Raw genomic sequence first — 72,089 nt, 5'->3', positions numbered from 1 at the left:
TGCCGGATGGTAAACTTCACATTGATGGCTTCATATGCTGTTTTGACGTGAGCCAATCACAGCAACGAACTCTTGAACAAGTTGATTTTGTGATTCATCTCTTGAATTGCGCTTTGAAAAAAAATAAACCTGTAGTTTTAGTGACAACAAAAACTGACGAAGCAAATACAAGATACTTAAAGGAAGCAGAGAAAATCGTGGCGCGTAAGGAGTATCAAAATAACATTCCCTTGATTAACACTTCTGCTCACGAAAATGTGAACATTGAATTAGCATTTATTACTCTAGCATATTTAATAGACAAAACTAAAACACGGCCAAACATAATTCCATTCAGCGAAGCTGTGAAACAGCGCAAACACATTCTGGATGTGACCATGGAAGCATACAAGAGTTTGTTTAAGTTGAAAGTAATAGATTCTAAAGCAGTTTGGTCTACAACAAAACGGAAACTAGAAAAAGACGTTACCTTTGGGCAGTATGTTAATCTTTTTGGGACTGATTCAGCTAAGCGTTTGTTCAGAAAACACATTGCCTATTTACGTGATGAGCAAATTAAGAAGCGAGAACAGTTCTTTCTACAGAAATTGCCAGAGACTATAAACCACTTCCTTCCAGATCTCATTTCCATAAATGACAAGTAAGTTAAAAAAAACATGATGTCATTAATATTGTTAAAGATGTCACTTTGAATATAAATGATAAAGGAGACTTTCTTGAGTTCTAATGGTTTATTACTAGAAAATTAAAACTTTGAAATAACAAAATTATAAATATTAATGATAACTCATGTAAATCAATTCCGTAATTTTTTTTTCTGATATGCTCTTCAACTTTGTATTTGTTTGGCTTTATAAATATTTTGATATGAGCGTCACTGATGATTCTTATGTAGACGAAACGCGCGTCTTGCGTACATAATTATAATCCTGGTACCTTTGATAACTATCTGATATAATAGTGTTACTATAAACAGTATAAACACATTTACATTGGAATGTTCATTCATTCGATTGTGAAGTGGAATGTACATACCATGTTACATGCCCTTTAATAAACCAGATTTCCGTGCTCGACATTTAAATATAACGTTAATCAGTTTCATTGCGTTTACAACCAAATAGAATTAAATGTATATTTAAAATTTCTTCTCGCAAGTAAATGAACATTTGCAATTTAACTTTACTAATATTACTTTGATCATTATAATATAGCTAATATATGATAATTCGAATTTATCCTTTGTTTCACAACATTCAATAGAATTCACTATGGATTTAATATCGCCGTTTAAATCCAATTCAACTGATTTGCTAAACGTGCAAATCAACATAAGAAATGTTTCTCTTGCCTTCTATTATTTGAATAATATTGAATAGTACAAAAATTACAAATTATGCGCTTACCACTAGTCAAGCGAGTTCTCTAGTTCTCTTGGCACACTGAATAACAAGTAATCTACACTAGATTCGTCGTCAGAAGAGTTGTCGTGTCTAACAAACCATAAAGATGAATCTAAAATATATATAATCTGTAATATTGGTTTCTAATAAAATTGAGAATGGAAATGGGGAATGTGTCAAAGAGACAACAACCCGACCATAGAAAAAACAACAGCAGAAGGTCACTAACAGGTCGTCAATGTAGAGAGAAATTCCCGCACCCGGAGGCGTCCTTCAGCTGGCCCCTAAACAAATATATACTAGTTCAGTGATAATGATCAACGCCATACTAATTTCCAAATTGTACACTAGAAACTAAAATTAAAATAAGACAAGACTAACAAAGGCCAGAGGCTCCTGACTTGGGACAGGCGCAAAAATGCGGCGGGGTTAAACATGTTTATGAGATCTCAACCCTCCCCTATACCTCTAGTATGTCAAACTGGATACATTGATGTACGTCTATTTCTGCCCAGGGTCCATGTAATTTCTAACGAAAGAGCACATATGAAAAACTGAACTTAACCTCCAATAACTGATAACTAATCAGAACAAAGAGTTTAATTTCAACTTCCATTAATTTGTATGAGTATCATTACTCAATACGTAAATTATATACTAAGTCAAATCATAGATGATAAATATACTTTTGTAAACGTACTTTGCAAGCGTGAAATAATTGAGCTAAGACTCAATAAGAAGTAGAGTTTTAATATAAATCAATGATTCCCAAAGTACAAGATACTTAATTTGAAAGGAATACAAAATCACTCTGCTACATTATCATGGTTGAAAAGTTGACCCTAAAGAACGGTTAAACATACCAAATTCCTACTGCTGTGCCAATATTAAAAATGAATTTTCAGCTTTCTCTGTTTTACTATTTAAAACTGATAGTACTAGTTGTTAAGGTGGTTTCTTGTTTTTTAACGGACGTATTATGGTTTAATGTTGTCCGTCTGTCGGTACGTCAGTCATCAACATGTTTGACAATAACGCAATAATGCTTTAATCTTGGTGAATTGTTTATGTCTATTTTGTCTAATGACGTAAGCTGTTTTCGATTTTATAAATTTCATATTGAGAGTTTTTATATAAAAAAAAGGGGAAGTTTACATTACATTGTAGGAGGACACTGTCTTAATGATGCTGTGAGATTTTTTCGTGAAACTTTGATGACTGGTTTGAATATATTAAAATAAGTTCCTTTAAAAAAAATCTAATTTCTGATTTGCCATTGAGAAATTAGAAAAAGATGACAAGGCGACAGGCGTATCATGTGCTCATGGCATATCTCTTTATTTAAGTTTTACTTTGTGACATTGCTTTGATCCCAAATTCCTACATAAATAACCACATCAACATCAAGAGGACAATGGCTGATCTCAAAATTCCCCATGGTTATATCACAAGATATTTCTTTGCAGGACCTAGTTATCAAGCCTACTAGTTGATTGTTCAAGTTAATCTAACAGTACTGTGTAGATTGAGCACCTTAATATGGAAAAAGATACTTCTTTTTTCCGTGTAATTCTCTCCAAGTTACCAAGTCTAGGAAAGCTGTGAATTGTTTAAAACTAGAACTATGAAATAGAAAATTCGTAAAACAACTAAACAAAAGCAGCTTTTAAATATAACACAGACATCATGGCATGTATATTGATTGAATATATATATGTATCTTTTATACAGATAAAATTAAAAGCTAGTAAAAAAGTGAAACTACGTAACTATATGTATGCTTATATTTTAGAAACATTTTTTTTTAGAAAAAAAACCCAACATTTATTTACTTGTATTATTGAAAATTAAAGCCCTGACTTGTATAATTTCCGATGATTATAACATGTATTTTTGTTACTTTTTTAGACCCTGGTCTGGCTGTCAACGGTACATCGCTGACCATCCCGACTATGACACATACTTTGTAGAGTTGGCTCCTGGTGATGAAAGCTGGAAGTCAAAACAAGATTTTGTCGAAAATTACTCAGAGATTAGAATTCCTTTTGATCTGCTCAACTCCTCTGATGCCGAAAAATGTTTCCGAAATCATCTTGAAAATCTTCAAGCTGAGTACAAAAAATCACAGTGAGTGGCATCATACATGAGTTTGCACTATATTGATAAAGAGACTTTAAAAAAGTTAGGTCAAAGGTCTTTAATTAAACTTTCATCAATTTATGATTTGAAGTTTGACAGTCCTCAACCATACACAATGTATTTCAATCTTTTAGAGTTAAAATACCTGAAAATGAAAAAAGCCACTGCTGTTGGACTTTCTCGTCCCTGAGGGTATCATCAACCCAGTAGTCAGTTATTCGGTATTGACATGAGTATTAATTATTTTGTCATTTCTATTTTTAATTTATTGTTTGTAAAGGTATGAATTATTAAAAAAAACTGAAGATTTTCTTATCCCAGGCTTAGATAAACTTATCCATATTTGGCACAACTTTTTTGAACTTGAGGTCCTCAATGCTATTCAACTTTTTACTTTTTTGGCTTTCTAACTATTTTGATCTGAACGTCAATGTTGTGTCTTAGGTAGACAAATTATAAGCTTGGTACCTTTTATAACTATTACAGCACTGGGTCGATGCCAGTTATGGTGGACGTTTTGTTCTCTCGGGTATCACTTATATGGTATTTTTTTTAAAATTTAGTGCTGGCAAAAATATGAATTATTCGAAATACTTAGGATTTTATTACCTCAGGCTGATATTACATTCCGTATTTTGCACACCGTTTTGTAATTGTGAGTCCTTAATACTCTTCAATACTGATTTGGCTTTCTAACTTTAGCGATCTGAGCGTCACTGATGAGGCTTACGTAAAAGGAAACGTGCCTATGATGTATCAATATATGAGCTTGGTACCTTTGATACACCACTGAGTCGATTCCACTGTGGATGGACGTTTTGTTTTCGAGGGATTCACCATCCGAGTGTATAGTCGGCTGTTGACATAAATATCAATTACATGGTCATTGTCTTTTAACTAACTATTTGCAAAAGTATGTTAGTAAATGTTTACTTTTTAATTACAGCACAAACGATGTTGATGTTGTGCCTGAAAGACATTTCCCCACGTCACGATCTCCTTTCAGAACAGATGAGTCTAGTAAGTATGTTCAAAATGGCAAACAACTTATCGAACCAAGTTTTATCGAAAGAAGGAGAAGTTGATAGTTTTTTTTAACTGTTTTTGATTTTAGCAATCCATTTCATGTTTAGTTTTCAGCTTGTCTCATGCTTGTTATGATGAAAATTTATGAGATTCGAAAAGTTGTAGAATTGGAAATCTATAACCTGTTAGATAAATATGTAACTGTGAGTTGTCAGAACTGCCCATACACTCATAACCTACCTTAGTGACCATTTGTATCAGATTATTGTTTACCAATATTACCATTAATAAATACTGTCATTTATAATATCAAACTATCAAACCTGACTTTGTCGAAAACGTACTGACTTGCCATTGTTAACATAGTGGAATTATTACTTCAACTTGTTTCGACATTTGTATGAGGGTTAAAAGATTTATTGAGTACAAAACTTTACTTTCTCAGAATTTGACGTCGTTAAAATCAGGGACTTTTGCTAAGATATAACAACACATCAGAACTATCTAACTTGAATAGTGTTTGATAGAAGTAAATCAAAATCTCCTCAAACTAATCAGCAATACTTTTGTGTTTTTCAAAAACATATTGCGCATATTAAATGCTATACTAAGGAAAAGTTTTAACAACACATGTGAACTGAATTGACAGTTTCATCGGACACACGTTGTAATTTGTAAACTACTCGCTATACCTTTGGAGATCGTATTAGTCGAAACAACAGGTGTCGCATACATCTGTTTCTAGAATGCCTAATATAAATTGCCGCAATATTGAATACATTTCTTATAACTAAATAATCCTAACATTCTACAAAAACAATAATAATGTTTACGTCATCAGAAAATTAGTCGAAAATGAGTGTACTTATTACACAACATTTTATTTGTTTCAAATACAAATATTCGAATAGCTCCCAAAGTAGAAATTTCCGGAAGACATACTTAAAATAAAGAACAGAAATTTAGAAATTTAGACTAACTTGTTTTTGTATAAGTCAACTTGGCAAGTGCATACAAAGATAATATGTATCAAGTTGGATAAAAAAACATGTATTTCATGTATATTTAAAATCGACTTTCAGTTTGTAATATCTCCATTATTTAATTTGTATAAGTTTATTTTCGTGGCTTGTTTGTCGACTTATTAATGCATTCTGGCATTTTCATTTGATTTATAAAAAGAGTGCACTTCTAAATGTTTCTTTCTTACAGAAACGATGCAAACAGATAAGCGCGCACATGTTTTGATCATTTGTTTCTAACATACGTTTGCAAAGTTTGCATAATATTTGAAACACTGTGCACTCGATAAAACTGTCTACAGTTTGTCGTTACCTACATTTGTTTCTAACTTCAACCTGATAAAACCATGTATTTGTAACTACGTTTGTAAAAAGTCTGTTTACCAACAACATGTGCATGCATTATTGAAAGTGTAAATAAGTTTTCTTATTACCACCGGAAACATATACTGTTTTTTTTCCAGATACTTAAGGTATTAACTAATACTACAGGGAGATAATTCTGTAAAATCAGCTAAACGTTTTAATTACGTTGTGTTGTTAAGGGAAAACTAAGTTTCTTAAAGATCAAAGTTATTGTTTGTCAAACTGCTTTATAACCAATGTAATTTTTCTGATAAAAACGGTTGGTTCAATTTTTTTAGATTTTTTTAGTTTTTGTGAAAGAGTCAAAGTTCATGCTTTGTCAAAATTTTATGAAAATTTAACGAGCCAAATTAATTTTAATGAAGGTGTTGGGTACCACCTTAAGAATTTCCTGTCGTCCTTCTTTTATTTTTGAAATCTGAAATATTGTCTGAAATAACAATCAATTCTCTGCCAGAATATTAACATATGAATTAAGAAAAAACAACATGCAGATGATGTTTCAGGATACACTTTTTTGTAGTAAATCCCGATCTTCTTCCATTTGCTGGCACCTCTGAAGATTTTCACAAACTACTCGCTACTGGAACATATGAATCGTTTGAAAATCGAGTTTTCCTTTGTGGAAGTTGTGCATGTGGGAAGTCTACCCTAGCTAGTATTCTTATTGGTAGTCCTATACCACTTACATGGAAATCAACAGATGGACTGGTCATACACTTTGGACGTAACGGAATCAATTTAGGAACTTATGAAATGGTTCCCTTAAAAGAAGGTAATGCAGTTTAGTATTATAAGGAATGAATATGGTTAATAATACGCACGCAAACCTAATCCATCTTTTCGAATGATCTGCAAAAAGATGTGTTTTTTTCCATGTGACGTCATCAGGCATGTTCCTCTTTTTTATGCCGTCACAATAAAATTCAGAGAAAAACAAGAAAATTCGACGTCATAATCGCATTTTAACCAATGAAGAACTGAGATTAAACGAACCACGCATTGATTTAATTTTTTTGTATACAATGGCGCAAAAAGGGATAAATTGACTTAGAATTAGATAATTGTAAATAAACAACACCATGGCGAAACAATAGGAAAATATTACACCGACAATTGTATTTAAAAAACAAAAAGTGTGTTTTCAACGAAAATGCATATTATCTTTCGTAGATGCAACGCGCGTCTGGCGTACTAAATCATAACCCTAGTACCTTGTATTACTATTATCATCAATTTAGTTACAGTCATATGTAACTTTAATTGGAAAAAGATAATTTATATACTTTTAATAACTAAATGGCTCATTCTTTAAATTCCCCAAATTTAGAAGAAGTTTACTTTTTGTAATTGATAACCTTCGGCCAACAATTCGCCGACATGTTTTTCGTATGAATGACCTCAGCGTGACCTTTCTCGTACAAATCTGGTGATCGCAATACGCAAGTGTGAAGTGAAACGTTATAATTGCTCCGTCAACGACATAAACTGTATCTTATTGTACATGTTATACATGTGCTCAACTGAATATCCATGCTTCTTCGGGACCTCATGTACCCGACTATGCGGTATGGGCTTTACTCATTGTTGATAGGCCGTACGATGACCTATAGTTGTTAATTTCTGAGTCCTGAGTTTGGACAGGTAGATACATACAGAATATGGCGGGACTAAACATGCTAGGCGGATTCCAATCCTCTACTTGTGCAATTAATAGGTAAAAAAATTGACAACTTTTTTTTTATGTCAGTATTTTGTTTCTTCGCCCACTGTTGTTTTATCTATTTCATATATTTAGGTTAAATACATTGTATAAACTGACATATAGTGTACTCAAAAGCTAGAGTTTGGTTTCTGAACTTAAAAAAAATTGTCTACATGATTGGTCTTTTACACTCCTACACTTATTTAAAGGAAACAATGCAATTATCAAATATCTTGGTCGTTATTGACTTTCATCATAAATACCACATCAGATTAATGTTCTTAGGCAGCTCAGCTGCCACTATATGTAATGCTAAAATTGAAAGAAGAAAAAAATCCATAGCCCCCCCCCCCCCCCCCCAGAAAATCAAATGGTTGCTGCCTTAATCTGTGTTGTTAATTTTTTAAATGATACGATGATTTTTTTTGTAGGAGGTAGAGGTCATAATGTGTTGACCAAGGTTGTCATCGGTAAACCCCATCGTGAGCAGACATCCTTATGTCAAAGTGTTGATACTGACCAGGTCCAGCCGATTGAGCCACCATCGACGGGAACTAATAAGCTGGAATTAAATCTACAGGCAATAGAGACAGATATCGATGATGTTTTCGAAGTTAATGAAACAACCGAAGCTTGTTTAATGAGTTTGACTGTCCCTCTGGTATCTTTCGTCCCTCTTTTGGGGAATTCTCAAGAAATACCGGATTCAAAAACCACCAAATCGGAAATGAAAAAAGTTGCATCGATTAGTCTTCCTAAGACGAATAAAATTGAAGCGTATGCTGTTCATGACGACATTTTGAGAGAAGTTAAGAGTGGTCAGTACAAAATCAAGATCGCCCCCTCAGATCTTGTCGACTTTGGTGGTCAACGATCGTATGATATGACCCATCAGTTATTTGTTCAGCACGGTGGGACATTTGTCGTGATGTTTGATGGTAGTAAAGATTTTCGTGAACCATTGGCAGAATATCCTACGGGTGATATTTCTAATGAATGTAAGTATAACTTTACGACAATGAATTTTGTTTCATTTTAGCAACAATTTGAATGATAAAATATAATACAGTCCGTTTCAGTGCGTTGTGTTACTGTGTCATACATGGTTACACGCATCTTTTGTAATGCATAAAACCTTCATGGCATAAATTTTTTGCTTATTTACCAAATATACCTTCATGTGCTACTTTTTGAGTAAATTGAGGCCGAAATTTGGTATATTTGTGGCCGTATTTTCCCTTTCGAAAGAAAGACATAACTTTTTTGTTTTAAAAGATAAACACAAATTGTTTTGTGTTAAATAATTTGTAATTTCTGTTCTAAAAATTCTAAAATTTTATACATTTTTTTTTCAGAAATAACTCATATTTGTCAAATGTTCATGAATGTAGTATATTTGCTGTATATTTATCAAATTTTAAAAAATTGCACTATTTACGTTTTCATGAAAATTGGCACACATAATCTTTTCGCGTAATCAAACCAAACGACATTTAAAAAAAGAGGGGTCCATGAACTCGTTTTCAAGTTAAATAAGTTTGAAGATAAAAATCAGTCGAAAACTGAATCTTTTTGCGATAAGTCATAATTTGACGTCGCGAAAATAACGATTTACGTTGGCAACGTCATTACCTCCCCTGAAACTGTATCGTATGCCCTTAAGAGGTTCACTATGCTTTCCAACATGAAATGGTAGCATACGCTATCAATTAATCACTGTAAGATACTATACGTCATACTTTGTTTATAGTGAACAAAAAGGTAAAACATTTTTAACAGTCATAATCTTGACAAATGAGTTGATTTTGCACTTTAGAAGCAATATACCAACTTCACCTACATGTACATATGATATATTCATCTCCCAACTAATTCGGTATTTAAGAGCTTGCAGCTTCTACTCAGACTTTGTAAAACGTCACCAGTGTCTATGCAGAAAGTTAAAAAAAAGTTCGACGGAAAGTACCAAGTCTTTGTTGATAAATATTCCGTATCAACTTCTTAAAAAATACACGATGGTCTTAATTGTATAGATTCTTTGCACTGATTTTGTTTGTAATCTTAATTAAGTGCTATAGTATTCTTTTATTTGTCTTTAAAGCCCCAGTCCCACTAGACCACAATCAGATCACGCTCACCGCGATCTAAAATAAATTCAGATCGTGGTAAGATCCCGGTACATTTTCGTTGCTTTCACGATGCTACTTCGTCCTCATTATGCTTCTACAGCGATCCCGCTACGATTATACCACGTTCTCACTGCGCTTATTCTGAGACCTCACAACGCTTATCAAGATCTTTCTACGCTCTTCACGTTCTCACTACGACCATAACACGAGTTTTCCGATTGCAACACGATCTTACCATCCTTCTACCGCCATTATACTACGTTCATACCGCTATCTTACTACGTTCTCAGCAATAACGTCAACATCGTGTTCCATATCAATACAGTTTCATTCCTTCTATTTCTGATTATTACGTAGATTTCTCTGAAACAATACAGTCATACCATCAAAATCTACTAGAACACGTGGGCGTGGTGGTAGGGGTTGATGTAGAGGCAGAGGCAGCAAAGTAACGAATCCTGATCAAGCAGAGATGTCGGACCGACTAATCCAACCCAAATTACTGGTCCATAAAGCTCAAATGACGATATTTTAGTAAACGATAGAAGAGATGACACAGATGTGTCAATAGATAGAAGAAGATGTGGTATGAACGCCAATGAGACAACTCTCCATCCAAGTAACAATTTGGAGAAGACGTTACTAAGTTGTAAAAGTTGTGTCTAATCCATTTTTCATTTTGAACAATAAAATTTGTTTAAACTAAACTAACAATTTATAAAAGTAAACCATTATAGGCCTATGAACAGCCTTCAACACGGAGCATTGGGTTACACCGAAGAGCAATCTATAAGGGGCCCAAAAAAAAATGTAAAACCATTTAAACGGGAAAACCAACGGTCTAATCAAAATAAAAACCAGAAGCATGGTTGAGCCGTTAGAGCAAATGGATTATTACATACAGACAAACAAAATCTATGGAGCTTTTTTACATATTTTATGTGAAAATGATAATAAGAATGATGGCCGTAGTATGAACGTAGTCAGGTCGTAAGAAGAGCGTGATGAGAAAGGCTAGGGCGTGCTAGAATCGTACTGTGGTCGTGAACAGCGTGGTATAGTCGTATTTGAAGCGTAGTTTGGTCGCGGCTAGTACGTGATGGTCGTAGTGATGTTGTAATAACGTCGCTGTGAGATCGTAGCACAGTCTCTCCGAATAGAATCACACTTTCGCTACGCTCTCGCTACGATGGTACAGCGACCATTGCGATCTTACTACGATCTTAGTGCCCTATCACTACGCGTCTACTATGACCTGATTTCCCCGAAACCGCACCACGATTGTTTTGAACATGTTAAAAGTTGTCCACGCTCATCACGATCTTGAAGACCTCACCACGACCGTGATATGACCTTACTGCGATCATCAAAATTTGCATTTTTTTCACATATCGTAGTGCGATCGTGGCCTTTTGGTTGTGGTATTACTTGATATTACTGTTACTATTTTGGTTTGATCTTGGTGATATTCATTTAACGAGGCTCTGTACATCCAGTCATTATTTTTAGTGCTATGGCAAATCTTACTATTCCTGTCTTTCATTTTTTGTTATTGATGCGCTCTGTCTTTATGCCTTTTTGTGCATCCTTTGTCACATATTTGTTTGTTTTTTTGTAATGATTGGGATAATATTATAATGTTGACTGCTGTATCCTTATGATTGACAATACTCGTCGCCAGGGGGGGGGGGGTCGTTGAAAACAACGAAGCACTGTTAAAGTCTATGTTCTGCTTAATTTGTGACTGTTAAAGTTGAGTTTTCGAGTCCAAATACCCCCACCACCCTCCTTGGAAATTCCTGGTTACGGGCATGGTGACCTTTTGACCGGTTGGGAAAAAATAATTTCAGATAGTCCATGAGTGACAACATGAATGTTTTAAGATGTATGACCACAATTGTTAGGTATATTTGTTACTGGACTGCCTTCCGCAATAAGTTAATCCCACGTGTATAGTTAACTTTACATTGCACCAACATAATAAATTGCGTCTTAATGTTTTGTTTTGTAGATATTGAAAACAAACGTAGGCATAATATTTGTTTTGCATCATTATTTCTGTTCTAGCCATTGTGAAGCATTGGGTCAATTCAATACTCACATACTGTGTTGATGATGGTGATGTTATGCCTATGATCCTGTTCGCAGCAACGCATAGCGACCTTCTAACGGAGGTAAGCGTTGATTTAATAAATTGTAGCATAATATTATTGATATTGAAGACATAGTTTTTTTTTAAAGATACAGCAAATGTTTCCGTTGTTTTCTTCTTCATAAAACAACGTATTAAAGCAGTACACAATTGATTGCGAAATAAAACGAAATGGAGTAGTTTCGATACGCAACGTTCTTTAAAACTGTATACGTACTACTACCATAAAGAATATAGTACGTTCTTAATAATGATCTATAGACTATATGTTGCCTTTGTCGTAAATAAATCTGTTCATCGAGTTAAAACAAATAACCGCCTGAAACTTGTCTCAGCATAATTAAAAAAAATACCTTCTTAAATTTTTAGGATATGCAAAAGAATAGGAAAACGGAATTTGTGAAGAAAGTAACTGAACTGTTTGGTACCCATGAAATGAAAAAACACTTTGTCTTCGATCCAGTTTTCTTCATAAATGGTACAGACAAAGAGGATGAGGATATTCAGAATTTGAAAGCCCAACTTGTCAGTATCGCTCGGAACCAGCCATCATGGGGACAACGGCGGCCTTTAATTTGGGTTCCACTCGAGCTTCTGATCAACAATATGAAAAAGGATAATATCAATATTATACCTAAATCCTATTTAGCTGAAGCGAACACAATGAATGGTGATCTAGCACTTTCTGACAAACAAATGGATGATTTTCTCTTAACACAACATGCTTTGGGCAAAATCATGTACTTCAATTTACCAGAACTTAACAACTTCATCATACTTTATCCTCCTGCATTGGTCAACATTCTTAGGTCATTCGTCACAGATGAGATATTTTGGCCCAATGATAAAATCCTTATCGGAATTCTAAGAAATATGACAGATACAGGAAAGATATACAAAATAGATCTACTGAAGCTATGGCAACAGAAACAATTCTGCAATCACATGCCAGATAATGACACCAAAGATTTCATTATTCAGGTTCTCATACATCTCGATGTTTTGGTTGTGCCGAAACGATATTCAGACAGGAGTGATGCACATACAGATTACTATTTAGTTCCATGCACAGTAAAAACCAAGATGCCGAAGTTATTTCTTGATGAACAATCATTTGCAAACAGGACAATTTCTTTGGTCTATAAATTACAGAAGTCATCCATACCATCCGCACTTTCTTTCAAACTTATCGGAGCAGTAAGTAGTATATGGCCTATTAAGGAGTTAAACGGTTATCCATTGTTATACCAATCATCAGCAGTGTTGTGTGTTGACGGCAACAATGAGTTTCGAATAATTGTAGAAGAAACAAAGGTCATCGTGTACCTTACACACGTTTCATCTAAATCTTTAATCTCTCCAGATATCGCAGCCAGCATTCAAGAATGTTTAACCTCCACTTTAGAAGTTGTTTTGAAATTCTATCTGACCAGCATTGGAAAGAGCCACCAAAACGCAAATGTGTCAAATCTCTTTCATATTGAAATCGGAGAAGTGTGTGACAGATCGCCGTGTCTTGTTTCCATTTCAAAAGCAAACACGAATTCTGACTGGATGTGTGACAGTGGAAATGAACATTCCTCCAGATATCCTTTACTATGGTTTTTTAACAAGGTACGCAACATAACTAGAATGTCGAATACCAATAATAATAGAAAATTCTTTACTGGTATCGTATAAGTTAGTAAAACAACATAACCATCTATAGTAAACTCGATTGACATTGCATGAGATTACCTTTTATTGGTTTGTAGAGGGTTTTTTCGTTGTTAAAACAACTCAGTCAATGATTTATTTCATCATGTTTACAAGGACACTATCAGTTATAGTACATCAAATCAAATTATATATATATATATATATATTCTCATAATACAACAGTTATGTTGAAATTACTGAGAGTGTTGGCAGATGTTTATATTACTTTTGTATTTATAACTGTTTGCAATTAGAATAGTTCAACCATAATTTCAGCTTTTTTTTCCATGAGATTTTCGAATCAAACAAGTAATTCCTATAATTTTTTAATTAATTTTATATCAAATGAAAAAAGATAAAAGTATCATCAAATGCAAAACAAGCAAACTTTACATGAATACAAGTTTTGATATTAGAAAAAAAATGCCATGTTGATTTCAGTTTCGATCACACTGATTGTTTTCATAATTCTAATTTCAGACACAGAACGAATGTCCATCTCATTGTCCAGGTAAATCAATCATGTCAATTTAGATAATACTTTAAATACACAAATAGATATTCGAGTATCTTCTTATGAGAAGATTTTAAAATGAAAAGAATTAAATTGATATTTTAAGTTGAAAGATTGTCAGTTAAGTAACAATATAAGCTTAAAATATTGACAGATTATGGAACTCTTTTTTTGAGATATTTGAGTTATAAAAAACGTCGTGAAAAGGCAGACTCGGTCTTTTACCTTATATTTGCAATTTTGTTTTTTTGTTCCCAAATCATGCAAATGGAAAGAAAAGATATCAAGTATATGCTTAAGTTTTGAGAAATGACCTTTAATGAGCTATTGTAGTCTTTTGTAAAAAGGTGAAGGGGTGCAAAGTTTTTTATCATGTAGCTTCGGAAAAAACAAGAAGTACGCACATCTTACTCACCTCATAGATATATTAAGATGGAAATTGACATGAAGATCGGAGTAGATAACATTTGATAATTTCAAAGAGATTATTTACGTAAACAGACAACTGTTCATATTAAGACAACGATACACATAACAAAAACAATAACAAGAGATTTGAATCGTTTATAATAATGCTATCTTTTTATGCTATTTAGGTCTTGCAAAAACAATATTGACAAAGTCACCAAGCGAGCAAGAACTTGCCAGATTTGCCGTTCAGCTTACTAACAGTACTTGTAGGGATTTGGTGCTTCATCTTGGGTTAGAACTGCTAGATTGGCAAGATATAGAAGACTGCTACACAGGGATGTCTCTTATTGTCAGAATCATGGCGTTGCATTGCTGGAAAACAAAAAGGATAAAGGGAAAACCTACCAAATCATTTACAAATTTGTTGGACGCAATGAAAGCTGTGGACGAAACAAGACATCTATTGTGCAAGGTTTGTAAGATTCTTGGATTCAATAAGAGCATCATATTCAATGCATGTGTTCTTGGTTGTTCTTCCTTTTAAGTTTCCAGTTTTTTTGATTTATGCCTATAGACAGTTGAATATTTTCATGTGTAAAATTTTATTTATAAATTTTAGAATTGAAGTTTTCGTAAGACAGCTTGTTTAATCAAATTAAGTGTATTTGCTTAACATAATTAATATGATGCAATGATCAACAAATTATTGCTGCCAAAAACAAAATGGTCAACAACTGACGAAGTAGTCGGGATTACACTTATTGTTATTCTGATATTTTTCGCATGAATCATATAATTCAAATTTAGAAAATCTTAAAATGTAAAGTTACGAGAGTCGGTTATAACGTTTGAAAGACCGAATGAATTTAAACGATATTGTTCTGATTCTAAAATAGTTGTCATGACCTCTTGTAATTCAATGCTATTGAAATATCACAAATAGCATATTAACACCACTGTTTTTGCAGGTATTCAGAGAAGACACAGACTTGTTAGGTAACATATACATATTAATTCAATTACCCAGCTAAAACGACTCTGTTCTATAAATAAGGGGTCGTCATATTCTAATTGAAACACCCTAATTGTTTATTTGGTAAGGTAGAGACTTTTGTCTTTGTTTTTTCTTCCCATAAGCGTAGCTCAATTTTACCTTACGCATTCACGAGTTGGTCGACCGTTATGGAATTACCGTTTCACAGATGATATTGGATATGCTCCTTACTTCGTCACAACATTCCCCTTCCCCGTAATAGATGTTATCTGTTTTAAAGTTATGTATAGTTGATACAAATGTATCTCTTGTTATCTTTTTCTGTAATATGTTCAAAGGGATGTATAACGCAGCTGTGTGTAAAATGGATGCGTCAAATACTGTATTTGCTTATTGTAACATGACTGAAATTTGATAAAAAAAACATATACCGACAAACAAATGCTTTGTTATAAAAAATATTTTATAAATTGTGCTCACCAATTTCAATAGACCAATATATATATATGTTTCGTTTCAAGGTAGGATTAAATGCTAGAACCTATAGATACATCAAAGATACCATATTAATCCCATCTATCACACTGAACCTAAAATGAAAGATAACATATTTCGTTGTTTTTTTAACCATTAGACGGCTCAGAAATCAGAATTCATCAATGAGAGTTGTGCATTACTAAAATATGCATTTGATGTTGCCATTTTATAACAGACTTTCAGTTTAGAACTTTCCATTGGGTCCGGTATTTCTTGTTTTTTTTTAATACCGATGCACGATTTTCTTTTTGACCTTTGAATTATAATTAAGATTAATTCACCGGCGCGTGCATCATTATTGTGTTTCCCACTTGAAACAACTAAGGTTCAACTATTAAGCTATTACCAGAAAAGTAATTTTAATGCACATAATAAGAACAACAAGCGTGTTGGGGAGATTTGTGAACTAAGGATCACCAAAATCAGGTCACTTTGTGGAACTGGAACTGTTCACCAAACGAATTTAACTCTGCTTTTTATATTACCGTTGCTGTTGCTTAAACTGTAGGTTTCTGTGCAACATTTTGTTTATTGGTAATTGTATGCATTAGATTTTGCCATTTTATTACAAACTTTCCTTTTGCATTTTCCATGAAGTTTGGTATTTTTGGTTTTATTTTATACCGATTCTTCTGTCGACCTTTGAATTATAATTAAGATAATTTCACCGGCGCGTGCATTACTATTGTTGTCCCCAGTTGAAACGACTAAGGTTTGTTTAAAAATAAACCTTTGTTAACATGTTTTTATGGTAAAGACAAAATCATTGTTTTGTTTGTATGTGATGTATTAGCCACCTGCTGGTCCTCGCTATATTTAGGCATAACCAGAAAATTATTTAATGCACATTAGAACAACAAGTGTGTTGATGGAGATTTGTGAACTAAAGATTACCAAAACTGGACACTTAGTGGATATGGAACTGTTTTAAAAACGATAACATCACTGCTTTTTTAAAGTACCGTAGGTGTGGCTTAAACGGTAGGATTCTGTGCACTATTTTGTATATTGGTAATTGTATTTGTATTGTTGTCTTTCATAATCATGCCAAAATGTACTCATTTCCCTTTTGGCTAATTGATTGACTCTAAAAATGTCCTCGAAATATCTCCAAAGATATAAATAAACATGAGAAAACTCAAATGACTGCTGATTTTTTTTCAACAGCCCCAAGTTTCCAAATAAGGTGCGACATATATATGCGAATAAAATAAAACTACATAATATACATTTATATTGATAGATATTGCTGATGTCCGACTTCAAGAAATTCCACATGATGATGTTTTGGAAGGTCTGCCCGAGAATCTTGGCAATTGCGCTGTACAGCTCGGAATCGAGCTCGGAATTACTGTTAGTTCGATAAAGGAGACAATGGTACGGTATCATAAGGATATGTACAAGCAAATTTCAGATATCTTGAGAAAATGGAAATCTTCAATACAAGTAAAACCTACAATATACAGGTTGATGCTTGCTCTCGAACGTATCGACACTGGAGGATTAGATTATCTGAAGGAAATCTATCTTGGATAGTAGTGTTGTTAAGTGAATAGAGTTGTTCGTCATTACAATGTTTTCATATGCTATTTGGAGCAACTTAACATATTTAACATAACCTTGTTGCCCTGTAAAACGTAAGGAGGAAAAAAAGTGTAATAGTAGTTATATGTCTTTTACATATTTTAATTTTGTACATGCACCAATTTGGTGTGCAAATAACCTAAATGAAACGCCTTTAAAACAACCGTTTGGTATCAGAATAAAGGTGGAATGTATACAAAATAGAGATATGTTTGGTTTAATCTTAATTATGCTGGTGTCTCTAATTAGTATTTATTACGTTTCAAATTAAACGTAAGAAACAGTTCATCAACAGACGCGATGTTACAAATTGTATTGTTATAATTGTTATATTCATATAGTTCATATTAACGTCAAAAGAGAAATAACCAAATGGTGAAAATAAAAAGTATTGTTTTAAAAAGTTCCAAAGGATACCCAAAATAGAGTTGTAATAACCATTACGGTAAGCCGTTGATTTAAGACTTTAAACTTTACACAATTTGAATATATGTTGCAGTATGTTATAAATCAATTATCAAAATTTGAACACAGTTTGTAAACATGAGTTTGACAGCAAATCCTTCTTGACATTTTCTATCATAAAGCCTATTGATAAAAAAAACCGGACAAACAGAACTGCAACTATAAAGTGAAGTGTATGTGATCGACCTTAGGGTATACGTAATATCATTCATTTCAAGTCTAATTCAAGGTGAGGGCTACACGCATTTTTTTAAACATTTTCTAAACGTTAGTGATAAACTTCGATATATATATTTCTTATCCAATTCAAACTGATGCTTTAATACGACCGCAAAAATTGAAAAAGTTTTGGTCGTTTATTGGTATCACGTTGGCGTCGTCGTCTGCGTTGTCCGAATACTTTTAGTTTTCGCACTCTAACTTTAGTAAAAGTGAATAGAAATCTATGAAATTTTAACACAAGGTACATGTATATGACCACAAAAGGAAGGCTGTGATTTGTTTTGGGAGTTTTGATTCCAACAGTATAGGAATTTGAGGTAAAAAAGGGCCCAAATAAGAATTTTCTTGGTTTTGGCACCATAACTTTAGTATAAGTAAATAGAGATCTATGAAATTTAAACACAAGGTTTATGACCATAAAAGGAAGGTTGGGATTGATTTTGGGAGTGTTGGTCCCAACAGTTTAAGAAAAGGGGGCCCAAAGGGTCCAAAATTAAACTACGTTTGATTTTATCAAAGATTGAATCCTATGGGTTCTTTGATATGCTGAATTTTTATTATCGGTCAAGTTTTCAAGTGGGTCCAAATCGGGATCCAAAATTTAACTTTGTTTGATTTCATTAAAAATTGAATAATCGGGGTTCTTTGATATGCCAGTCTAACTGTGAATGTAGATTCTTAATTTTGTTCCCGTTTTTAAATTTGTACATTAAAGTCCAAAGGGTCAAAAATTATACTAAGTTTGATTTTAACAAAAACTGAATTCTTGGGGTTCTTTGATATGCTGAATCTAAACATATATCGAGAGTTTTGATTGTGGGCCCAGTTTTAAAGTTGGTCAAAATCAGAATCCCAAATAATCATATTAAGTATTGTGCGATAGCAAGACATTTTCAATTGCACAGTATTCAGCAATAGCAAGAAACTTCAATTGCATAGTATTTCGCAATAGCAAGAAATATCCAATTGCAAAGTATTGCGCAATTTTAAGAAATCTTCAATTGCACAGTATTGTGCAATGGCAAGTATTTTCAATTCCACAGTATTGTGCAATGGCAAGTATTTTCAATTCCACAGTATTGCGCAATAGGAAGAAATATCAAATTGCACAATATTGTGCAATAGCAAGAAATTTTCAATAAGAGTTATCCTTCTTTGTCCAGAATAGTTGTTGAATCAACTTAAGGTGGTATGGGAGTCTAAAATAAGAATGATAGAATTTGTTCATACTTTTCCAAAACGTAGTATCTATTGATATATGTTGAAAAATATAATAAAAATGATAGGTCACCGTACATTTTCTCAAGCTACAGGACGTAACACCATTTTGTGATTAGAAACTAAACAAAATGATAGAATTGTTAAATACTTAAGGAAAAGGTAGCTTTTAGACAATGCTTTTAGAATATCAAAAGAAAAGATAGGGTTACCGTACGTTTTTCCCGGCTAAAATTACATACTAGGAAAATTTCATGTAGAATCCTTCAGAAAATGCACTGTTTTAGAGTTACCTCCCCTTGAAATGCCAATTTAAAAAAAAACCAAAACAACCAAAACTAATCAACATTTGCAAAAATATTAATATTTGTAAGTTATATTCTTATAAATTGGTTCTTTTAAATGCAAATTCACATTAATATATCATCTGCATTCCTGCATCACATTTTGCTAACTTGATAGAAAATATGAACCTTTGGTTCTCTGTTTTTTTACAATCCAAGATGGAGGAAGACACCCATACCACCTTAAATCATTGTTTTATACAATATACATAGAAGTTAAATTAACTTAAATCATTGTTTTATACAATATACATAGAAGTTGAATCAACTTAAATCATTGTTTTATACAATATACATAGTAGTTGAAACAACTTAAATCATAGTTTTATACAATATACAATGTATATTCACTTTTACTACCCACTGATAAATTAAAACAATCTACCATTTAGTGATAACAAGCACTTTTTTTTTCATTTTAATATTTTATGATGTATTTAAATGAGTAGTTATTGTTAGTGGCCATTCGAAATTTGAATTGAGATCAGTTTTGGGATAAGGGAAAGGGGAATTCGGGGGGGGGGGGCAATTTTTCTCATTTCAGATTTCATAAATTAGCTGAATCCAGCTTAAATGTTGTGTCCATACTTGCCCCAACCTTACAGGGTTCAACCTCTGCGGTCGTATAAAGCTGCGCCCTGCGGAGCATCTGGTTATACGTTATTTTGAAACTTGCCTGATTTAAAGTCTGGTATAATGAGATCGTGTACTGAATTAGAGAGCTGTCAAAGTTTCTGGTTCTTGATCGTCAGTCGATACCCCTTCGTTTTATTTGTGATGAATTCGCTTTAAAGATGTAAGATGGTGTGTTATTTTCATAAGTTCTATTGGTTATTTAATACGCTTTATTTAATTATTTTTATTTAGGTCACCATTATCGAATAGTGTGTCAAACTGGAAATCATGTTTTACACATCTTATTCTAAACAGTTCCCCAAACAATTGTTAAACGCTCTTATTTTCTTGATATTTTGTCATTAACACGATACACATGTTCGTTTTGTTTTGTTTTGTTTTTGTTTGTTTTTTGCGTGACAAGCATTTCTTTAAAACAATCTTGTTACGTTCAATATTATTTGAATATGAATTTAAATCCACTGAAAACTAATTTTATTTTTTCTAATTCTAAATATACATGCATGTAGTTCTGATTACTTGTCTCGAGTATGTCATATCCTCAGAGATGTTATTTTGGATTGACAAATATTTCAACCTTAATAATTATCGAAAGCTTTTTAATAAGAAATATGAAAATAAGCCAATTAAATCATGGAATACAAATGTTCGCACTACATGTACGTGATGTTTGTCTTTGCTTGGATTTGAGCATAACATTATAAAGTATGTCTCGAAAATCCCTACGGACACATGTTGTTGATATTTCACCAAAAGTTTTTTTTCACTTGTATGTTCAGAGACAAAGACACAACTATATGATTTTAAATCGGCCCGATGAAAGCCTTGCGAAATAAATGCTTGTTGCTTGTTGTTCGGTGTGAGCCAAGGCTCCGTGTTGAAGGCCGTACTTTAACCTATAATAGTTTACTTTTTAAATTGTTACTTGGATGGAGAGTTGTCTCATTGGCACTCACACCACATCTTCCTATATCTATTGTACATATACTACCATTTTTTAAAGATGTTTTTATGTATAACTTTTTAAAATATATTCAATAACATGTATTAGTTTGCTGTTGTGCACATGATGAATTCATCCAATTCCCGCTAATACTTGTTAGACAGAACCTTATTTTCCCCAATGCTTGAAGTTGACCTATATCCTGTCAAGGTATTGAACTATCTTAAACCAAATATTTATTGCTAAAGATAAGATATTGTTCTGCGATATGTTTTACTTATTCATAAATGAATATTCATTTTATCGATACTACGTGAACGTGTATGCCAAACAGCCCTGTATCAATAAAATTTATTTTTTAGGTAGCACAATACAAAGATTTTTTTACCTCCAATCACTTACCTTTGAAATGCTGTAACTTTCTTATAAATGCAAAGAAAATAATTAAAGAGGTAGATATACATGTAGATAGATAAAAGATTATTATTTTAAATGATGCAATATTTGTATTATGCAATTATTATGTAATCAATTATTATGTAATTATTAAATATAACGTTGTGTCGTTTGTTTTTTCTTATTTTTGAGTGTAAATTCACATTGCAATAAGACGTGTCACGGTACTTGTCTATCCCAAATTCATGTATTTGGTTTTGATGTTATATATATTTTATATTTGTTATTCTCATGGGATTTTGTCTATGTGTGTTACATTTAAGTGTTATGTCGTTGTTCTCCTCTTATATTTTTTTTTATATAAAATTTGTTCTGTACATTCTATTTAAAATCTGAAACATTGTTTTGTAGATAATGACCATAGAAACAAAGTATAATCAAATCAACCCTCTAGGTATACCTATATAGAAACTAATTTCATTTGAAAGTGGAAATTTGGTGAAAAAGATTTTAGACACAGTTTATATTATGATTGGTTACATAATTGTTGCATAATAAGAACATTTCATTAATTTGAAAGAGTAATCTGGAAGCTATCCAAAACTACCACTTTTACAAATTTTCAAGCATTATTGCGAAAGTTACATACATTCGTTAATGAAAAAAAGATATAAGATACCAAATGTTCATGGAGGTCATAAATTGAAGACAACGTATTGGAACCGAGCAACCGAACATCCATCCGCAATCGTCCAAAAACAACAACAAAAATCAAAATGCAAAAACCCACATCTTTAAATCAATGATGTTGCAAAGAAAACATGATATAAGATAACAGCTCTATTTATGCCGTTTTTACAAGGATATACATACTGAGAATGCAGGCGCTGATTGCTGGATTTTTCAAGGAATTAAATAAGTTAATTTGTATTGGCATGGACCATTTTAAATATCAAAGTTTTTTGGTTGTGTTCCTTGTACATGGTGATTGTATTGTTTATAATTCACACATAAGCAGTCAGACAATGAAAAGGAAAAGTAACGATAATGAAATGACGAAAAGAAGTAAACTAGAGGCTCTAAAGAGCCTGTGTCGCTCACCTTGGTATATGTGAATATTAAACAAAGGAAGCAGATTGAAAATTGACTACAAAGGTCAATAACTCCTACAGGGGTCAATTGACCATTTCGTTCATGTTGACTTATTTGTAGATCTTACTTTGCTGAACAATATTGCTTTTTACAGTTTACCTATATCTATAATAATATTCAATATAATAACCAAAAACAGCAAAATTTCCTTAAAATTACCAATTCAGGGGCCGCAACCCAAAAACAGGTTGTCCAATTCATCTGAAAATTTCAGGGCAGATAGATCTTGACCTGATTAACAATTTTACTTCATGTCAGATTTTCTCTAAATTATTTGGTTTTTGAGTTATAAGCCAAAAACTGCATTTTACCCCTATGTTCTATTTTTAGCCGTGGCGGCCATCTTGGTTTGATGGCCAGGTCACCGGACACAATTTTTAAACTAGATACCCCAATGATGATTGTGGCCAAGTTTCAAATAATTTGGCCCAGCAGTTTCAGGGGAGAAGATTTTTCTAAAAGATTACTAAGATTTACGAAAAATGGTTAAAAATTGACTATAAAGGGCAATAACTCCTAAAGTGGTCAACTGATCATTTTGGTCATGTTGACTTTTTTGTAGATCTTACTTTGCTGAACATTATTGCTTTTTACAGTTTATCTCTATCTAAAATAATATTCAAGATAATAACCAAAAACAACAAAATTTCCTTAAAATTACCAATTCAGGGGCAGCAACCTAACAACGGAATGTCAGATTCATCTGAAAATTTCAGGGCAGATAGATCTTAACCTGATTAACAATATTACCCCATGTCAGATTTGCCCTAAATGCTTTGGTTTTTGAGTTATAAGCCAAAAACTGCATTTTACCCCTATGTTCTATTTATAGCCATGGCGGCCATCTTGGTTAGTTGGCGGGGTCACCGGACACAATTTTTAAACTAGATACCCCAATGATGATTGTGGCCAAGTTTGGTTAAATTTGGCATAGTAGTTTCAGAGGAGAAGATTTTTGTAAAAGTTAACGCAGGACGACGACGGACGACGACGGACGCCGGACGCCAAGTGATGAGAAAAGCTCACTTGGCCCTTCGGGCCAGGTGAGCTAAAAATGAGACTAAAAAGATAAAAGTATGTTGTTGAATGTTTACTGTTTTGAACGAAATGTACGATTTTTCGTGAACTACACTGAACAAAATAAGCCATTGTAATAGTCTTAGGGAAAAAAATAACACTGGTTCACAAACATTTAAAAAATGCAAATACAATGTATCATACGAAACAAACTAACAATCCAATGGCAAATATTTATTTTATTGACAAATTGCTCTTTTTTCCAAATTTGAAAACACAGAAATACAATCAGTCTTTGTTTACTTGATTTGTATAATAGAAAATGCTAATTTGGGTTTGCCGTTAACAAATCCTCCCCCAAAGGTTACTTTTAAAGTGTCATTAACATTTAACTGCAAAATAGAAGCGAGGCTTATAGTTTGATAATATTGTGTGATTGATCCATATGCTGCGCCCATAAATATATTGTTCTTATATATATCGAGGCTGGCGTTGGGATCATCCGTTGTAATATAAACAGCAAGTTGGTATAACCCACTTTTCTCACAAATAAACTGACCACTCGTCGTTAAGGTATTAGAGTTTCCAAAACCATACGAAATAGCAACATCACTGAAAATTACCACTTGTCCGCGAGTATATTGTCTAGGTTCCGCATATACGATGACATTAACTGAAATAAAAAATGTAAATAAGAGAGAAAAAAAACTTAAAGTTCAACCAATAAGTTATAGATAGGTAAAATTGAGAATGGAAGAATTTTATTTCGTTTTTGTTGAACACAAATTATGGTTTGACAAATAAATATTATGTTTAGTCCAAGTAATTTTATCTTACCTATTCCATTATTTAGTTAGTCCAACTGAAGATATTTTTCAAATGAACATTCATTGAGCCTGTAATTCAGTGGTTGCATATCGTTTGTTTATGCACATGTGTTATATATTTTTTTCGTTGATGTTTTGTACATAAACTAGGCCGTTTGTTTTCTCGTTTGAATTTTTCTACCTCGTCATTTCTGGGCCTTTTATAGCTCACTATGCGGTATGAACTTAGTTCATTGTTGAAGGCCGTACGATGACCTATCGTTGTTAATTATTGTGTCTTTTAGTCTCTTGTGGAGAGTTGTATCATTGTGAATCATACCACATCTTCTTTTTTTTTTTATATTAGCAGTCAAAACGACGAAATTGTAACTTCCAATCACTCACAGTTTAACAAAAACGTGACGTCAGAATTGTGCACTTTCTCCGTTCGTCATATGAACGATTTTTCAAAGAATTGTACGAAGAAATGGGTAATTTAAATGTCGAGAAAGTTAGTTCTTTTATTTGATCTACAAACATTGGGAATAAATAATTGTGAAAATTAATGTACAAAAAGTCATAAAGACAAATTTTAACTTAATGAGGGTATTGAGGGTATTGGCAGCATTTATATGTGTTCTTAAGCCATTGATGTTTTTTGGTCAATTAAACTTTAAGACCATCTTTAATACTTTGTGAAAGTGATATGAGTTTCTTTCAAAATAGATGTTTATATAAGAACAATTAAGTTGTACAGTTCTATAATAGTGCATACAACATTTTTTTTCGGAAACGTTGGGAACTTATTCTGACGAGACTGGATCTTATCATAAAAGTCCTGCATTCATACTATAATCAAAGGTTTTATACAAGCTCATTTTCTATTTTAACATTGGCACAATGTTCCGTTAAAAACATCTCCTGGCAAACATCCATTTTGTTTGATCCTTAATCATGATAAGAACTCCATAATCTTGCAGAGGTAGATATATTCGCTTAAATTTTTACCTTACGTCTTACACTAGTATATGCATGTGTACAGTCATTAAAACTATGAGGATTAGGCAAATACATATATTATATCAAATCAATTTTTGAACTAATATGTTGTATAACATCTTAACCATTATTGCCCTCTCACCTGAACTGGACATTTATAACAAATGATGTCATAACCCTTGAATATCAGTATACATTTCAATAACACGAATATACCTTTTTTTTACATTCAGAATTATAATAATATTGTCACCATAAGAGCGTTTTTATATTTAGTTTGATATATTCTATTCGCCGTTCAGCGTGTCTTGCTTTCATTTGATAATAGTGCTTTTTGCAGTATTTTTATTTATTATTAGAACACTGAAATATAAATAAGTACAAAGAGTTAAAACATAAACGAAACCTAAAATCCGTATCCGGCTTTCATGAATTTGAAATGGCACTTACCTCTATTATTCAAATCGTTCCATTTCTGTTCCAGATCCTGAGACATATTTTCCATTTTGTTCTCTGTCAAATCAGCTTTGTTAAACAGTGCTATGAAATCATTTTTTCTAGCGTCTGCATCATTTTCAATCGCAGCAAGTTTATAATTCGTTTCCTGTATCCATGGTTCCAGATGTTTCGTCGTATTTAAAACATTTGACAAACTTTGCAGATTTATCGAACTTTGCATATGGTTAGATGCTGCAATTTCATGTTCCAAAATTTTTATTTTGTTCGAATATTCCTCCATGGTGTTGATTTGTCGAATCTGTGACACATTCAGTGTGTCGATTTTTGTTTCTACGGACTTCGTAAAATTCCAAACGTCGTCATACCTTGTTGCATTGCATGCTGTTTTATTCAAATCGTGAATTGCTTTTGTAACTTCAAGTTTCGTGGTGAAAATTTCCTGCTGAAGCTGTTTAATCATTTGGTGCTGTTCCTTTTGAATCTGTCTTTGCTCAACCAGTAACTTTAACAACATGTCAAAATGATCGTCAGATAACGGAGAATAAATTGTACTAATAGGACTCTGTTGTTTTCCTTCAAACAAAAATCCGCTGACACATAAAAACAATAGTATGAAAAGATACAAGAAGACCATCTTTCTTAATATTCAAATTCACTTTCTTCTAATACCTGTTGAACTTAAAAGTAATACTTCAAGGTAGACCTGCAACGAAATCTTGTCACTCATTTTTTCTGTTTTTACCGATAGAAACACTGATTTTATTTATTTAAAACAGATATTGTAATAAATTGTTTTTTTAATTATTGCAACGAAAAAGAATATTGAATAGAAATTATTGAACAGTATACGAAAGGGTCATCACATTACAGGTTTTTCTAATTTAAAGTTTTAATATATTAGAATAATGCGTCATGTCTAAATACTAAAAAAAACATTTATTTACAGGAACGAATTTGAATATATGAGGAAGGTTCAACATAAGATAAAACATAAAAACAATTACAAATTTAAGAATACATTTGAATCAGCAGGATCTACCATTATATCGGTTCATATTCATGTTGAAACAGGTTGATGGTGTCGCAGATAAGGTGCAAACATTTTGCAGTACATGGTTCGGGCACATATGTATATTACTACAACGACGACAAGCAGCATTGTCAATTGATGTAGAAATTTCTTACAATCGGTTGCAGAAAGCAGATATTTCAAGTTTAAAGAAAGTGTCTACTGGAAATTAGTTGATTATGACTTCAAAATAAGCATATTATATTCTGGGGGTTCATTGTCTCACATGTGACGATTGGATTGTTTTTTTTTCTCGGTACAACTACATGTATACACCAAAAGGGTGTATTAATATTAATTTTGACTGAGAATAAGCACGATCCTGAATGTTGGGTCAAGACAAATCATACTGACTAGAAAGCAATGGCTAGATAAAGAAGCTTCTTGTGAATGTCTATAAATGGCTTTATGTAAGAAAATGTTCGTTATATGTAGCATCATAACTGTCACTGTGGAAAGTTTTGTGCCTTTATTATAAAGTGATCACTTGAAAAATTGTAAATAACAATTTCCTGAAAAATGTGTTATCCAAATGTCCTAAGTATCGGTAGCCTTTATCCATCAATTGGACACACAACTTCAAATTTCTGATTGATTCAGTCGGGGATTACGCAAGGTAAGGGGTAAATGGCAAGAAGGAAAAAAGAGATACTCTTTCCGAAGGACAACGACTGTACGGTCGTTAATACAGAATTTCGAGACTTAATAAGTCTATAAATACCCATTCGACGTCAATCTGTAAAGGCCCACTTACTATCCTTCTTCCATGTTAAATATGTTGTTGTGTCCGCAGATAAAGCCCAAAGAACAAGGTTTTTGTTTGTACATTTCATAAACAGGAAAACATAAATATGGAAAACTGTATCTTCCTTCACTGTATTAGACACCTAAACTACATAAGTGTCCCTACAATCAACGGCATAATACTTGGTCTCCTAAGTAATCCACGAAACAACATTTTAAACTATTAACATCAATTTATCTTTTTTATAGTCAAAGCCGGACTTCAAAGTTATTGCGAAACTGCCTATTTTAGAGGTGGCGTGAATAAGATGTAGATACTTAAAACCTCAAAGAACTTTTAGAGAACAAACAATCTAAGACTCTTTCATCTTACAATAGTATATAAACATTTGACTTTTCTACACTCATAAAATAAATAAATTAATAAAATTGAGAATTGAAATGGGGAATGTATCAAAGAGACAACAACCCGACCATAAAAAAGACAGCAGAAGGAGGTCACCAACTCAATGCAGCTAGAAATTCCCGCACCCTGAGGCGTCCTTCTGCTGGCCCCTAAACAAATATATAAACTAGTTCAGTGATAATTAACACCATACTAAACTCCAAATTGTACACCAGAAACTAAAATTAAAAATAATACAAGAATAACAAGGACAAAGGCTCCTGACTTTGGACAGGTGCAAACATGCGGGGAAATTTAACAGGTTTATGATATCTCAACCCTCCCCTATACTTCTAGCCAATGAAGAAAAGTAAACGCATGACAATACGAACATTAAAATTCAGTTAAAGAGAAGTCCGAGGGTGAAGTAAGAAGATGGAACCACAGAGACAATTATATATAAATAACAACAGACTACTAGCAGTTAACTGACATGCCAGCTCCAAACTTCAATTAAACTGATTGAAATATTATGTCTTCATCATATGAATATCAGGCACAGTCCTTCCCGTTAGGTTTTAGTATCATACAAGCATAACAGATATGAGAAGAACATAACCCATGTCAGGCCAACAACTGGTTTTTAAATAAATGTGTTTTGTTCCGATGCAAAGACCCTATAAATGAATCAATATTAACACCAAAAATTGCAATCTTTAATGACCTGACAACAGTATCGTAACTATATCCCTTCTTAATAAGTCTTTTTAAATGTTTTGTTAGCTTTTGAGGTGAATACTGACATGTTTGTGCTTTATTAAGAATATTTCCATAAAAAATATATATTTGAAATACTTGAAGGTATAAGAAGTCGCATGTTGAGCTATATTTACGAATGATGTCCGTATACCGATGATAAAATTCATTAAATGTTTTGACTAGTTTGTGATATCGAAAACACTGGTGTAATATGTGTTCAGTAGTACATATATTTCTCTCGATTAAATCTTAAACGTTGTTACATACACGAGTGAATCGTACAAGTTGAGATATATAAACACCATAAAATGGTGACAAGGGAACGTCACCATCTAAAAATGGATAATTAACGGTAGGAAATGAAAAATCATCTCTTTTGTCATAAATTGTAGTATTATGCTTTCCGTTATTTATATAGATATCAAGATCTGGGAAAGGGTAGTGCTCATTGTTAGCATTAGCTTTATTTAAAGTAAGTTCAACCGGATACATTTCTTTAGTATACATCCTGAAGTCGTCCTTATTGAAATCCAAAATATCATCCAAAGTATTATTAAATTTATGTATCAGATGTTGTTTTGATGGGTCTTTGCTGATTTTTGTCATCAATTGTAACTCATAGCAATACAAAAACAGTTCCGCAATAAGTGGTACACAGTTAGTCCCCATTGTAATTCTGATAACTTGACGATATAGGGAATCTCGAAAATGAACACAAATGTAATCTAGTAAAAATGCAAGGACAGACAAAGTATCAAAGCTTGTCCAATTTGCAGACGCAATCACGAGCCGGTTGATCGTTATGAAATATATGTTGCAGAAAGAACGCCGATGTGTGTTTAAATTGTTGTAGTTCTTTTTGTCGTAATTTTTTGTTTTCAAACGACCCTTGTCAATTTCTAGATGTAAGTCAAGATATGAGGCCGACTTAACTGTATCTGTTGTATCCTTTATCTCTAGATCTGCGTTCAACATAGTCGCCAAATTTTGAAAAAAATAGTGAAAGAACATCATCAATATAGCGGAAAGTAGAGTTAAATGATACTGCTAACTTCTTCCTAAGAGGTTCCTGTATGAAGTCAGCCTCATAATAGCATGGACAAGTGAGCAAGAAGAGAGGCACAATTGGTTGCATTGGAAAGCCGACAGTCTGTTGAAAAACACGTCTTCCGAACATAACAAATATGTTGTCAATCAAAAAACCAAGCATCTTAATATTGTCAGGTTCAGAGAATTTTTTGTAGGAATCAGAGCGATCCTTTACAAAGTAGGATTGATCCCTCCCTAAGACAAGATACTTGTATCTATGTTTGCCATTATTTTTTATTGTCTTTTAGTTTGGAATGTTGAATACTTGTTTAAAGTGTAGAAAAGTCAAATGTTTTAATAATGTTGCAAGATGAAAGGGAGTTAGATTTTATGTACTCTAAAAGGTCTTTGTATTTTTTTAGTTACCACATCTGATTCATGCCACCTCTAGAATATGCAGTTTCACAATAGTTTTCAAACCCGTCTTTAATTGCTTGCACAATAGATGTTAATAATTTAGAAAGAGGTTTCATAGAGTACTTTGAAGACCCAGCAATATATCGTTGTTTTTAGGGACACTTATGTAGTTTATGTGTCCAATACAGTGATGGAAGATAAAGTTTACCATATTAATTTTTTCCTGTTTACGTAATGTGATTCACATACAACAATAATGTTCTTTGGGCTTTATCCGCGGAAACAACAACATTTTTTTCATTGAAGTATGATAGTATGTGGGCTTTTAAAGATTGACGTAGAATGTGTATTGATAGACCCATTAAGTCTCCCAATTCTGTATCAACGACCTTACAGTCTTTATCCATTCGGAAAGAGTATCAATGTCTTCTTTCTCGCTTTTAACCTTTGCCTGCGTAATCCTCGGAGAATCCATCAACATTGTAAAGTTGTATGTTTAATTGATGGATTTAGGCTACCGATAATTTGGACCTTTGGATGACACATTTCGCAGGAAATTGTTATTTACAATTTTACAGGCACAACATTTTCCGCAGTGGAAGTAATGACGCTAACGATTATTTTTGACAGAAAGCCATCTATAGACATTCACAAGTAGCTTCTGTATCCAGCCATTGTTTTTAAGTCAGTATGATTCTGTCTTGATCCAACATTCAGGATCGGGCATATTCTCAGTCACCATTAATAATAGCACAGCTTTTGATGTACATTATACACAAACAAACAATCCTAACCGTCACATGATAGACAATGAACCCCAAGTGTATGCTTATTTCGAATTCATAATGAACTGTTAGACACTTTCTTCAAACTTGGGCTATTTGTTTTCTGCAACTGATAGTAACCAATTGCCAATGGTGCGTTTGAAGTCATATATATATGCCCTTACCATGTACTGCATACTGTTTTCACGTTATCTGCTGTAGACAACACCAACCTGTTTTAACATGAATATGAACCGATATAATGATAGATTCTGCTGATTCAAATGCATTCTTAAATTTGAAATTATTTAAATGTTTTATCTTATTTTATACCTTCCTCATATATTCAAATTTGTTCCATTACATGTAATTTTTTTTTTTAAGAATTAGACATGACGCATGATCATAAGATACTATTTTACTTTAAAGTAGAAAAACTTTCATGAGAAAACACGTTCGTATATTAAAGAAATAATGCATGGGGGCTTGAACATCTAACAAATGTCTAATGAATATATTCAAGCCCCCGTGAATAAGTTCGATTATAAAAGGACAAGTACAGCAATTGTTTTGGGTCGAAACGCTCTAGGTCGAGGTAAAAAATTGCCGTTCTCATAAATAAACGCACGGTTAAGTTGGCGTAAAAGAACGAATCAAACTGAATGAGTTCCATGCTTTAACCATTTACAATAAGGTATTTAGATAGTTTTGGATGAATTTAAATAATAATTTACTTCTTGTGATGATCTCCGGTTTCACAAGCGTGTATTTCCCTGCAAAATGCTTATATTTTTACTCGTGCTATGACGTCGGGTACCTCATTCATTAAAAGGAAATGACACGGGAGTACGATCGGAACAGCACATGCAATATATTCATATTCATCCTGCAATTGGTGTCTTACGTTAATATACAGAAACAGTCCTACATATATGGATATGATGTATCGGTATACTATACAGATATCGCTTTGGAGCTCCACCCACAACCGGGACTGCGTTTGTGTATTTTTGTTGACGAGTGTTGTATGAACCTGCGTGACCTCAGAATGTGCGTTACAATCGCATTCCAATGACGTATTGTTTGACCTTATGCGAATTCACGATTATTGTTGTACGTTCATTTAGTTTTCAAACATTTCTTTAGAGCAATAAGAATAAAACCAATTTTCTGATAACAGACAAACATGAACCGTAGTATTTTCTACGACGAAAATCATCGATGTCAAAACTTGAATGTTTACAAGTGTGACAAAATCAACCATTTCAATTTCAGCGTGCATATTAAGTAATGTCAAGTTCAGTTAAAACTTCTGAAGCGGAAGACAACTTGTACACTTCTGTTTCAAATTGGACACTGTTTTGTTTTTACTGTTGAAATTAATCATAATGTTAAAAATCACCTTGAGCGATGTATTCTTGTTGACTTTTCGAGATTCTTTTTTGCGACCCCGTCTGTGTTGTTTCAATATTATTACGCGGGCTTCAAGGGCTTTCAAATATAAATTAAATGCAATAAATGTGAGTTTTTGTGTCTTTCAAAGCATAAACAATATACAAAATTATTTACAGGATAAAGACTGTTTAGTGACTTTAAATATCAAATGTATTTGTACTCGGCTCGAAATAGGAGCAATAGCTCGCTTAAGCTCACACAACACCTGTTTCGTATCCTCGTACTCTTACAGCTGTTATTTAAAGACACTAAACAATTATTGTCTATTTTACCACGGGTGTGTACTCAAAGCGTTTGAAGGACGTCATGTTAAAACGTTCAATAATTTCAATTGATTATTATTTTTCGTTGCTATAATTGACAATTGAAAAACAATTTATTACAATATCTGTTTAAATGAATAAAATCAGTGATAATGTTGGTAGAAACAGAAATATGAGAGATAGGATCTCGTCGCAAGTCTACCTTTTAAGTATTACGTTTCAATGCTACAGGTTTTATAAGGTATAATTGAATATTAAGAAAGATGGTCTTCTTGCATCTTTTCATACTATTGTTTTTATGTGTTAGCGGATTTTTGTTGGAAGGTAAAACACAGACTCTTATTAGTACCACTAATTCCCCATTATCTGACGATCATTTTGAAATGCTGTAGGAGTTATTGGTTGAACAGAGACAGATTCAAAGGGAACAGGAACAAATAATAAAACATCTTCAACAAGATCTTTTAACCACAAAACTTGAAGTAACGCAAGCAATTCACGATTTGAATAAAATATCATGCATAGAAAAGGGGTCTGATGAAGTTTGGAATTTAACGAGGACCCTTCATACACGAATCGACATACTGAATGTGTCACAGTATCGTCAAATCAATACTGTGAAGAATATTTCAAAGACATTCCAAGTTTTAGAACATGAAATTGCAACATCAACGTTAACCCATCTGAAAAAATTCCATTAATCTGCAAAGTTTGGCCAATGTGGTAAATACGGCAAAACATTTGGAAGCCGGGATTCAGGAAACACATTATAGACTTGCTGCGCTTGGAAATGACGCTGACGCTAGAAAAAAAATGATTTCATAGAGAAAAATGGTAAATATCTCACATGATTTGGAACAAAAAATGGAACGATTCAAATAAGAGATGTGAGTGCCATTTCACATTCTTGAACAATGTTGAAAGCATGGAAGGATTACAATTTTCGATGCAATCACATGTTTTCGAACTCGGTTATATGTCAAACAACTTATTCTGAAACGGTATACATACCATCAGTCCGGTTAGTAATTTTTTTACATTTCGAATCATAGATGGACCATCCAGTATGATGCCCTTAATGAAGGATTTACATAAAATGAAGATCATCGCAATCTTTTAGTGCAAATATATATTGGTAAATCTGTGTCGATGGGTTGTTTCATATGTGTGTGTTATCACATGTACGAAGATCTCACATTTCTTTTATTTATGTATTAGCCCTTTTCAATCGTAGATGTGTGTGGTTCAATGAAAAAGCAGAGTGTTTTTGTTCTGCAGCATACACAGATACCAATGAGTTTACCAAACAACGCACCGGCATCGTCAGAACTTAACGAGGTATTATATCGGCAACGTCACCGAGAGTTTTTTGTAATAACCATTGACGAGGCATAATGTGTTTCGAAGCGTCAAGTTGCAGAAGCGCAGTTTGAAAATTAAACCCGTAGGCAGACTTTAAAAACGGTACGAAATTTAAACCCCAAACAGATATTACATATTGTTTATTATTTTGGTTGAGGTTATTAACATTTATGTCAATTATTTATTCATATTTCAGTTATCATCTTTGCATTTGCAAAAAGAACCTTAAAGGTGGACAAGTGGTAATTTTTAGTGATGTTGATAATGCAAATGGTTTTGGAAATTCATATACCTTTGAGACAACACGTGAATGTATTTGCGACAAAAGTGGGCTTTACCTACTTGCTCATTACCTTTCAACAAATACCGTCAATGCCAGTCTTAATATATATAAGAACAACATCTTTTTTGGAGCAGCATATGGATCAAAGGTACAATATTATGAAACTCTGAATTTCGTATCCATTTTGCAGTTGTATGTAAATGACATCTTGCACGTAACATTTGGAGGAGGGCTTATTTATGGAAAACCCGAATCAGCGGTGTCTATTAAACAAATAAAATAAATCCAGGCTGATTCTATAATTGTTTATTCTAGTTAATCATTTCAAGAAATGCGTCGAAACATATAATTATTTTATTGCTTTGTATGTTTATTTTGTGTGATTTTCGTTTTTTTTGTGTGTTTAGGAGACTAGTGCTTATCATTTTTCCTTTGTTCCAAGATTATCATTTTTTTTTTATGTTTTTCCGTTGTTTTTTTTGTCATTCACGCACATATCTTATTTCTTTAAAACAGAACACATCCTTCGATCGTACCATACATCTTTCCTTTTGATGATTTACTCCCGTATTGTCATTTTCATTGTCTATTTCATATTAATCAAGTCAAAGTTCCCCTTTTCTGCTGATGTATGAGTCAATAACCTTTAAAAATAAATTATAGTTTAGCAAAAAAAATGAAATTTAATATTCTGAAATAGTCTATGCAGCTACAAAATGTAAAAATCCGCTCTATGTAGTAACTGGTCGAATGTTTTGGTAATTCCATCTTCAAAGTTTGACAAATATAATTTAACGGGTTCTGATAAGCTGATCTGATATATTTAATGAATGGCTATTATTTATTTTGATTTTATTGAACCAAAAACGTCAGAGTGGGCGTGTCACCATCAAAATTGACAACATTGAAAATAAAACTAATAATTTTAACCAATCAGAAGACAGTAAAAACACCAAATTTATATATTACTCAATACATTTATTTTCTGGTATCGAATGTATTTCCTTGATCAGCCTTTAAGCAGCGCTTGCATGCGTTATATGTACATGTATATTCCAGATAATAAGGTATTTCAGAGTTTGTTTTTTCTATGATGTATTGAGGTCATGTTGCTCAGTCTATAGTTTTTTATGTAGAGTTTTTTAATTGTTTGACCTTTTGTCGTTTAAAAAATTGTTGACCAAATATTTCTGGTCTTTTTCGACTTCTGACTGTAATGAACATTTAGTATTCTAGGCCTCTTTTTTAATTTTTAAATTGATAATGTGTCTTTGAAGCGTATTTGCATTATTGGACTTCATTCACGAAGTAAGTGTTTATATACGCTAATAAATTATGCCTGAAATAGTTATCAAAGGTACCAGGATAATAATTTAGTACGCCAGACTCGCGTTTCGTCTACATAAGACTCATCAGTGACGCTCATATCAAAATATTTATAAAACCAAACAAGTACAAAGAGCATTGAGGATCCAATTTTCCAAAAAGTTGTGCCAAATACGGCTAAGGTAATCTATGCCTGGGACGCTTTTCAAAAATTATTTTATCATAAGTGCAGTTTTACTAGGCACAATAGAAGACTTTTAAGATGCTAAAGATATTTTTGATATGATTGTTTTAACTTGTCATTTATTTCATTTTGAATTTTTTGTTTACCTAAATACGACTAGGGAAATCCAATCATTATTGCATGAAAAGTTCACGAAAGGTTAAAATTGGCCCTAAATTTTTTAATGTTATTTAAATCGGGCCTTAAAATAACAAATTTCTAATAGAAATACTTGTGAAAATACTATTAATAAAATGAAATATATTTTTTCTGGTACACTTCTTTACAAATTATGAAGCTATGACCCCTTGGATAAACAATACTTTCATTTTTATGTCAATCGTGGATATTTTTTTCCAAAATTTTAATTGTTTTTGACACAATTTACCTGGACCGCCATCCACGATCCAAATTTTTTTGATATTGATGAACTCTATATCATATTTTAGATTGTAGGCGTCGACAAAGGTGTTTCTAAAGCTGTTAGTTCTGAAAAATGCACAAAATCATCATATATTGACAAAATTTCCACAATGGGCTTGTAGAAATTTTGTCTATATACCTTTTCGTTTTTCTTTGTTGACATAATTGTATGTTTTTATAATGATCAAGTTTATACCCATATGTTGAGTGCTGTATCCCTATGTTTTGACATTTGTAACTTAGACTAGTTTCCAATTTCGCAGGGAGAATTCACCTTTTCAGAATCTAAAGAACTATGGGTAATCTCATTGTTCTTACACCAAAATGAAAAATAACGTTACGTCATTGGATGGATTTCCATTGTTTAGAAAATTATAAACCAATCACAACGTTTTGGGGTACGCTTTTAAAACAATATTACCCCGAAATAATTGTATCCTTAAACTTTGCTGATCGGGTTCCATTCATATATATTCCCAAGAACTAGAAATTAAAGAACCAACAAACACGGGATACATAAGTTACCCTGCAATTACACAATGACGAGATGCATATGTACCTGGCCACGTAAAATAAGCAATACCAAAAGTAGACTAAACAGTAAAAGTCATATTCACAAAAACATATAAAATAACACTTTATTAAGATTTGATGCTGACCATTTGAAAGGATAGACATTACTTAAAGGATGTCCCAGGTTGTACTGTGCATACAACTTGTGCAACTATGGCTTAGTTTAAACAATTATAATTCATATATTAACTAAATCACGTTAGAAATATGGTAAGAGATGATAATGTTGTGACAAGAATATTCAACTGACCATTTGAGACAGGAATTGTTAACTTTCATTGTCAAATGAGCATACATTAACACGTGGACTGGAGACAGAGGCAGGACTGTATACTTTTTAAAATCTTTAATGACAAACTTCTAAACAGGACATTTATAGTATTCCTAAATGCTTTAAATTTGTATTCAGAATAGTTCCAAGCAGGTGCAAACATTTGAGTCAGAAAACATGCGCATTGGGTAAGCTGGCAAAAGTGAAAGTCTTGTTTTCAAATTCTTTAAAAAATTGAAACAGGGGTTGGGGTATAAAAAGTGCATTTAAAGGAAATTTAGATTATATACAGTGTGTTATCAAGGCTATAATTCTGATTAATAAGTATTTGTATGAGGAAAAGTGTCTTTAGGGAGTTTTCTATTTGAATAAAGTTTTGTATAGATTGCAATTTGTTTAACAGCTGTTTCTCATCCCACGCCTCTTTTAAGGGGATATATAATATTTATAGATAATTTGATTTGCTGACATGCTGGTTCCCAGAAATGATATCTATCTTTTTGGTGGGGTTCGTGTTGTTTATTCTTTAGTTTTCTATGTTGTGTCGTGTGTACTATTGTTTGTCTATTTGTCCTTTTCATTTTTAGCCATGGCGTTGTCAGTTCAATTTCGATTTATGAGTTTGACTGTCCCTCTGGTATCTTTCGTCCCTCTCTTTCTCATCTCATAGGTACATAATTTGGGCCTGTTACCAGAATAAAAACATCCTACTACGGTAAAATAAAAATCTGAAGTAGGCAAAAAGTAAAGGTTGGGCTAGTACACAATATAAGTATACAATTAAATTTGAACAATTCATATCAACTTTTCTATGAGTTAATTTTTGTTAAACAAGTGTCACAGTTTAAACCCCAAAGTGAGTTATGGGATATTGCATTATCTATATTTACAGAAGTGCATCCCATAACTCTTCTGGTCGAACATATGAATTTCATGAGTATAACGAAATCATAGAACTAATTTTAATAATGTTGAAGTTAGGAACATGTAGCATTTTTTAGTCTTATGTGTTTGATTTTAGATAATGTTTGATTTATATGTTTTGGAGTTTAGGGTGGAATCCATTTCGTTGAACTTATACATATACTGACGGACTATATGTTTATTAAGAGTTCATCAATTCTTCTATTCTCTTATTTCTTCTTAGTACAGTTCTACTCTATTTTTCTGGTTCATTAGTCAGTCAGTCATGTGTCAGATTATCTTGTCTACTATTGGTCACAGTCATTGAGTTCATAGTTTTTGCCACTCTTTTTTATATACCTTGAGAGAAAGCTTTACATGTAGCAGCCATATTTAAAATAGTTATATAGTTAAATATTCTGGACACTTATTCCATATTAATCAGGTCAGTTACTAATATTTTAAGTCTTTAATATTTGCACAGTATTCCTTTAGTTTGAGTCTGAGAGAAAATGTATTTTGAATAAGTCAGAATGATTGTGCATGGATGATAGATATTTTATTTTAAAGAAGTATTTTCATGAACTCAGAGAAATAATATATCATAGATATATTAATGATACATGTATTGGTACAGTTATTTTATTATTATAAAAGGTCCAAAGTAATGTTTGCTGAACATTAAACTTATTGTTTATATAAATGCTAGCTGATATAGTTAGTTCATTAGACTTATGTAGGTTATATTTGTATTTTAACAGGACCAGAATATCTTCATATTATATTAATCTGGTGATGTTTCCAAACAGGAGATAGACCTTTGTACCATATACATGGTAAGATCAGTGTTACGTGTATTTTTAGTTTACTGTATTGTCTGTGTTTGTCTATTTAATTTTAGTTCAGTATATGTATTGTTTATGTCTTGTGAATAGTAGTTACCTGTATGTCAATTATTACATGTAAACATTATAGTAAGAAATTGTAGTTCAATCATAAATATATGAATGAGTAGCGTAATATAATTGGACATATGTAGTAATTAATCCTGACTTGGTTTATAATTGAGTTTGATTGAATTCATATAATTATAATATATACACTTAAATAGTATTGGTTGTATTCTTACAGAAAAGAGCTAGTTTATCGTATTTTATACATGCACTTTCCGTTTTATGATTTAGAGTTATATCCCTTTGTACACTGTACTGTCTATGTATTTACGTTTTGTTATTTGTGTACTTTCAGGGTTGATTTATTTATGTCGTATGAATAAAGCATCTTAAACTTGACGAATAATTTTATTCTGTCCAAGAACCCTATTACATTTGGCGCCCACTAGTAGGTTAGACGTTCAACGACATATTTCCTGTTGGAGCCTCACTGAAGGTCGGGATCTAGGACGTGACATCCACCGGAAGATTGGAAAAATCAGTCGAAAATATTCAACACGTTGGTGAAAATTGTTTATTGTACAGACTATTTGCTGTTGTATACATTGTTTATGTAATGAAATGGTGAGAATATACACATAGTTTACACTCTATATAAATATTTTGTAAATATTTGGTATCAGAAAGCCACTATCGAAGAAAAACATTGACTTTGAAAACATCCATCCGTAATTTGGATATGCACATAGAGGTTTCAACTGGTACCAACTGATCAGAAGTCCAAGCTATGGATCCACTACTCCACGCATGGAGAAAACAGCTGAAATCTGGACAGAAACCAGTAAAAGGAAAGATATTATCAAGTCCACTAAGTAAACAGTTCAACCATCGCAGACTTATAGATGATGTGCTTTACAGAGAGATTACTATCGACGAAAAGATACATCATCAACTCATCAAACCATCTTCAAACATCAAATTAGCATTAGAAGCACTACATGACGAAATGGGACATCCAGGGAAAGACAGAACCACCAGTCTAATAAGAGAACGTTTTTACTGGCCTGGGATGAATAAAGATATTGAAGAATGGATTCAACGATGCGAAAGATGTATTAGGAGAAAGAAAGATCCAGGAAGAGCACCACTAGTCAACATCACAACAACTCAGCCAATGGACCTTATATGCATTGACTACCTTACTCTAGAACGATCAAAGGGAGGAATTCAAGACATCTTGGTAATCACCGACCACTTTACACGTTATGCATAGGCCATACCAACACGCAACCAGACTGCAAAGACATCTTCAGAAGCATTGCTCAACAACTTCATCGTGCATTATGGTTTACCTAACAGAATTCACTCAGATTAGGGTCCATCCTTTGAACGTAACATCATTTAGGAACTTTGCCGTCTAACAGGGATAAAGAAGTCAAGAACCACACCATACCATCCGATGGGCAACGGCATGACTGAGAGGTTTATCCGTACATTACTGTCAATGCTTGGAACTTTACAGCCAAAAGATAAGATCAACTGGAAAGCGTACGTAGCTCCGTTAGTGCATGCGTACAACTGCACTCGTCATGAAGCAACAGGACAATCACCTTACTTTCTGATGTTTGGTCGACAACCAAAATTTCCCATCGATTTAGCATTTGGACTGGTAAAGGACAAAGATAGGAAACCACACACCAAGTACATACAAGAATTGAAGAACAGACTAGTGGATGCATATTAGCTTGCTTCAGAATCAGCAAAGAAGGCAAATGAGAAACAAAAAGAATATTACGATCTGAAAGTTAGAGGAGCAGTGGTGGAAAAAGGCGACAAGGTATTAGTGAAGAAAGTTGCATTTGATGGAAAGCATAAGCTGAGTGATAAATGGGAGAACGATATTTATTTAGTATTATCACAACCTAATAAAGATATACCAGTGTACGTTGTACAAAACAATAGTGGCGAGGGGCGTAAGCGTACATTACATAGTAATCTTCTATTACCTGTGTGATATATTTCAAGTCAACCACCAACGACAGAACCATTACCTAGACCAGTCCCTAGACCAAGAACGAGATTGCAAAAGAAGATCAGCTCTAACACAAACTGTACTATGGAGGATACCGATATCGAAAGTGATATGATTATGAGATATTCGTACATCAACGACCAATGGTTGACAACACTTCATCCAGTGTTGATGATGATGAAACAGATAGTCTTGATGATCACGAAGAAGAAGTACTACACACTCCGGAGTCAGATGGGGACGCTCATGATATAGATATAGAGGTACAGGAACTAGATTCCTTACACGAGGATGAAGAGCAGGAGTCGTCTTTAGAACCAGAGACGCCAGATCCAGCTCATGATGATGATATACCTCCAGTTGTGCCTCGTCGACCAGGCCGAGAGAGGACGCAACCTAAGTGGTTACAGTCTGGTGATTTTGGGACGAAGTCTGCAGTTCCACCTATTGATACACCCGTATTGTCACCAGCTGAGTGGAGACAGAAGGCAGATTGCCTGTCTAGCTGTATTGCTAGAGGTTTATTTTTAGGGATAGAGCTAGAAGCAGGGAAGGCTTTATTAGCCATTTTGACCGATCATTGATGTTTTATATTTTAGCTTTACTATTGATACTATTAATCTTATATTTGATGATATTTCAGTGGATTATCCTGATTGATTCCTACTGTATTTATTAGTGATTGCAGTATCAGTACATTGAAGCTTCATATATAATACTATTTCATTTATATTTTTTATAGATATTATGTTGTATACTCTGAAATGACGTGGACGTCATTTTAGATGCCAGGGGAGTATGTGGTAGAGTGTTTAGCATTAATATTTATTTTCTTTTAGAATAATTAATATTAATTAGTAGTTTTATTATATGTTTATTAAGAGTTCATCAATTCTTCTATTCTCTTATTTCTTCTTAGTACAGGTCTACTCTATTTTTCTGGTTCATTAGTCAGTCAGTCATGTGTCAGATTATCTTGTCTACTATTGGTCACAGTCATTGAGTTCATAGTTTTTGCCACTCTTTTTGAAAAACCTTGAGAGAAAGCTTTACATGTAGCAGCCATATTTAAAAAAGTTATATAGTTAAATATTCTGGACACTTATTCCATATTAATCAGGTCAGTTACTTATATTTCTAAGTCTTTAATATTTGCACAGTATTCCTTTAGTTTGAATCTATTACTTAAGATTTTCATATTCCATTATAGGCTACAACACTGTACTATATGTATCTAGTTATTTTATGTGCTCTATTAAAGAAATACAAAATAATTTGCTGCTGACTTCCAAAAAGTATGTTGATCAAGAACAGATATTTAAAAAAAAAGGGGGGAGGGCAAAAATAAGTAGCAATGCATTTTTAACATGTTTTCTACTGAATTGTTCGAAAAGGCTGTCACTCAAATTTGATGTCGGCATGAATATCATAGACAAGCTCCGTTCGTTAAACAATAGGCTTCAATTTCAATAATATAATAATAAGTGCTAGTATAGCACAAAACTGTTTTGTCCAGGTTTTTATTATAAAAAGTCACTGTGAAAGATTTAGAAAATGTAAGTATAGTCATCTATGAAAGAATAGATACTACAGCTTTTCATATACTCGCATGTAAAAAGAAATTTAATAACTTCAATGCTAATGACAATTTATGCATCAATGAATTGTAGCAGACTTTGTGTTTCTTAGTTTATAAAATTGATTGTGCAAATTATAATATTTTCGATGTAACATCTGTAAATATTATTCTACGTTCATTTCAATTGCAATTACAACATAAAACAATTCATCATTTGCATAATCAATGAGGACCTGTACAGGGTATTGGCAGCATGGAAGAGAGGGGGCGGAGAAGGGAATGAAGGGGGCTGGAGAAGAGAGGGAAGGGACAGGAGAAAAGAGATAATGGATAAAAACGGAGACACAAATGTATATTTAAATTAATAAAATTTAGCGGGAAAACAATTATTTAATAAATGAGTAAATCAAAAGATTGAAGAAAGTGCTAACAAAAAGTAAAATAAAAAAAAAAAAACGACTCCGAAAAAATCTAAAATCTCACACTTGTCAATGTTGTATAACAGTCGTAGAAAATTCCCCAAAATTGCATAGTTACGAAAAAAATATTCCAAACCTCGTCAATAATTTATTTCGATCTTTTATATATGGAGAAAGATTAAAAGCTAACAATTTTCCGGATTTTATTTTGAGCCCGAACATGTAAAGAGTTGTTTTTTTGTTTTTAGATAAATTGCTTCAAACGAGGGACAGTCAAACTCACAAATCGAAAACAAATTGCCAACGCCATGGAAAAAATGAAATGGACAAACAGGCAAACAATAGTACACATGACACAACATAGAAAACTAAAGAAGAAACAACACGATCCCAACCAAAAACTAGGGGTGATCTCAGGTGCTCCAGGAGGGTAAACAGATCCTGCTCCACATGTGGCACCTGTGACACATTTCTTCAAAGTTGACCGATATACATAGAATTTGGCATAATGATGACATTACATTTTCTGAGAGGTATTGAAAAACTATATAACGGGATCTGAATGGTGCTTGTTATTTTGTTTTCATTTCCCCTGTCTGGTTTCGTAAATTTCCTATTAATTCTACTGATTTAGTTTTATTTCCAATTAATAGGATGCAAATTCAGCTTAAATTGTTTTTCTAGTGCACAGTGATTTTCAAGTACAATTTAAATTGATTGATTTGAGGTTGCAAAATGTTCAGGACGATACAATACAATTTGAAATTGTTGTGTCTAAATAACACATTTCTAATCCAGCCATGCAGTTTTATGGGTTTAAATGATGTCGGAAAAAGTTACAAGAGAGAGAGACAAAGGAGGGGTCGGGAGAAGGGAGAAGAGGGCAGATACAGGGAGAAACCCAACCCCTTGTACAGCCCCTCATCAATTTAACTAAAAATATATATATTTGCACTTTACTTTTATTTTTTTTTCTCTATTTACTCTTTAAAAGAGACATATACAATTTTGCTGATAAAATCACAATGATTATGTTGCTCAAGAAATAATTAAGAAAGTGTGAGTAAGATAAATTTTAGTTGTAGCTTGTGTAACATCCAGTTTGATGGGTTTTAGTGAAATGTATGTCGGAAAGGGTAAAGTAGAGAGAAAAAGGAGGGGGCGGAAGAAGGGAGAAGAGGGGGCAGATACAGGGAGAAACCCAACCCCTTGTACAGCCCCTCATCAATTTAACTAAAAATATATATATTTGCACTTTACTTTTATTTTTTTTTCTCTATTTACTCTTTAAAAGAGACATATACAATTTTGCTGATAAAATCACAATGATTATGTTGCTCAAGAAATAATTAAGAAAGTGTGAGTAAGATAAATTTTAGTTGTAGCTTGTGTAACATCCATATGTACATAATTTACACAATTTGCATAATCAATTTGATAAGCGAAGAAAGACGAATAATTGTTGCATGACTCACCAGTATCATTAAAGAACCTTATTTTACGAAAATGACAAAATAACTTTATAAAAATATCAGGATAGAAATAAAATACAAAAAAAAAATATAAAAAAAAAACATTTACTAAAAAAATAACAATTAAACATATAATAAAAATAAATTTTCTATATCTTAACCAGACATAATGATGTGTATAAATGATTAATTAGATATAAAATATGTTGTATGAGACAACTATCCATCTAAGTCAGAACGAAAAACTATTATACATTTGTAGGTCAAAGTACGGTCGTCACACAGAACAGCAGACTATAAAAGGACCCATGATGACTAGTGTAAAACCATCGTTACGGGAAAACCGACGAACTAATCTATATAATGAGCATGATAAAAGAGCTATCACATCTTCCTTAAACCATATCCTAATGAATATGAGTTTAAAGAAATACCAGTGTATCATCTACTCAAGTGAAGGCAACAGTAGTATATCGCTGTCAAAAAAGTCATAATTTGATCAAGAAAAAAATCAGGCTTACAAACTAAAACCGAGAGAAACACGTTAACTATGAGGGAAAAACAACAAAACAAATTAATACTGAAGTTTAACAAAAATACAAAAAAACAACAACACTGCAATGCAACATAAAATGTTCATATCATTTAACAATTGACTCCACTGAAATAATGTACCATTGCATTAATGTATAAGGTGTCAGAACGAGGTTCAACCTTCATATATATATGCAGATATATATATACAACTCGTCTAAACATCAACCCATCAATGTTAGATCTGTAAATTTGCTTTCGCAAATTTTTGGTTATTCCTTCGCCGAGATTCGAACCCATGCTACTGTGATATCGTGACACCAAATCGCCTGCACTGCAGCCGTCCCGCTAGACCACACGACCATATATATACAACTCGTCTAAACATCAACCCAACAATGTTAGATCTGTAAATTTGCTTTCGCAAATTTTTGGTTCTTCCCTCGCCGGGATTCGAACCCATGCTACTGTGATATCGTGACACCAAATCGCCTGCACTGCAGCCGTCTTGCTAGACCACACGACCACCTGGGCTCTAATATATATATATATATTCTAATCTTGTCTAACAATGTTTAAGTCACCGTTTGCCAAATAGTCTAGGTGGTGCAACTACTGCATAGCTGACATTCAACACTGAATATACCGTTGTGAATGTTAATCCCTCACGTGCCATCTGCACTCGACTCCGATCTTAATTGACTAGGATTGTTGTCAGCTTCCCTACCGAATGTCAATGGTTGACAGCCACAATATAAAAAAAAATAGGGGCGTTGTATAGCAATCAATCAATCAGACACATCATGTAGAGACCTTAACATTTTTTAAACAACGTCCCGAAAAAGCGAAACATTTGAGTACAATTGTGTTTACATTTTGTAGATATTGAAATAATATATAATTTATCAATGTCTTTCTAGTTTGTAAGACTACACGTACATGTAACAATTCACTGATGTGAAACATATTTGAAGAAATGCAAGTGTTAAACAAAAGATAAATGATGTCCCACGCCAAACCCATTTTTGCATATATTTTAAAACCTACACAACATATGCCACTAATAATTGTTTCACACCTACAGCATTTCTCGATTCAATCTTTAACTGTATGTATGGAACGCCATAACGGTCTTATAGTGTAAATATTTAATGTGCTGTGTTGCTTTGCGTTTGTCCTGTCATTTCCTCTTTATTTTACATACAGATGCCTTTATTTCTGACAGTTCAACTTTGTATTATGTCAAATTAACTAATGGTTTGGTCAATCAATGTGAAATGTCATTTTTAAACTGACATTAAACTGTAACTACTATATAATTTGTGACTACCTCAAAATTTTATGATCAACCACTTTTACATGTTTTCATATGTTGTGTAACTTTAATTCAGCTGGTAATTGCATCTTGTCTCAAATTGTATCTCCAGTGAAAAACATCATACATGATGGTATAGTTCATATGCTAACAATTGGTACACTCTGTTAGCATTTATTACGTCATGTGCAAATGCCTTCTAAATGTTTTACATTTTTATGTCCAAACACCTAATAGATAAGTTGCAAACACTTATAACCTTTTATATACAAAATGTTAAATTATGCATTAAGAATACTATTTTGGAATACTGTCTGTCAGGTGATATGGAAGATTTTCCTTCTGTTGATTTGGCATGCAATGATCAAACATTTTTGATATTGAAAATGAAGATTAGATCTTTGTCCATAAATTACAGCATAAATAATTGCAAGGAGAAGAAGACTTTCACCCTGAAACTTGAAAATACTATTTCACATTTATAAACTATAATGAATCATTCTCGAAATGAAGAGGTTCATAAATCTTTGCTTGATGAAAAAAACTTGAACTAGAAAATTGTCGACAAAAGACTGGCATGATAATGGTGAAAAATTTTCAAATTATCTTTGTAAATTAGAATAAAAAATGCTAAATAAAACAATAACTGAACTAATTGATGATAAAGGTCAACATAAATCAGAGCAATCAAAAAAATTTACGGAACAACAAAAATTTTATAGGAATTTATACTCAAACAAAAAATAAGATTGTGACGATTCATCATTTTTTAATCAAAAACATTAATCTCACAGAAAAACAAAGATATTTTTGCGAGGGAAATATAACTTTTTATGGTAAAAGACCAGGTTCTGTAGGGTACACAGTACACTTTTATAAAAATATTTTGGAAAGATATTGGTCCTTTCATATTTCGGTCTCTTCATTTTGGATACGAGGTTGGAAAATTTTCTGGTTTTCAGTATTAAAGTGTAATTACATTCCTAAGGAGGGGACGACAGACAGTATATAAGTAACTGGCGTCCTATTAGTCTTTTGAATACGGAAATGATAACTGATTCTGCTATTATAGCTAATAGATTTTTTACAACGTCCCTGAAACGATTTTGTAGAAACAAACTTCAAGTTGGTAATTTTTTTTTTCTTCAAATTTTAATCATGTTAATTATAATCTGTACACAATTTACACATGTCACTATAAAAATAATACTTACTTACTTACTTACTTACTTATAATAATTGATATAATGGAATATATAATATTTCTGCTAGATAATTATCATATTAAAAAGGCATTACAAATTAAACAAGTGAGATTTTTTTTAAACAGATAAATAAAGTTTCTTCATGCATGACTGGTTATCGTGTACTCGAGGAGGATACATTATATGTAAGTTCTCTGTATATTGTACACTTTCTGCAAATCTAGGCACACCTCAAGAGTCTGGTCTATTTGTATTTTTTTTTTATTTTCAACAAGTAAAAATGAACACAATTTTTAAAGGTATGAATGTAAAGCACACGCTCTTTCTTCATATTCACTGAAACTTAATATGTAATGGTCTCATTCAACATACCTAATCATTCATATATATCTTAATACATTATATATCTCTGAATATAGTTCACATTGGCACTAATATTGATTTTGTCATTAGCAAATTAAAACATAACTAAATTTCATTATCTTTTGAGGCGAGATGTATAGGGGACACAGCCACGTTTACTTTTATTTCTATAGAAGTCGCTCTTCACTATACTACTACCTGTCGATACATTTATTTTTGGCATTGCACAAGTCATGTCTTCTTTGACTATTAATGACGTTAAAATACTAAATCCCTGTGATGTGTTTTAGTCGATTTTAGTCTCTGATGCATGATTTTTTACTATTAATTGGTTTTGGCTTTTAACTAGCTGTCAGTAACTGCGAGTACTCTCAAATCGTATTTTCTTTTTAATTCGACCTGTTGATACTGTTTATAATGCTTTTTTGTCATTTTTTATTTATATGGATCTTTGCTGTATACCAGCTTTGATTATTTGTAATATCTTCAATTTTTCACTTATTCTTACAACATTTGTATAAACTTCAAGATTATATAAAAAACGTTTTTTTTCTAAAGTGAACATTGATTGGTTAAATATTTCTCAGTGTGTTTGAATTTGTTTGTTAGCCTTTTGGTCATGAATGTTTGTCTCTAATATTTAATTAACTGTGCATTTGTATTCAGATATCGCAGATCAAATTTATTCGTTCATTGTGTAATCATACGTTTTTTGATTGAGTCGAGTCTGCCAATTGATATTTTATCGTATGTTTTTATATGTTGTGATGAAATGCTATTGTTTCAGAAAAAGGGAGAAGGTTTGGGCCCATTAAAACGTTTAATCCCGCTGCAAATGTTTGCACCTGTCCTAAGTCAGGAATCTTATGTACAGTAGTTGTCGTTTGTTTATGTAATATATACGTGTTTCTCGTTTCTCGTTTTGTTTATATAGATTAGACCGTTGGTTTTCCCGTTTGAATGGTTTTACACTAGTTATTTTGGGGCCCTTTATATCTTGTTGTTCGGTGTGAGCCAAGGCTCCGTGTTGAAGGCCGTACTTTAACCTATAATGGTTTAATTTTTGAATTGTTATTTGGATGGAGAGTTGTCTCATTGGCACTCACACCACATCTTCCTATATCTATTAGCAATCAAAATCGCAAATCAATCAACAGCTGAAAGAAGAAGAAAACCACACTCCATAAAACCACATTGACAACGAAGCATTGAAAAGCCAGTTTGAAATTTCAGAAAAAATCATTTCAAGAATTATATACAAAATTTGTTATTCCAAGTCTATAACTTTAATTTAATATTATTCAATTTCTTAAAATACCACATTCCCAATACTTCATCAACAGCCACATGCACACATATTACCTTAAATTAGGATAGAACGAATAAGTTCTCAGCATTTTAGAAAGCTCAAACTTGTATGCTTTGGCTTTCAGATGCAAATTAAAGATATTTGTAACACAACAGAAGTCATGTAAGTAATCGATTCAGACACAATTTAAGATTTTCAACATCACCAAATCATTCAGGTCTAATCAGTCATATTCGATAGTTTACTGTTAAATGAAAGAAATTCAGTAGTCAAGTCTTTTTCATAACTAAACAAAAAAGTTTGCCTATTTGAAAGTAGAAATATGAACTATTGTAAATGGAGAAAAAAACTGACAAATTAGTTACTGAGTGTTGGATTACTGTCTGTATTCATATCATCTTAATTTACTCATATATAACAATATGCAGTTTTAACAGTTAGTCAACAATACCAACAATCCAAGAATACTATGCATGATATGCTAGGCATTTGCAGGGTTACGTGATCAAACACTAATGAAACTAGTGCTGCATGATTCGATCCTTTTATATAACATAAGTACATCCAATTCATCTTTTGGTACGACAAGCCGTTTTACTATTTATTCTACCATCAATATACATAAAAACTTCATAAGATATCTTATATACTCTATGAGATATCTTTTATAGTTTATAAGATATCTTCTGTAGTTTATAAGACATCTTAAATAGTTTATAAGACAACTTTACCAGTTTAAAATATTTAGTTTATAAGATATCTTGTATAGTTTATAAAATATCTTAATATATAGTTTATAATATATATAGTTTATAAGATATCTTATAAAGTTAATGGGATATCGTATATAGTTAATGTGACATCTTATATAGTTAATGTGATATCTTATATAGTTAATGTGATATCTTATATATGTAATGTGATATCTTATATATGTAATGTGATATCTTATATAGTTTATAAGTTATATAAAAGAGGGACGAAAGATACCAGAGAGAGTCAAACTATTAGATATCTATAGTTCATAAGATATTCATATAAATTTTCTATACAATATAATATGAATTATCTGAGATGTCTTATAAATTATAAAAGATATTTCATAATATCACAAAAGAGGGACGAAATATACCAGAGGGACAGTCAAACTCATAATCGAAAATAAACTGACAACACCATGTATGAAAATTAAAAAACAAACAGAAAAAAAACAATAGAACATGTACACATGACACAACATGCTAATAACAAGGTATGCATGAATGAATTTTAGCAGACTTTTTGATGCTTTGTTATTAAAATTGATCATGAAAATTTTGATTTTTTTATGTAACATCTGGTACATATTATTCAACGTTCCTCTCAGTTGCAATTGTGACTTAAAAAAAATGTAATAGGCATAATCAATGTGACTAAAAATATATCTTTGCACTTTACATAGACCTTTATTCTATTTACTATTTTAAAGTATGAACATAGACATGTACAATTTTGCTGATAAAAACACAATGATTATGTTGCTCAAGAAGTAATTAAGAAAGTTTGAATAAGGTATATTTTAGTTGTAGCCTGTGCAACATCCAAATGTACATAATTTGCACAATTTGCATAATCAATTTGATAAATGAAGAAAAACGAATCATTCTTGCATGACTCGTCAGTATCATTTAAGAACTTTAATCAACTTAATTTACGAACTTCATTACAATATCAGGATACAAATAATATACTAACAAATAATGAAAAAAAAAGTTTCTGTAAACCATACTAACAAATATCAGGAAAAACATATACATATATATATATATATATATATATAAGAGAGAGAGAGAGAGAGAGAGAGAGAGAGAGAGAGAGAGAGAGAGAGAGAGAGAGAGAGAGAGAAAGGGGTGAGATACTGCCACTGCATTGAGTGTGATACGATATTTATCCACTCGAGACAGTTAAAATTTTTCATTTAAATCGCGAGGCTCGCCGAGCGTTTTAACTATTTAAATTTTAACTGTCGAGAGTGGATAAATATCGTATTACACGAGATTTGGTTTTAGAATCTGTTTTTCAAATGATTTTTTAATAATATGCAGGCAAGCGTATTCTTTTTTTCGAATGATCTACAAAACGATGTGTTCTTTCTATGTGACGTCATGGTCACCTTTTTTTCGTGCCGTAAAAATTAGAAATTCAGAGGAAAGCAAGAAAATTCGACGTCATAATCGAATGTTAACCAATGCAGAACTGATATCAAACGTACTAAACGTTGATTAAATTTTTTATACAATGGGTGCAGAAAGCTATCGACAAAGAATTAGAGAAATATATATATATATCAATTAAATAATAGAAAGAATAAAGTTTCTGGAAACTTTCTGTATATATATACCAGCCATTACATTCTGTTTTGACAATCCGAACAGCAAGATATAAAAGGTCCCAAAAATGGCTGGTGACAAATTTGTTTTTTCGTGAAAACCAACGAACTAATGTTTATCATAATGAAAATTGTTAAAAAAGTGATCACGTCGTCTTTGAAGAAATATCAGTGTATCATACACTCAAATGAAGGTAGTATATCGGTGTTAAAAAGAAGTCATAAATTTACTGAGAAAATAAATCCGGGTTACAAACCAAATCCGAGGGAAACACTTTAACCATGAGAGGTAAACACCAAAACAACAAAATTTCGTGCAACAAAAAAAAAAAAAAAACAACAACCAACAACTCTACAATGCAGCATACGTTTATCATACTTTTTACAATTGACTCCATAGAAAACAATAAACCATTGCATTTATATATTGGATATCATAACTAGGAATAATTTAGTCTAATATTATATAAATATTTTTTAGTCACCGTTTGCCAAGTGGTTAGGTAGTGCAACTACAGCATCACTGGCCTTTCAACACTGAAATTAATGTTGTGAATTTAAACCCCTCACGTGCCAGCTGAGCTCTACACCAATCTTAATTTAATGTCAATGGTTCACAGCCACAATATAAAACAAAACCTGAAAGTTGGGTTAAATGACAATCAATGAATCAAACAAATTATGTAAACCGTTTTTTAAACAACGACCCTAAAAGCGTAAAATTGGGATCACTTGTGTTTACATTTTCATGATATGGAAGATATTAAAATAATATATAATTAATTTATGTCTTTCTAGTTGAACAGACTACACGTTTAGGTAAAAATTCACTGATGTAAAATATATTTGATTAATTGCGAATGTTTAACAGATGTTGAAAGATGTCGCATGCCAAACCCATTTTGCATATTCAGTAATTTTGAACAAAGCTACAAAACAAATGTCACTAATGATTCTGTCACACCTACATCATTATTCGATTAAATACTTTAATTGCATGTGGTATATAAGTAGCCACTTCATTTTAAAGTTCTATCAAATTATCATTAGGTCTGTTATCATAGATTGGGGTAAGTGTTCATTTATTTTCTAAGGAACAAATATTCGTCTGATAAAGAAATGTCAGCTTTTGTTGTTTGCTAAGATATTAAGACAATCAACGCAACAATATCTAATTTGTCAATGAAGGTAAGGTCTTTATATTGTTTAAAATTTTCGTTTTTTGTACTTATTTGTTTTTTAGTGCATGTACTGATGTTATCTGTTTTTATAAGAATCAATTGAAAACTGACTCAGTAGATTTTCTCTCTTGTTTTACACCTTGAGAGACGATGCATAGTTTTTTTAACGTTCAATGAGTTATTTGATTATCTACAACTATTTATTTAAAAAAAGGAGATGTGGTATAATTGCCAATGATAAATTTATTACAGACAATCGAATATCGTATAAAGAACAGATATTGCAATGAGAGTAAAACAACAAAACATCAAAATTATGAAGTGAAAAAACAAAACCAACCAACAACTCTACAATGCAACATATAGTTTTCATACTTTTTTACAATTGACTCCATAGAAAAAATATACCATTGCATTGATATATTGGATATCGTGGCCTTCGCTTACTTTATGGGTCCCTATACTTTAGAGTTAAGATTCACTCATGGTTATGGTTTAATACGGTGATGTTTTTATGTTAGGATTAGGTTTTAGGGTTAGAGTTAAGTATGGATCTTTATTGGTTGGCACCCCTGAAGTAAAAGAAGGCCGATATCATAACTAGGACTACTATAGTCTAATATTATATAACAATCTTTAAGTCACTGTTTACCAAGTGATAAGGTAGTTCAACTACAGCATCACTAGAATTTCAACACAGACGATAACGTTGTGAATGTGAATACCTCACGGTCCAGATGCACTCGACCTCAATACTAATTGACTAGGATTGTTGTCAGCTTCCCTACCGAATGTCAATGGTTGACAGCCACACAATAACAAAATAGTGGAGTTTAATAACAATCAATCAATCAAACTATTATGTAGAGACTTTGATATTTTTTAACAACGATTCCAAAAAGCGCAAAATTGAGTACAATTGTGTTCACATTTTGAAGATATTAAAATGATACATAATTTAATATTATCCTTCTGGTTTAAAAGCATACACATTAACAGCCGAAGGCAATCAATTGGTCTTCAATGCAGCGAGATAATCCCGCACCCGGGGGCGTGTTTCAGGTTCCCCTAAACAAAAATGTATACTAGTAACAAGATAAGGGACGTCACTCTGAACTCTGAAATATATAAACGAAACTTAATTAAAAATCATACAACACTAACAACGCCAGAGGATGCTGACTTGGGAAAGATGCAAAAAAGTGACGGGGTTATACATGTATTTTTTTCTAAAAATCTCAACCCTCCACCTATACCTCTACGCAAATAACCATAGTAGGTGAAATAATATTAAAGCAAACATGTGCAATCTTTAATGACCTGAAAACCATGTCGTAACTTCTCTCTAATAAAGTCTGTTTACAGTTTTTTTTTTAGTTTTTGAGGTGATTGCCGACATTTTGTGCTTTATAAAGGATGTTAGCGTCGAAAGTTGCATGTGAAATACCGGAACGTATAAGAGGTCAAAATCAACTCCACTCTCAAGTATAAGTTGCATTGTTAATAAACCAAACCCGTTTTTTCGGCTGTTGATTGTGAGTTCGAACTTTTGTATAAGCATATTTTAGTAACTTGAAGGTACCAGTCATAATCGATGTTTACAAATTTTCGTTTAAGTTTTACAGTATCATGATGAAATCTGGTTGTTTGATTGTAAGCATCATCTGCATAATTCGTGTTTCTTATGGCGGAAGTAAGTATTCTTTATGTTATATCGTATACAGATAGGTGCTCTCATTACTTATACACTATGTTGACTGAAGGACTCAACAAGATATTTTTGACTGCTTTTTATAATCATTTCCGCATAAACGTTAAGTTTGAACCTGAATTCACAACAATGCATAATTATATTTACGTGACCACTTTAAATCAATAACATTTAAAATGTCAAAGTATACAGCGATTGTATACAAAGAGGCAAAGGGAAATTTAAAGTGGAATAAAAAACAAAGTCGACAAATGTTGATGTTTTAAAGATACAGTACGACAATGCCATAAGCGATAGTTTAAACTCGCAGATTATATTTGATTTTGGTTTCCTGTTTTGCTGTCGTAAATTCATTGGAGTTGTTATTCTGAGGTTGACATGTAGTTATATTCTATTATATTATTTGTTTATATATGTCTTTGTGCTGACTGTTATTTTTTTAGAAATCTATTTTCTTATTTATTAATGCAAAGTTCGGAGCTCATTATGTCATATTAAATTGAAGAACTGTACTCTTTAGGACTCACTGGAAATTGTCTGGCTAAAAATGGTACATGTGGGAAAAAGGGAGTTTCTTGTGATAATACGTTTGGTGAAGGATGGATAGATACAGGAAACTGTTGTTATGGAAAACCATGTTGTAAAATAGTTATCAAAGGTACCAGGATTATAATTTAATACGCCAGACACGCGTTTCGTCTACATAAGACTCATCATTGATGCTCATACCAAAACAGTTGAACGTAAATTAAGAACAATGTTGAAGAGCATTGAGGACCCAAAAATCCAAAAAGTTGTGCCAAATATGGCTAAGGTAATCCACTCCTAATGAAATGTAAACGTATAAATCATTCGATGGTTCTTGTCCTGGCTATTAAAACAGAGTGAAACAGAGGCATGTGCATGAATAGGAGAACGCATTGTAAATGATGTTAAACAATGGTATGCTGTTAGCAAATAATATAATATCTTGTTTACTTTCCTTTAAATGGTGTTGTCTTAACTTCAAAGAACACAAATGAAAGCCAAAAGTTTTTTTTTATCGCGACGACAGTCCCTTCTCAAGTCTAATAATAACATATGAAGTGCCCTGTTTGAAAAGTTTTTAAAACAAGATGTTTATTATTTATTATTACAGTTCTTGTCCATTCGTTATTATGCGTTGTTTTTTTTGATTTTGCCATGTGATTATGGACTTTCCAAATTGATTTTCCTCTGAGTTCAGTATTTTTGTGATTTTACTTTTTTTATGCGACCATTTCTATGACACTGTTGCATCGATTCGGTACTGACATGGTTTATTGTGAATCTTTTAAAGATATTCCGTGTTTTAATCTAGTTTTTACTCAGAAAATATAATGAAAAGTTGACCTCAGACTGATTTGGCTGATTTTTGTGTGTATTTTTTTCTACAAAATAGGGTTTTTCGATTGCTGACTATATACACCAAAGGCTATCAAACATCTGGCGTTGAGCCTTCCTTGTGAAGGTTTATTTAAACAACTTTAGACGCATGACATTTATAAAGTCTTATTTTCATTCTTAATGCTGTAGATTCCAGAATTTGATTTGATCCTCGGTTGCTTTTGGCCTCGATCTGAACTTCATGTTCACGCTTACGTAGCCATTGGGGGTTTTAAGATTAGGTAGACTGCCTTACTCTTACTTAAATACATTTATTCAAATGAAAACCTACAAAGCTCTTATTCTTAATTTTGTGAGCTAGGTTTCAGAGAAGAAAATACACATGTTAAACAGACTCGTACAAGTGCTTATGATGTTATATTTATAATACTTTGTTTGATATATATTAATAGAAAAAGGTTCCCATATACTTTTCCCACCAACAGTAACCGCCATGAAAAACCACAATTGTGTTCATGAAACACGAAACAGACACCAATCAATCAAGTAACAAATTAATCAATCAATCAGAATACACTTAAAAAAAAAAAAAAATCTGGCAAAATAATTGTTGCAAAGAATACCGTTCAAGCTGGTGATAGAAATCGTTTAAGACTTGCAGTGAGATGAGGATATTTTTCATTTACGTATCCAAGGCCTCACTGTGAACAACAATCAGCAATAAAAAGGCTTTATAACTTGAATTATTGTATGCTGGTTCATATTCTGGACGCCAATCTTTGCATTGTTGGCATGACACGGGTTCTGTTCTTCTCATATATGTTACTGTGGATTCATTATTATTCGTTGGATACCAATTTTCGTGGGTTTCGTGGATACAGGTGAACAACGATTCATATGTTCAACGCATTACAAATTTTCTTTATGCTTTCTACATAGAAATCAGCAAACAACGAATTCAGATATCCATGAAAATGTTAAATTTCTTCAATCCACGAAAATTGATATCCACGAAAATAAATGAATCCACAGTATGATGGTATGATACTAAACCCCTAACGGGAAGGATTGTGCCTGATATTCATATGATGAAATCATAATCTTTCAGTCAGTTTAATTGAAGTCTGGAGCTTGCATGTCAGTTAACTGCTAGTAGTCTGTTGTTATGCGTTTTCTTTTCTACATTGGTTAGAGGTATAAGGGGGGGGGGGGTTGAGATCTCACAAACATGTTTAACCCCGCCGCATGTTTGCGCCTGTCCCAAGTCAGGAGCCTCTGGCCTTTGTTAGTCTTGTATTATTTTAATTTTAGTTTCTTGTGTACAATTTGGAAACTAGTCTGGCGTTCATTATCACTGGACTAGTATATTTTTGTTTAGAGGCTAGCAGAAGGACGCCTCCTGGTGCGGGGATTTCTCGCTACATTGAAGACCTGTTGGCGACCTTCTGCTGTTGTTTTTTATTTGGTCGAGTTGTTGTCTCTTTGACACATTCCCCATTTCCATTCTCAATTTTATATTTAAATTTTTTGTTGTTGTGTTGCTTTGCATGTATTTACATTTTGTCATTAAAAGATACCCCATATCATTTGTTTTTCTATAAATGAATTTTAAGTTTTCCTTTTTTGAAATAGATAAAAACCAGAAATAAAACAATAAGACAACAGTGAAGAGAAAAGCTATCATAACCAGAAACTCGACTTAATTTTGAAGTTTGATATAAGTGGTGTATTTAAATTTATAATCTATAAATAAAGGCAACAGTAGTTTACCGCTGTTCAAAGTTCATAAATCGATTGGGAAAAAAACCAAATCCGGTTTACAAACTAAAACTGATGGAAAGTCATCAAATACAAGAGGAACACTACGAAAAACCTACCGATTTAATGCCAGTATACAAATTTGTTTTACACAGATTTATGTAGAGGTACAAGCTACAGATGTGGATTTGAGCTAAATTCTGAACCATGTGTTTTTAGTCAAGCAGCCTATGATGATTTTGATTGGACACGACATTCTGTAAGTTTTTGAAATACAAGGTCTGCAATTTACCAAAAAAATCCGTTCATTATACGGATGGTACATACAATTTGTTAAGAGAAGCCGACAATATAAAAATGGATATTTAAACTCATAAGTCGAACAACAAATGTACTTAAATGGTGCCACCCACTTAGCCCGTTTTCAGGTCTACATAAGTGATTATTTATTTGCATATTTTGTTTTCATAGTGCACCATTTTGATTCGATTATTTGCATTTTTCTTTGCCAACATTTTCTTCTTTCCCCTTAATAATAAGAAACAAAGACCTAAGAAAAATTTGTATAACATAATCTATCAAAATAAACTTTGATGGATGAATGGTTAAATTCAAGTGAAAAAATATTGCCTTTACTGTTTAGTTTGTTGTATGTGATATTTATTTGACATGTCTCTGTACTTAAACATTCAGTGATTGCGTTATTTTTTTGTTGTAAACATTTTGTATATTTTATTTTATGCCTCGTCTAGATGCCTTCTTATGTTTCTTTGTTACATATAACGTGACTCTTTACTTGTACATCTTGTAATTGTGCACTGTGCATTGTACAAGGTAAATATTGTACTCTTGTCTTTCATTTTTGCTAATGTCATTTTATACATTGTTTAGTTTATTTCATAATTAAATATTTGTTTGTTTTTAATAATTACGATTATAACTATTGACTGATGTACCCTTTTTTTGGCCATTTTTACTTACAAAGTATGTTTGTTTTGTTTTGCACATTGTTGTCAATACAATGGTATGTTATACACCTGTCATACAGGCGAGGGATTTAGCTAGATATACACCAGGTTTAGTCCTACATTTTCTACATAATAAAATGCCTGTACCAAGTTAGGATTAGAACAGTTGTTATTGATTTGTTTGATGTCTGTGAGCTTTTGATTTTGCCATTATTCTGCAAATATTGGACCAATAACATGTCGTCTGTATTAAGAATAAAATAATGGGTAATGACACATGCTCGGTGCATCTCTGCTTTCTGAGATGGTTCAAAATAGATCAAACATTTTGAAAATACGAATTCCAAACTGTTTTTTTTTTGTCAATATGGAAACGATGTCATCAAAAGGATTAATTATTATTCTGATTTTAAATAAAAGGAGCTGTTTACGGCTTGTGTTATCTCATATATAACACCATTCAAAAGATAAAATTAGTAGTGCATATTCCCCCATACCTCATACATGTTATAGTGTTAAATTTTGAAAAAAACAAGTTTGATTGATGAAAAAAACATACTCCTTCCCCTTTTGAAGTTAAATGTTTGCACACTAAACTGACTGTATGATGACATCTAGAAATCTTTTCATTTTTTGTGTCACCGGGTTGCTGTAACTTTAAAAATACCCTTCATATCCTTTAATTAAAGTTAAACTAATCCAAAAATGATAGGACGAGTTCATGTTTTAATGTAATATGTATATTTCTCTCTTTATTTTTCTTTTTTTTTAAATCTTAAACATTATGAATAATAAACGGAATTCAAACTGTTAACCAACTTCTGATATTTTAGGGTTCGACATTATCTCCAAAAACTGGGCCTGCAGAAGCGAGTGAGGGAACATATTATATATACATAGAGGCCTCTGACAATGCAAAGGGAGAGAAAACTATACTAACAACAGAAGCTAAAAACTTACAAGGTATTTTCATAAGTACGCAGTTGGAATGTAAAGTCATTTCTCCAGTAATGGCGTTCATTTCAAATGTATGTTTACAAAACAAAGGAATTACTAGGAGAGGATTATTACCAGGCTTGATAGTAAATACATGTCATCGGAAATGACAGAACTGAGACAGTATAAACATTATAAGCTGAAGATTTTCGAGGTCGATTCTAGTTATTTAATTTGTGGCTATCAACTTTTATTCGTGATTTCTGTAAAAGATTCGTTGGTTCCAGCGGATCTAGATTTGTAGATTAATTATAAACACATTTGAAATTATCTTGAAATAAAATTTCCTCTATACACGTGTATTTAAAGTGTTTTCTGGCCAGTTAACATCATCATAAAATTTCACAATTTGTTTCAGGTCAATGAACTGTTACCATGGTTATAATTTTGGAAAATGTACCTTGGTTTTCTATATATTGATATATTTAAAAAAAAATCAAAGGTTTTTGAACTTTTGTTGAAAATATTAAATATGTCATATTCTATAATTACTGTTAACTCAGAAATTACTGCGAGGTTTTTATTATTGCGACAAAATGCGATAGAGTTGTAAACGCAATAATTTAAACTCGCATTTTAAAATATTTAAGATAAATTTAACATGATTTTGATGAAAAAAGTAAAAATTAAATCGAATTTAAGTATTAAATGACAAAATTGAAATGATAAATTTATAGTAATAGATTTGTAAAAATCATAAATGTTCTGTTAACAAAAATTTAACAGGTTTAATGGTTAAATGTTTAGAACCAGTTTAAAACTAAAATGGTTTATGTCATTAATGTATGAACATGATGGATAACTATTTGAATAAATTTCAAAATAATATTAAATATTTAATATTAAAAAGATCATATTTTATATACTATTTGGAAAAAATTTGAAATTTGAATCGCTTATTATACTAAATTAGAATATATCAATGCTTTAGCAGTAACATTCAATAAAAAATGGCCTCTAGTTTGGAAAAAAAAACCAGGAAGATACAAATTAGAAATTAAAATATAACTCTTATTGCATTCTTGACAAGAGGCATCTCAATATCTATTATATTATGACTTTTTAAAATATTTTGATTATAAACATTAATATTGCAGCATGTCCTTATTGTCTGTCGTTCAAATACCACATGTATGGGACTGGCATAGGATCATTAAAAGTATTTGCTGGGGATAAAACATCTTCTCTGAAAAGTATCTGGAAAAAAATAGGAGCACAAACCCAAGATCCCCATAAATGGGACACTGGAACTATAGACATACCACTATTTAGCAATCTTGCTGTAAGTATTTTTATCGATTCATTTATTTTCTTGGGAACTTATTTTCATAGATTGAGGAAAACTTAAACTTTCGTGGATATGTACTTTTAAATTCGTGGTTTTCCTTGATTCTACATAAAAGCATGTGGAAAAATTGAGATTTGATAAACTTTTAAATTTGTGTTTCCCGTGACCCAATGAAATCCACGAATTTCGTTTACAACAAAAAATTAAATAACTATAGTATATGAATAAAATACTCAATTTGAGCTGCACCTGTTACTTTAACTATGGTTATACCACTTCTAAGTTATCCTTTTGTAAGTAAAAATAATATTGTAAGTGAATCAAAATTTCAGTATAAACTTACGATACATATTTTTTGGCGTTAAAAATTTAGTTAAGGAAGCCCCTGTAATTTCATTAATGATTTGTTCTGATTTTTTTAATCTTTATATTTTGTAGTATCAATGTACACCATGTTCGGTCGATCAATTCAAACCTTGAGATATACCGAAAACAATATTGTACCCCCATTGAATGTTTTTGTCGCTGATCAAAATCTGTAAAACAGTTCAACACAATTATTTATTTAGGTTAGCCTTGTGATGTTTTTTTTCTGAAAAAAGAGAGAATTTTCTCACAGCTTCATCGTGCTTTTAATACAAAACGGATATTACGTTATGGCAAAAAATAGCACTAAAATAGCACAAAGCAGCACACAATAATACTCCTAAAAGCATGCGTTCCAAATGTGTATAATGGGGAAAAATGACTGAAAAAGGTCCACCCCCTAAAACCCATTATCAAACATGGCTGTGGCTCAGTTGGAGTTTTTTCTCTCTCTCAGGTTAATGGTCAGCTCTATCACCATGTCAATTTTGTGTTATTTATCTATGGTTGATACTTAAATTTAAATGAGCAAACCTAAATTTTGAAAAGTAACTTATCCTAATCGTTTATAAAAAAAATAATTTTTCGATGAAAGATCAAGGTCCGATGTTCTCCTTTGACCGACCTCTTATAAAAACTTTGTGAATTAAATTGCAAACAGCTTTGTCTTGTACTAAGTCAGGCATATGACATGTGGTATCACGTGGATCGTTTCTATGTATGTTGACGTTTGTTTTTGTAGCAGTTCAATGATGCTGTTGTTCTGTTTTGTTTACTCCTTTTGTTGATGTGTTTCCCTCAGTTTGTGACCCAGATTTATTTTAGTAAATTCGAGTTATGACTATTAAACTTCGTTGACTTCTATTGCCGACTTTACAGATTGTCCTTTGAAAGTGCAGTACATGTTACAGTGTAGGTACTAAAAGATTGATTAGGTTTGGGACCATCCTCTAATTTGTAAACACTTGGATTATAGCTTGGACTTTTACACAAATAACTGAAAAGTAATTTTTCCTTCCGTGCTCTCTAGAATTGCCAAATTATGAAATCTGTAACCTATTGTTCAGTGGTTGTCGTTTATTGCTGTTGTTCATACGTATTTCTCGGTTTTCTAATATAGCTTAGAACACTAGCTTTCATGTGAAAAGTTGTCTAGTCATTTTTTGACGGCCGTAATTTGACCAACATTGGGTTACTTTGTTCAAAATTGTGACTTTGACTGAGAGAAACCTTTTTGTATTTTGTATTTATGGTCCTACCACAGTAACAGTGTACAAAGAGACACGGGCGTTCCACTTTTCTATGGTCCTACCACAGTCACAGTGTACAAAGAGACACGGACGTTCCACTTTTTTTATGGTCCTACCACAGTCACAGTGTACAAAGAGACACGGACGTTCCACTTTTGTATGTTCCTACCACAGTCACAGTGTACAAAGAGACACGGACGTTCCATTTGTTATGGTCCTACTTAATTCACAGTGTACAAAGAGACACGGACATTCCACTTTTTTATGGTCCTACCACAGTCACAGTGTACAAAAAGAAACGGGCGTTCCACTTTTGTATGATCCCACCACAGTCACAGTGTACAAAGAGACACGGACGTTCCACTTTTTTATGGTCCTACCACAGTCACAGTGTACAAAAAGACACGGACGTTCCAGTTTCTTATGGTCCTATAAATAGCTACCACAGTCACAGTGTACAAAGAGACACGGACGTTCCATTTTTTTATTTACATTTCAATTCACATGATATCTTCAATTGCGTTAAGGTTTAGCACTTTAAAAAAAAAGAAGCACACAAAATTAACTCTTGAAAATACAAGATGCACGACTCTTTTAAGTATAAATGATATAATTTAAAAAAGGATTACAAAAAATGAGGTCATGTCTTAACATATCAATTATATTAAAGATTTATTATTTTTATTTTAAGGTCACCATAGAAGGGACCAGAGGTAAAACCTTTAAGGGTGATATCGCCATTGATGATATTTTACTAAAGGCTGGTGCATGTAGTAAGTGTTATTTTATTATTGCCATCAATATGATTATACACGAGATATTTCCAAATAAATATTACGCTTACAACAGGCAAAAAATTATATCTTTTCTTAGTAATGTAGAAAGGCTACCATAATTCAATTATGGGTTGATAAGTTACGATTCAGAATCTTAACATTAGAGGAATATAGCGTGCATGTTTTTGTGTGCAAGTATGTGAAGATAAGATGTTGAGTAAGAATTGTTATTCCAGATTTAGCATTTTAAATTTATCTATGACTTATTCTTTATAACATCCGTTGTTCATCAATTTGAGATTGTATCTACATTATTCAAATACTAATCAATGAAAATATATGATACCTCGGAAGTGTCATGAAAGAATGAAATTGATAGCTTGACAAGACGTGTTTGTCCAAAATATTAATATGTCCAGACGTTTTTAAGCAAATAAAGAATTCGTTGGCCTATCAAATAGGAATAATTCATGCCCGGCGGTTAGAGACTTTTTTAATGTTGGCTATATTCATATATATTCGTATTTTACCTCCGTTATCATAAAAAAATCGAAAACAAACCTCCAAACGACGATTGAAAATTTAAGGACATCTACGACTGCCATGTAGTATATCTTAATTAGATGATGCTTGCTCCATTGCATTTATATTTTAGCAGAAATTAAGAACCCTCTGGTTTAATCTTTGTAGTTCCATTAAAAGAAAATCCCCGCTAATCCTTTCTTTTCTTTTCCTAATACATATAGTTTGAAAATCTTATAAATTCATTGTTATTTTTTCTATTTTAAAGAACAAAACTGCAAAATGTCAAGTGTTTGAAAAAAATCTAGAGAGAATTACATCCCTCTAAATTGTCAACGGCTTATTTTTCGAACAGCACACGGATCCTTCATTTTCTTTTGCCTTTCAAATTACTTTATTTATATACTGTGAATTTATGAGCAGTCTTTTAAAAAGCTTTTTTTGTCTGGAACAAAGAAGCAAACATCCTTAAGAACATGCATGTTCTTGTTTCTCATCGTCGATAAATACTTTGCAAAATAAGACATCTTATGTATACATACTTTTTAACTTATTGTTCTGTGTGTGCCACAATTCGCGTTGATGCCGTCCTTTGACCTTTATTAAATTACTTCCAATTGTTACTTGAATACGAGTTTTTTCATTATACCACATCTTCTTATGTCTATAAAATGTACTTCAAATATCATGAAAATTTATAAAACGAAAAGAAAAATTGTTTCATTTTGGTTATTTTTCTTTTTTAGATGCTTTGGGATAAACAGACAAAGAAAGAACACATTAGAACCGTAAAAAAAATTGTTCGATATTGACAGTTAATTATGCATAATACTGATAATTTTTATTGATTAGAAATATGTAACAGTGAACATAATCTGTTGAAAACATTGAATAATAATTAATAAAATGTATTTACAAAACTAACCATTGATACACGTATAGTTGATATTATCGATATAAAACTGTGAATTCATTTATTTTCTATGGTATCAATTTTCGATGCTTGAGTAAATTTTGCATTGTCGTGGATTGTTTTCGTAGTTTGTCAAGGTCTGTCTTCAACCAAATAGAAAACTAATTATTAGTTGAACATTTAGATTCGTGGCTCACCCGTACCAACCGCGAACATTGATATCCCACGAATAATAGTGAATCCACAGATTAACAAAATTGGTATCTCATAAATACGCTATTTGGTTCGTTCCTATGTATTTTTAAGTTTGTTTTTGTGGCAGTTCGATGATTATATTGTTCTGTTTTGTTTACTCCTCCTGTTGATGTGTTTCCCTCAGTTAGGTTTGTGACCCAGATTGATTGATTCCGAGTATGTCAAATTTTCGTCAAATTAAAAAGGGACGAAAGATACCGAAGAGGCAGTCAAACTCATAAATGGAAGATAAACTGACAACGCTTGGAAAAAGATGAAAAAGACAAGCATTAGAACACATGACACAACATAGAAAAGTAAAGAATAAGCAAAATGAACCCTACAAAAAAATAGGTTTGATCTCAGTTGCGTTGGCAGGGTAGGCAGATCCTGCTCCACATATGGCACCCGTCGTGTTGCTTATGTTATAACGAATCCGGTAAATAGTCTAAATCGGTTGGTCACATTCATGAAAGGGAATAATAAATGTTTTGTCATGAGAAACATCTATATAAAAATTTTGTGTAATAAAATTCATAGATTGAAACAAAAACCCCAACTACGGAAAGATAATCAAATTTTGTTCAACATGTGGCACACGTCGTTAAAATACAGACCTGTCGATATTTATAATGCGGGAAATCACAATATTGGGAAAGGAGGACAGAATTGTGGAAATGACGATTAAAACGTAGCCGTCATCACCTGTAAAACAGTTATTATTTAATAGTCAATCTATGTATCATATGCTTTCCAAATGTCTAGGTTTTCTTAGTTAATTACAAACTGATGAAGAACTCAAGAATGTTTTTTCGGTTGAACTTCACTCTGCCTTCAAAAATTCACATGTCAGCTTTAGTACATTATACATGACATAGTTTGTTTTATACCAAGCAAAACATTTTGTTAACACCCTAGGTTTGTAATCAAGACAAATAGAAAAAGGTTGTAGCAGTATACCGTTATTAAAATGTCACAGATTAAATATCTATAAAGGCCATAATTTCTTTCAGAACTAGGAAAGGTCATTCTTCCGAAAAATCAACCCGAATCATACCATTTTTCAATAAGATATGCTCCATGGCAAAGCAGAATGACCTGTGTGGGGTCATTATTATCCTTGAGTCAACGCGTTTGACGTCACAAAACCGTTATATACAAAGTTATTATGTTGTCATTTCAATGTTATATTTAACTTGGCCATTAAAGTGCGAGGTTTGGCATGCCACAAAACCAGGTTCAACCCACCATTTTTATTCCCCTTTAAAAATGTCCTGTACCAAGTCAGGAAGATGGCCATTGTTATATATTGTTCGTTTCTGTGTGTGTTGCATTTTAATGTTGTGTCGTTTGTTTTCTCTTATTTTTGAGATATTAAGATAAGACGTGGCACGATACTTGTTTATCCCAAATTCATGTATTTGGTTTAGATGTTATATGTGTGTTATTCTCGTGGGATTTTGTCTGATGCTTGGTCCGTATATGTGTGTGTTGCGTTTCGGTGTCGTGTCATTGTTCTTCTCTTATATTAAATGCGTTTCCCTCGGTTTTGGTTTGTTACCCCGATTTTGTTTTTTGTCCATGTATTTATGAGTTTTGAACAGCGGTAAACTACTGTTGCCTTTATTCATTAACAGATGAACAGAATGATATTGACAGTGAGACGCCCGATAATTATAGATTATCGTTGATTATCTCAACGAGATTGATTTTTTCGCTTGAGCTGGACCAGCGAAAGTGAGAAAAGCAATGAGTTGAGATGAACAATTATCATCTGTTTATCGATATTTTACCGTTGACGACATTGTCAATTTCAATGTCAATTTCGTTAGCAACGCCACGTGGCATCCTTAGTTTCTAGCAATATTTTTTTCCATCTCGAGCGAGAAGCATGATATGAAAATTATCACAAAAAAAGATCAAAGGCAAAATGCACAAAATAGCGATAATAAGGCATCTAGAAAAAAAAATCCTTCTAGACAAACATTATCAGGACTACAAAAAATAGGTTCTGTAAAAGTTCTCTGATAAGTTTGTTTCATCATTTGGTTAATTTACAAGCCAAGCTGTGTATCGATTAAACCAGTCAGAAAAAGTTATGTATATTAATAAACTTTTAAAGGACACCCTTATTAACGGGTAGGATTTTTTTATCATGTTTATTGGTTATGACGTCATTAACCTCATTTATTTCATATCGGTTGAGAATTAGCTTATCTTTTTGGATAGAAAGGACCACATGACATTTCATTTTCTTAAGTAATAAATTTCAATGGGTCATTTACAGAAAAAAAAACGGACTAGAAAGCAGATCTTTAACGGACTAGAAAGCAGATCTTTAACGGACTTGTTAATGTAAAAGACCGATTGGGCGTAATTTCTCTTTTAATGGAAGATGTCCCTTGATGATTAAAACATTTTCCTTTTGTCAATTTCATGTTTAGGTTGTAGCAAATTATAAAAAAACTTTATTTAGTATTCATGAACTTAAAACATGCACTTAAATGAAAAGTAATGACATATAGCTACATGTATAACTACAACTGGTCTTCACTCTTTCCTATAGAAATCAAACAATGACTCTAGTTTGATGGGAATATTTCTAATTCATGAGAATTTGTAAAAAGCACGGTTTTTCAATGAAATAAACATAATATTTATTGAAGAACTGGTCATTATTGTGAAACATGGACTCCCCGTAGAGTAGTAGTATTGACTGCGTCAGTGTTTATGACCTCGTCTAAGGCTCAGTCATGATCAGTGTCCTACTCATAACCACTGTCTTGAGGAGAGTCCATATATCAAGATGATGACTATTTTTTCAATGACTATTATGTAAGTAAATGTCGTAGGCAAAATGAGACATATAATTTAAACACCAACCTAAATATCTCTTTTATCCGTAAAATACAAGTTTATTTTTAAGGAAGTTTGCTACTCAGTTTCAAAATAAATAACGTTCCATTAACCCCTTCCCATTCAGGCATTTCAGACCTTTACTTATCGAAAAGACACTATCGAAGTTTAAATGAATACTGCATTCGCATCAATGGTTATACACATGTCATGTTGGGCTCAAATGAAAGATAATTAATGAAATATTTCAGAAAATTAAGTTTGGAGATAATTCATCATTTTTTGGTCACGTGGTTTATTTCCAAAAGTCACGTGACTGTTGGCCAAAAAGTGAAAAAATACGAAATCCTTGGACAAAAAGTCATGCAGAGACATATTGGTGGGCTAATAGGGTCAGGTTTTGGTGGAAACACAATGCCTCGAGTCTGTTGAAGCCATAAAAGTTATCATAGTGGAATAAATAGACGCATAATGTGCTATAGGCCTTGAAATATAGCTGTCCGTAACATTCAAAATAACTGATTTTAGACACCATTATTGTCTGATTTCAAACTTGGACCCTAATTATTGGTCTAATTCGTTTTCAATCAATCAGCAACTTAAACTTTGTTTTTACAAGTGAAAATTCATTGATTTACCAATGCTAGCTTGATCTGGGACACCCTTGACCGAGCTGGAAGGAGCCAAGGGGGTAAAAATTGGGGGGGGGGGGGCAATTCGGCACACACATTCTTTGAAAAAAATTTCTTTGGTTTTCTTTTTGAAATTGAAAGTAAAGTTAAGTTAAGTTACATTTAATATAGGAAATAAGTTTTCCAACTCCGGCAGTGAGATTCGAACCCTCAATCTTAGCGCCTTGGGATAGATCATCGTACCCCTGCGCCACTGGCATTGTAATGAAATTATTGAAATTTAAGTACTTAAGTCGACTACTACGGAAGGAATTCAAAAAAAAAAATAATATAAAGATTCTCACCCAGTTTGTTTTCCTTTTGGAATTATGAGTTCTGATGATAATTTTTTGTTGCCAGATGCATGATTTTTACGCAAATCTAGGAGGAATCCACTCTTTACAATGTCATTTTTTCATTGAAATATACATGTTCCTTTATTCAAACAAAAGTGTTTTCAACTTTATCATACCCCAACACTTACGAAACTATGTTTTGTTACATCTATTTCAACTTTGGAAATTTTTTTTAGAATATTTAAGTGGTTTTTGTCACTTTTCTCATAATATCTCTAAGAAATGACTTCGAATTTTTAGCGCATTTCAAGTTTGTGAGTGCGCTTCTACTCTAAAAATTACATTTGCAACTAGTGTACAAGTTAGAACTATTAGTTTAATACTATTCTTCAAAAACTCACTGCACAGTTATTGAGAAAAGTCATAACTCCTCTTAAAAGAGCAGTTTTCTTAGCCCTTCTTTTTGAGAATTTTCCTCAAAATTCGACGAAAAATAAATGGTTTTTACAGAAGAATTACACATCAGTAAGAGGCGACTCATTTATTAACTAATAACGATAGAGTTTTGCTGCACATTAAATCGCATTGCTGGTTATCTGAGGATTAATTTGAGCCCTTAACCACATCTGTACGTCAGCAAATGGCTATGGAACCAGTCTAAATGCCCCAAAAAAATCTTGAAATTGGCTTCACCGGTAAGCTGTACCGGTGTGAATGGGAAGGGGTTAAACTAGTATATATTGATAGAGGATTAATTGAGGAATGAAAAAGCGAAAAACAATATGCGGGTCAATGTGCTTGTTTTCAAGATATAAGCCATTAGAAGTTTGGAGGAAAAGTGTTCTCTCTTGATTTTTCATAGCTTTATTATTGACCACTTAATGTTCTCAAAACAATCAAAATATGAATAAGATTCTGTAGGACTTTTACAATGGTTTATAATTTTACATATCAAAAATTTAAAAAAGAAAAATACGGGATTCATAGCCCATTTTTTTTAAGGCTTTCAAATGGATAAAACCGGAGAATTTACAAATCTAACAAAAATTTAAAAATATGACAAGCAAACATCCTTAACTGAAATATTCACATACACAAGAAGTTAAATCTCATATTCTATTTTAAAAGGAGAGTAGCATGAACGTTTTGTTTGATTGTTTAGAACTTTACGACATGCATTGTTCACAAAACATTTCCGCTTATTTATTTTCTTGGCTGCTATAGTAGAGCATAAATGTATATATGGATATAGGAAGATGTTGTGTGAGTGCCAATGAGACAACTCTCCATCCAAATAACAATTTAAAAAATAAGCCACTATAGGTTTTAAAGTACGGTCTTCAACACGGATCCATGGCTCACACCGAACAACAAGCTATTAAGGGCCCCAAAATTACTAGTGTAAAACCATTCAAAAGGGAAAACCAACGGTCTAATCTATATAAACAAAACGAGAAACGAGAAACACGTATATATTACATAAACAAACGACAACTACTGTACATCAGATTCCTGACTTAGGACATGTGCAAACATTTGCAGCGGGATTAAACGTTTTAAGGGATTCAAGCCTTCTCCCTTTTCCTGAAACAATAGCATAACATCACAACATAGAAAAACACACGATAAAATATCAATTGGCAGACTTAACTCAATCAAAAAAAAGTATGATTACACAATAACCGAATAAATTTGATTTGCGATATCTGAATGCAAATGAACAGCTAATTAAATATTAGAGACAAACATTCATGAACAAAAAGCTAACTGGAATTTATTTATATTGATTCGGACGTGGATAGCGTTTCTTTAACTGCCATACAGCCACAACTACCTGTTTGACGATACAATATTCATTGTACAAGGACATTCTTAACATAATATCGATGAAAAAACGTTTTTTTTTATGTTGGAAAAGACATATCTTGCAATAATTGGTAGTCATCAGTACACATGGTGTACCAATCAATCATTTGCAAAGTAAATACACACATAGTATTAAATGGTTAAAAGTCGATTTATGAAAAAACAAAATAAGTGCTCACCATTTATATCAAACATGAAGTGCATGCATACATATTAAAACTGTATTAATTATTTGTCTTGTCATAATAGTAAACCATTAACACATGATTAAGTCAATATACAATTCTAACAGGACGTCCTTCAAACACTTTGAGTAGACATTCGTGGTAAAATATGAGCATATTGTTTGGGCTGTTCTATCGTACTCCCACGTCATCAGCTTTTTTATGAATGAGCTACCCTACGTCATAGAACAATAACGTCATAATTTAAGTATTTTACGAAAAAAAACACGCTTTTGAACCCGAAAATCATCATAACAAGGAAACGTGAACAAATTATGCTAAAATGTGTTCATGGTGTTATATAAGCAATTTGTTGTATACAAATAAAACCTATAAGTACAATTATCATCTAGATTTATATAAATCTAACTAGATATGTTATTGTAAATAGTTTAAGCATGTTACTTATTCGGTTTTCTCCGTTCTTGTACGTCAATTTAATAGTGCATTTATTTATGGAAATGTCAAATTATGTCTTCTAGAGCGCTTCGATCCAAAAACAGTTGTCGTATTTGTCCTATTAGAATCGAAATAATTCATGGTGGCTTGAATATATCGTGATTTTATCAGGATTACAAACATATAAATTTGGGGCTTTCTCAAAGTGTAAAAATGAACCGTCGATCCAAAACAATGTAACGATAGTGATATTATATGTAGTTGAACAGCGATTTGTTTTCTAATATATTTGCAGCAATGTGTTAACATAAATTATTGTATACGGTGTGATCCAGGTTGAAAATGCAGTAATTGTACATTGTGTATTTAGTATA

At 32.3% G+C, this 72,089-nt stretch overlaps 2 protein-coding genes and 2 long non-coding RNA genes across 4 annotated transcripts; 3 read left to right on the top strand and 1 right to left on the bottom strand.

The window, feature by feature from the left end:
- Nucleotides 1-24,372: 24,372 nt before the first annotated feature.
- On the bottom strand, nt 24,373-26,982 carry LOC134684796 (uncharacterized). The gene is made up of 2 exons (XM_063544106.1): nt 26,329-26,982; nt 24,373-24,746 (listed from the first exon to the last, which is right to left on the bottom strand). The coding sequence occupies exons 1-2, from the start codon at nt 26,969-26,971 to the stop codon at nt 24,373-24,375; spliced, it is 1,017 nt and encodes a 338-aa protein (XP_063400176.1). The 5' UTR covers nt 26,972-26,982.
- Nucleotides 26,983-38,857: 11,875 nt separating this feature from the next.
- On the top strand, nt 38,858-40,099 carry LOC134684052 (uncharacterized). Its single transcript, XR_010101153.1, has 3 exons — nt 38,858-39,031; nt 39,348-39,422; nt 39,835-40,099. It is a non-coding gene; the product is annotated as an uncharacterized LOC134684052 (long non-coding RNA).
- A 13,241-nt stretch (nt 40,100-53,340) lies between these two features.
- LOC134684051 (uncharacterized) lies at nt 53,341-58,350 on the top strand. The gene is made up of 3 exons (XR_010101152.1): nt 53,341-54,949; nt 55,488-55,625; nt 58,246-58,350. It is a non-coding gene; the product is annotated as an uncharacterized LOC134684051 (long non-coding RNA).
- A 2,805-nt stretch (nt 58,351-61,155) lies between these two features.
- Nucleotides 61,156-65,110, top strand: LOC134684050 (MAM and LDL-receptor class A domain-containing protein 1-like). Its single transcript, XM_063543342.1, has 3 exons — nt 61,156-61,336; nt 63,650-63,731; nt 65,003-65,110. Exons 1-3 carry the CDS (start codon nt 61,184-61,186, stop codon nt 65,014-65,016), a joined length of 249 nt encoding a protein of 82 aa, XP_063399412.1. The 5' UTR covers nt 61,156-61,183; the 3' UTR covers nt 65,017-65,110.
- Nucleotides 65,111-72,089: the final 6,979 nt, after the last annotated feature.

Source organism: Mytilus trossulus, chromosome 9, assembly GCF_036588685.1.
Source record: "Mytilus trossulus isolate FHL-02 chromosome 9, PNRI_Mtr1.1.1.hap1, whole genome shotgun sequence".
Classification (NCBI taxonomy): domain Eukaryota; kingdom Metazoa; phylum Mollusca; class Bivalvia; order Mytilida; family Mytilidae; genus Mytilus; species Mytilus trossulus.
The sequence above is the reverse complement of the archived record's forward strand: the minus strand, read 5'-3'. Positions and strand labels throughout refer to the sequence as shown.

Coding starts and splice junctions, on each gene's coding strand:
- LOC134684796 (XM_063544106.1), bottom strand. CDS start 26,971: ATGGTCTTCTTGTATCTTTTCATACTATTGTTTTTATGTGTCAGCGGA. Junction 24,747..26,328: donor GAACGATTTGAATAATAGAG/GTAAGTGCCATT, acceptor TTTTTATTTCAG/TTAATGTCATCGTATATGCG.
- LOC134684050 (XM_063543342.1), top strand. CDS start 61,184: ATGTATGGGACTGGCATAGGATCATTAAAAGTATTTGCTGGGGATAAA. Junction 61,337..63,649: donor CACTATTTAGCAATCTTGCT/GTAAGTATTTTT, acceptor TTTTATTTTAAG/GTCACCATAGAAGGGACCAG.